This window comes from Lithobates pipiens, unplaced genomic scaffold (genome assembly GCF_037356315.1).
Source record: "Lithobates pipiens isolate NorthernLeopardFrog02 unplaced genomic scaffold, aLitPip1_a1.2 Scaffold_16, whole genome shotgun sequence".
Taxonomy (NCBI): Eukaryota; Metazoa; Chordata; class Amphibia; order Anura; family Ranidae; genus Lithobates; species Lithobates pipiens.
This window is the reverse complement of record NW_027507748.1, coordinates 485,844,476-485,916,564: the sequence shown is the minus strand read 5'-3', so window position 1 is coordinate 485,916,564 and position 72,089 is coordinate 485,844,476.

Below are 72,089 nucleotides of genomic sequence, written 5' to 3'. Positions count from 1 at the left end.
GGCCACACAGAACCTTGCAAAAAGTGTCAGACACCCCCCATGCCCTTGGAAACACAAGCATACCATGTCCAGAAAGGGGAAAGTGAGAAGCTGCCCAAAAAACATGACTGATTTTTTTGTCATGCAGCAGCTTTGTCAATGCAGCCAAGATGGCACTGGAGGCACACAGAGGAAACCACATGGCTGCTTATTTGGGCAGAGAGAGGTAAGACAGTATATCTCCCAACTTTGTGGCTGCACAGCTCAGCACACTGTCCCCTTCTCACAATCCTTCTCTGCCAGCACAAGCCCTGTCAAAGCCAAACAAAAATCCTGTCACACCACAAGAGCTGCAGGACAGGAGATTGATTCTGGAGGAGGAGACTGATTCAAATATGGCCCTAGATGACAACAAGAAATTGCAGGACTCTATCCTTGATTTCCACACTGCTAACCAACCAGTTCTTGACACAACACTAAAGGATCTGCTAGTGTCCCTGCATTGCTCAATCCACTCATAATATCACTGGTGCAGCAATACAGATCTGATTTAAATGACGTGAGTAACAGAGTATTACATATTGAAAACAAAATGCTGGAATTTGCTGACGTCTTGCCTCCGCTTCCATGTGTTTAGAGTGATGGCTGCTGATGTAAGTGCACTTACCCGTGTTTTACTATGTTATTAAGCGTTTATATACCCTTTTAAATGTCAGATAAAATATTACACATGTAAGCTTCTCTGGGCTCCTGGCTGCGGAGTTTTTTATCTAGTGTGGAAATCTGTATATCATTCCCATTCACCCTTCAACATCCACAGAAGAGGTTTATGTTCCTGTCATGGATTGATGCTCGTACAAATGTATTTCTGGTGAGTGTGATGTTTGGGTGAACTTTCACACATGAAGATGTCACTATGCACGTGGTGATGGTTGATGGATGTTTTATTTTGCTCTATCATTTACAGCTTCTGGTGAGATGATAAGACTACTCTCAATTATATGTTGATAGGTTTTCTCCTATGCATGGACTGATGTTATATATAGCACTGACCCCCAAAGGGTTAGTTGCTGGTTTTGTTGGGCTTACCGTTACCTTCTTGACCTCACCTCCATCTAGGGGTTCCCGTGGTAGATGGCCCAAAGAAATGCAGAAGCTGACACTGGATCCTCTTTTGGGTTATTTATTTTAGAAGATAACACAGTTTCTTAACGCGCAATTACCAGTTAAAGCAGTGCAGTGCGAAATTGTAAAAAGACCTCTGGTCCTTAGGCTGACAATTGGTCCGGGGCTTAAGTGGTTAATAAAGGGTAGAGGGTTAGGAAGGATGTTCAGGTACTTTTGGAACTGCAAAATCCAGAGAAAAAACGTTTCACAGCTGGATTCTCACAACCTCCGGATAGACCTCCTCTCACCTAAGCCCAGATACCTGCTAGCACCTGCGTTTTGCCCCTCCGCCCAGCTCACCCAAGTGCAGTATCGATCGATCACTGTCACTTACAAAACACTAAACACATAGCTGCAAGGTTCGAAGAGTCTGGCCTGATCCCTGGCCGATCGCTAACAGTTTTTTTTGGTAGCGTTTTATATTGAAATCCTGAAGGTGGGGCTTGGTTTTCGGGGTCCCGTATGCGGCTAGGCTCCCAAAAAGTCCCCCACATGTGGTATCCCCATACTCAGGAGAAGCAGTAGAATTTATTTTGGGGTATAATTTCACTTATGCCCATAGCATCTGTGAGCAATATATCATTTAGTGACAACTTTGTGCAAAAAAAAAAAAGTTTGTAATATTCCCGCAACTTGTGGCAAAATATAAAATATTTCATGGACTCAACATGCCTCTCAGTAAATAGCTTGGGGTGTCTACTTTCCAAAATGGGGTCATTTGGGGGGGGGGGGGGGTTGTGCTATTTTGGCATTTTATGGCCTTCGAAACTGTGATAGGTAGTGAGGAGTGAAATAAAAAATTTGCACCCTTAGAAATCCTGAAGACAGTGATTGGTTTTCGGGGGGCCGTACGCAGCTAGAAGCTAGACTCCCAAAAAGTCCCACATATGTGGTATCCCCGTACTCAGGAGAAGCAGCAGAATATATTTTGGGGTGCAATTCCACATATAACTATAGCATGTGTGAGCAATATATCATTAAGTGACAACTTTTTGTAAACTTTTTTTTTTTGTGTCATTATTCAATCACTTGGGACAAAAATTCAATGGGCTCAACATGCCACTCAGCAATTTTCTTGGGGTGTCTACTTTCCAAAATGGGGTAATTTAGGGGGGGTTTGTACTGCCCTGCCATTTTAGCACCTCAAGAAATGAGATAGCAGTCATAAATTAAAAGCTGTGTAAATTCCAGAAAATTTACTCTAAACCAATAAATATACGCTTATTGACATTTTTTTTACTAAAGACATGTGGCTGAATACATTTTGGCCTAAATGCATGAATAAAATTTAGTTTATTCGATTTTTCTTATAACAAAAAGTAGAAAATATATATTTTTTTCCAAATTTTCAGTCTTTTTCCTTTTATATCGTAATAAAAATAAAAGAGGCAATCAAATACCATCAAAAGAAAGCTCTATTTGTGGGAAGAAAAGGACGCAAATTTTGTTTGGGTACAACATTGCATGACCGCGCAATTACCAGTTAAAGCAGTGCAGTGCGAAATTGTAAAAAGACCTCTGGTCCTTAGGCTGACAATTGGTCCGGGGCTTAAGTGGTTAATAAAGGGTAGAGGGTTAGGAAGGATGTTCAGGTACTTTTGGAACTGCAAAATCCAGAGAAAAAACGTTTCACAGCTGGATTCTCACAACCTCCGGATAGACCTCCTCTCACTAGGCCTAGCAGCTGGCAAGGTGTTAAGTAAAGCAAAGTCACTGCCACAGACTTGGATGTAGAACACTTAAGAAATAAAAGTCTCTGCCACAGACTTAAATGTAGAACACTTGAGAAATAAAAGTCTCTGCCACAGACTTGAATGTAACTGAGGGACGTAGACAAATTTAGAGAACTATCATACAGTACAAGTATTTCTCAGCTGGTCCGGTTATACCGTACGAATATAGATCCACAAAGTGCCCTTCAACTGAGCCTCCAGGCTCCTTATGAGAAACCAGCCTTGCACATGGTCTTCTCTGGAAGAGTCCTCCCCTGGATGCTTCTCCAGCTGCTGGGCCTCTCCCTAGATGAGACGGCATTAGACCACCTTTGAATCATTATGCCTCATATCCATTCAGGCCTGTCCCTGCAGTTGCTTCACCTCGGGCTATCCAGCCCAGAGGAATTGCATGAATCTGCACCCCATGCCAGGAGGGCCAGGACCAAACAGATAGAAAATCCCTTCTGGACCGGAATCCTGAAACACGTGATCACAGTACCTTAAATACCACCTCCCAGAATGCACCGCAGGAAAACAGTCCCACTAGGCTAGTTCCAAGACAATGATGATACTCAATACAGCCAACTAGACTGCGTTCTACCACTTGCTGGTGGTGACAGCGACACCTGCAGCCCAGGAGAACTCAGCGCAATCCAGCTAGACTGGCACTGAAACCATAATTTGGCAAAATTAGCCCTAAAACCCAATTGTGGTTTTAGGAATATTACTTTTCAAAAACCATATAGCATGGGCTCATCAGTAGCCGGCGCTATATATATATATATATATATATATAAATATATATATATATATATATATATACACTGATTACTGCCTATCACAGAGGGAGATGATTTGCTTCATATATGGACTGTTTTGATATTTCTCATACCTGGGGGACATGATACATTTAATACCTCCGTTAAGCACTGCACATCTATTGGATCTTGTAGTTTACAAGAGTTGTATATTTACCTTGAGTGCTAGCTTCTGTATTCGTTTGGTGCACTGACTATATACTGTACATTTGTAGCGCACTACTTCATTGGGAGCTGCTGGGTGTGTTCATACCTTTCTGTTAACTGCATTTTTTCTTCCACCCCTGCACGAATATCACAACACAGCAGACAGTCTACTAAACTTCGAACAGAAACGTTTATTCACTTGCTTGCAGTATGTTACATGTTGATCAGGGAAATATGAGCTGCCTCTTACTTTCTGGTTCCTGAGTGCAATTAAAGTCCTTTTCTATAGTGAACTGACCAATGCCCCTCTGAAAAGCATTGTGGTAAATGGATCCTGGAAGCTCCAGGCCTCACCTGCCTATCTTGACTCCTGCGATCCTCTAGCGTCAGTTCAGGAAAGTCTTGGACGAATAAACACTGCTGGGTTGCACTCCCACTGCTCTCTCCCACCGACAGTCCATGATTGCCACAGAAAGCCGATCCCAGTCTAATGTGTCCTGTTTGCAGCTACTTCCCTCTCTGCATGGTCGGAAACATCCCAGCTTGAGATGCCCGGTCCAATTCTCTACATGGTGGCTTGGTTGTTGTTGAACCATCCAGCACTGAGGTCTCTGAACCCTCTGGCCTTCAGGTCTAGTTCCTGCTATCCAGCGCTGGGGTCTCTGAACCCCTAGGCCTTCAAGCATGCTTCTTGTGGGTTACCTTTCTGCTGCTTCTCTGGATCCAACTCCTCCCATCTCCTCCCCTGGAGCATGTGACCCCCCCATATGCGAGGCCTGCCCCTGCCAATACAATTTAATGATTGGTCTAGGGCTCTCCATACAAACTGCCTGCACCCCAGTCCCCAGCCCACCATCCTTAAAGAACATTTCAATGGAAGGTAAGGGAGATCTTTCAGGGCAGAATGCAGGTGGCCACACCCTCCCCACTCTACTCTGCCACTCCTCCTCTCCCAAACAGACAACCAGGCCTTAAAGTGCAAGGCCCTGGTTAAATGTATCTAGCACTTACCTTAGCTAAACTATTTAGCACCCACCTAAAGGTGGTGGATGCTACACATTATTATTGGCAATCTTCTACTACTTTTAATGTAATGGTAGATACCCATAATGACAGAGTTATATGCATTATATTATGCATTATTTATACAGGTATGTTAAACTAACATTATACTTATGACTCCTTTTTGTGCAATAATTTTACTTAATAACACGCAGGCTGTCGTAGTCCCAGAGAGCTCACTGCACCTCCACTCATTCCTCGAGTGCCCAACTTAGATTTGGACACTCCTTGGACCACTTCATATCTACTGGTTGGCGTTTATGCACCACCCACTGGATATTCGCTGCAATAGGGAGCCTTTTCCTTTTTACAGCTTATTTCCTTTTTTTAAGTTTCACTTGAATATACAATATTTTCTCTGTGATAATATAAGGTATACAATCTACATTGATACACTTCTACTGCTCCTATCTTTCTGAATGTCCCATTCCTCATTAGTATTATTTTCTCCAGTGAAGCAACTTTTGAATAATATTAAGCAGCCCTTTATTCATCATTATCAATAATCTATAATGTCTTCCTTAAATGTATTAACACTAAATGTACAAGGCCTCAAATCTCCTTCAAAAAGAACTAAAGCCTTTACCTTATTTTCCAAACTATTAGCTCATGTAGTTTGTTTGCAAGAGACCCACTTTGTTCAGCAATCCCCACCAAAATATTTTGGCAGCAGATATCCCCACGTTTTTACTGCTTCTACACAACCCCATTTACTATTAAAAATTAGACATGTGCATTCGTTTTCATCCGAATGCATTTTCATCCGAATTTCAGGTATTTTCGTTTTCGTTTTGACAAACGATAACGAAAGCACAGAATCCGAAAAACGAAAGATCCGACATAAATAAATTCTTTATTTTCGTTTTCCTTGTTACAACAGTTCGATATAGAATAGGAGATTCGACGTGACTCTGACAATAACAATCTGTGTCTATAGAACCTGTGGTCGAATGTGCCTAACCTTACCTCTATTAGTCCAAGATTATATAGAGAAAATATTCGACAGAGAAAAAAGATTTGACAGAGAGAAAAGATTCTGCAAGTTACTGTTCTAAAAAGTGTTTAGGGACCTAAGTCTTGCTCCAGGGGACATGTATCAATGCAAAAAAAAGTTTCAAAAACGAACGTTTTTTTGGGAGCAGTGATTTTAATAATGATTAAAGTGAAACAATAAAAGTGCAATATTCATTAAAATTTCGTACGGGGGGGGGGGGGGGGGGGGGTGTTGTCTATAGTATGCCTGTGAAGGGGCACATGTTTCTGGTGCTTAGAACTGTCCCTGCACAAAGTGTAATTTATGCAGGAAAAAAAGTCCTTTAAAATCACTCGAAGCTATTATGAATTGTCGGCTCCGTAATACAGAGAACACTCATTGAAAGTCATTGATAAAATAAATAAATAAATAAAAAAAAGTGTGGGAGTCCCCCAAATTCAATTACCAGGTCCTTCAGGTCTGGTATGGATATTAAGGGGAACCCTGCGTCAAATTTAAAAAAAAATTAACGTGGGGTTCCCCCTAAAAATCCATACCAGACCCTTTATCCGACCACTCAACCTGGCAGGCCGCAGGAAAAGAGGGGGGACGAGAGAGCGGCCCCCCTTCCTCCTGAACCGTACCAGGCCACATGCCCTCAACATTAGGAGGATGTTTTGGGGGTCTGTGACCCCTCAAAGCACCTTGTCCCCATGTTGATGTGGAGAAGGGCCTCATCCCCACAACCCTGGCCGGTGGTTGTGGGGGTCTGTGGGCGGGGGGCTTATCAGAATCTGGAAGCCCCCTTTAACAAGGGAACCCCCAGATCCCGGCCCCCCCCATTTGAAATGGTAAGGGGGTACAAAAGTGCCCCTACCATTTCACAAAGAAAGTGTAAAAAATAGTTAAATAAGACAAACACACTTTTGAAAAATTCCTTTATTAAAAATAAAAAAAATAACAAAAAGATTCCAGCGGTGGTAATCCACTCTTGCTATCCAGCGACGGATGATATCTCTCCAGCGATGATTGATCTGATCCAGTGCAGCAAATCCATCCATCTTCTGTCTCCACGGAGGAGACACTACGGGGATCCCAGCAGCCTGACGTTTGTTATATGCGGAGGGCGGGCCCACCCGGGCGGGCCCACCCATCACCTGACCCCGCCCCCTCTGACGCAAAGGGAAACCCAGGCTTCCCCGTGACGTATGGGTGACCCCGCCCTCCTCTGATGTAACGGAAACCTGCCTGTGTTACATCAGAGGGGGGCGGGTCACCCATACGTCACGGGGAAGCCCCAAAGCATCCTCCCAATGTTGAGGGCATGTGGCCTGGTACGGTTCAGGAGGGAGAGGGGCCGCTCTCTCGCCCCCCCTCTTTTCCTGCGGCCTGACAGGTTGCGTGCTCGGATAAAGGGTCTGGTATGGATTTTTAAGGGGAATCCCACGTCAATTTTTTTTTAAATTTGACGCGGGGTTCCCCTTAATATTCATACCAGACCTGATATATCCTGATAATATCCATACCAGAGTCTGAGAGCAAAATTATATTTCTAAAGGAAAAAAATAATTTAAAGGAATCACGGCTATAATGAATTGTCAGTCCTGGCAATACATATAAAAGTCTTTTAAAAAAAGGCATGGGATTCCCTCACAGTCAAATACCAGACGCTTCGGGAACCCCGAACCAAAATTAAAAAAAAAAATTGCGTGGGGGTTCCCTCAAATTCCATATCAGGCCCTTTAGGTCTGGCATGGATATTAAGGGGAACCCCACGCCAAAATGTAAAAACAAAATGCCCTGGGGTCCCCCAAAAATCCATACCAGATCCTTATCTGAGCAAGCAACCTGGCAGGCCACAGGAATTGAGGAGGGGAGAAAAAGAGTGCCCCCCTCCTGAAGCGTACCAGGCCACATGCCCTCAACATGGGGAGGGTGCTTTGGGGTACCCCTCAAAACACCTTGTCCCTATGTTGATGGGGACAAGGGCCTCATCCCTACAACCCTTTCCCGGTGGTTGTGGGAGTCTGTGGGTGGGGGGCTTATTGGAATCTGGAAGCCCCCTTTAACAAGATCCCAGCCTCCCCCTTGTGTGAAATGGTAACGGGGTATAAATGTACACCTACCATTTCACAAAAAAAGTGTGAAAATTGTAAAAAACACAAGATACGGCTTGGGAAATGTCCTTTATTAAAAAAAAAAAAAGTGTCCCACAAAGTCCATTCATCTTCTTCTTCTCTCACTCCAACGGACCGAAAAAGAAAAAAGAAAAGCCGCCCAACCCACTTCCATGGGAGGCACCTGGCGTATGATGCATCTTTGCTTTGACAGCTCTTTTGTAACTGAGGGCGGGGCCACATGATGATCTCACTGGGTGACCCCGCCCCCTCTGATGCACAGGGACATCCCTATGGCTTTCCTGTAGCATCAGAGGGGGGCAGGCCATCCTTTTATGCAACTGGGTGGCTCCCCCCTCTGACTCTATGGGGAAGCCATAGGGATGTCCCCATGGGTCAGAGGGACAAGGTCACCTGGCAACATCATCGTGTGGCCCTGCCCTCAGTTATAAAAGAGCTGTTGAAGTAAAGATGCGTCATACGGCGGGTGCCTCTCATGGAGGAGAGTTGGAAGGCTTCTTTTTTTTTCTCTTTTTCGGTCCGTCAGAGTGAGAGAAGAAGATGAATGGACTTCATGGGACACTTTTTTTATTCTTTAATAAAGGACTTGTCCCAAGCCATGTCTTGTTTTTTTTTTTACCATTTTCACACTTTTTTGTGAAATGGTAGAGGTACATTTGTACCCCGTTACCATTTCACACAGGGGGGCTGGGATCTGGGGGCCCCTTTGTTAAAGGGAGCTTCTGGATTTCGATAAGCCCCCCGTCCGCAGACCCCCACAACCACTGGGAAAGGGTTGTGGGGATAAGGCCCTTGTCCCCATCAACATGGGGACATTGTGTTTTGAGGGGTACTAAAAGCACCCACCCCATGTTGAGGGCATGTGGCCTGGTACCGTTCAGGAGGGGGGCTCTCTCTCATCCCCCCCTCTTTTCCTGCGGCCTGCCAGGCTGCCAGATAAGAGTCTGGTATGGATTTTTGGCTGGTAATTGACTGTGGGGGAATCCCATGCGTTTTTTTTTTCAATGACTATGTGTATTGCCAGGACCAACAATTCATTATAGCTGTGAGTACTTTTAAATTACTTTTTTTCCTTTAGAAATTTAATTTTGCTCTCAGACTGTTCTAAACACGGGAAACATGTGCCACTTTAAAGGCATACTATAGACACCCCCCCCCCCCCCCCGGTACAAAATTTAAAGGAATATTTCACTTTTATTGTTTCACTTTAAGCATTATTAAAACCACTACTCCCGAAAAAACTGCAGTTTTTAAAACTTTTTTTTGCATTAATACATGCAGGACCCCAAACACTTTTTATGACAATAGCATGCACATAAGTCTTTAAAATTAGCACTTTTGATTTCTCCCATAGACTTTTAAAGGGTGTTTCGTGGCATTCAAATTTGCGGAAGAACACCACAAAATTATTCACTATTCGGTGAACAGGCGAACACCCGACGTTCGGGCTCATCCCTACTCGTGGTCTCCTGAATAATCTTTTTTTTTTTAAAGCCAGATCTCCATAATAATATTTAGAATTAATAAATAAGTGATTTCAAATGAATAAAATAGTAGTGCTAATATTCACAACTAAATAAATAAAACTAAAACAATCACCCTGTGAAAAAAAAGTGATCAATAATAATGGTGTCCATAAATTCAAACTCAAGTCCTTGAGTAATTAAATAATTGAAACATCCAAGTGATTAGATTCCAAAAGTGAACAGATAATCTTGAAGTGACTTGAAGCAATCTTCCAACACACCACATGTGTTCAGTGTCACCACTCCCTTAAGAAATGCACTTACCAATAGAACATGCCTTGCACTCTCATGCTCGGCCACATCGCTTAATATCCCCCAAGGGTATAAAATCATTCCGAAGGTGTTCTATAAACAATTCGCACTCCACATGTAAAGATAAAAAGTGCTTCCAATAGTGAAGTATAGTAAAACCATTTATTTAAAACAGCACACGAAACCTTCAATTATTGCACTTACATCCTTTTTATCACACAAAGGCACTTCAACATGAACTTTCCAAAGTGGGGAACTCGCAGTGGCAACGTGATGTAGCGCGGTCTCGGCAGACCTGGAAACAACTTGTAAGTCTCACCCTCCACTCTGCTTGCTCTCCTATCCACTCCACTTTTCTCAACTTCAGAAGCACTGCACACTCAATGGCCAGTATCCGAACGTTAAAAGCACCTAATATTTGCCGTGTAACCATGCCCAGACATGTTTCGCCAATACGGCTTAATCATTGGGGTAGAACAACAACGTTGAACCCCAATGATTAAGCCGTACTGGCGAAACATGTCTGGGCTGGTTACATGGCAAATATTAGGAGCTCACGTGAAATCACGTATTTATATTTTATTTATAAGTAGCAGCTGGAGATTTACTTTACACTTATTTTCTTTGTGCGCAGTGGTGGTGTAAGAAAGAAAAGGGTCGCAATTTTTTTTCTTTTTCACTATGTTTAGAATTATTTTTTATTGTCATCTTTTTTTTTATCAGGAACTCCTTTTTTGATTATTTTTTAAATATTTTCTAGTGTAAGTATCTTCACAATTTTTTTTTGTCTATCAAGTATCCACAACAACGTTATCATCTTGTATGAGAGGTTGGTTAGTGTCCCTTGTTAATTAGACATTTTTTAAATGTACCTGCCTACTCACAAACAAACTGTCCTATTTGAAGAAAAACACATAGGCAAGTATTTTCATATTAAATATCTCCATTTATTCTGGCTCATAAGAAAATAAAGAGGAAGGCAATGCTGGAGAAACTGCTGGAATTTGCAAAGCCTTTCTACCCCAGGGCACACATCTCTTGGAAATAAAAATTGGTAGCTTGAGAAGTCCATAGAACAGAGAGCACAATCTGGTCCAGGACTCCCAGAGATCAGGAACAGCAGCAGATGACATATGTGTCCCTAGGCTGTGGTACTACAACAGCCTGTGTCTTCTGTCAGACCAGACTGAACCCAGGCCATCATTTTCTTGTCTTCCCTGCAGCATTCCCTCCACGCTTCCCTGCAGCCTTCCTTGGAGGCTGTGGCTCTGGAGGTGGACTTGTGGCAGGAGGAGGAGGATGGGCGAGCGCACATAAGTGCATGTTATCACTCATTTGGAAACTTAACCCCCTATGAATAGCCTCAGAAATAAGTTTCTCACACATGAGGTGTTGTCCCTCCTCCATTTTCTGCAATGTTGCAGCTATATAGCAGCCATAGGCCTCTTCAGCATTGGGGAGGGGGTTTCAGGGTCACATTAGCCTTCTTATTGAGGCCCAGTGCTGCCTCCTCCTCATCACTCACCTTCCTGGCCCTTTTTGTTGTAAGGCAGAGAGGAGGCATCTAGGATTGGGCGAGGCTACAGGGCCCCAACAACTACTGGCTGTCACTTACCCCTGCCTCCTCATGTATGTCACATTCCAGAGCCTCGTCCTGGCTGAGGTCTTCCTGTGTATGAAAAAGGGACATCATTTTCATTTTTGGTTAATCAATCACACACAATTTTCAGCTCATGATTGTTGCAAATTGAATTTTAATACATAATCTTTTCTATCATTCTGACTCCAGCATTTTTCATTGTTGTCACACTCCTTTTTGTCCCCTACTGTCTATTTACATTTTTTGTTAAATCGTTAATTTGTTAGCAATAATAACATCTAGTTAACAATAATCATTTTCAGACAATAAATATTTTAAAACATACTATACCTGGCTCCAGCTGGGCTCCTCAACTTCTTCCAGGATGGAAGGCCCAGGTTGGTCCTCAGAAGCCTCAGCTGGGGTTGAGGGAAGGGTGGAGAAGTTTAGAAAATTATTCCCTGCCTTCAATCTGATCTTCCAGAAACAACATCCTGTTGTAGTATCACAGACTGGGTGCATACATATCCTCTGCTGCTGCCCCTGATCTCATGGACACCTGGACCTTATTAAGCTCCTTCCTATATGTGCTTCTCAAGCTACCAATTTTCTTCTCCACAAACTCGATGTCTGCGTTGGGGACCTGCATCTTCACAAGTTCCAGCAGTTTCTCCAGCGATACCTTCCTAGCTGGTTTATTGCAATATAAGGGGTTTTTAACCTCCCACAAATTTTGCATATCCCTGTATTTGTCGATAAACTGGCCCATGAATTCAGGGTCTTTAAATTGTTTCATATTTGCTGAAAGACAAACACAAGACCAAAACACTAATATCAGGCTAAACTCTCCTAATTGTATCCAAATATAGGCCTCAATTGAGACGCAGTATAGGCCATGATGTCCCAAGTTAAAATGTTACCTTCCTTAGAACGTCGTCCTTCCTTCACACACAAAACGTACGTACGACATATGCGTGTTAACTTTGTATACACTGCGCATGCGTGAAACTCCATCCCTGTTGCCCGCCCCTGACGTTCTTTCTAGACTATTCCCCACCCCTTCTCTTTGCTCGCAGTGGGAGAGGAACATGGTGGAGACACAGCAGGTGCATAATACCAGTAACAAGGAGGAAAGCCTGGAGCAAGAAATGTCACGATCCTGGAGGAGATTTAAAACGTCAAATATGTCCTTTGGTGAGATGGTGGAGATGGTGGACATCTTGAAGAGGGCCGACTATGAAGGAAAGTATGGACCGAACCTAAACCCAAATGTGAGAAAGGCCAAGACCATGACTAAAGTTGTGAAGAGTCTGTGCCGGAACTATGGGGTACGACGATCCAAGGAGCAATTTAGGAAATGCTGGTCAGACCTGAAATTGAGGGAGCAGGATCAGTACAGAAGGATCAAGAGAGTTCTTCTGAAAACTAAGTAGTTGTCGTGTGTTCCTGTTATTATTCTTTGCATGCTGCTCCATGTGCTTTTCTTTACTGTTGCACAGTTTAAAATGGCTACTTTCATGATCGTGGGCACAGTAATCGGTCGTAGGAAACATGGTTTGTTTCACAACTAAATGCAATGTTTTTAGCAGATACAGAGTTAACTGCATTTGGTCATGCTAATTCATGCTAATTTGTATTAAAATAAGTTCAGGCCATTGTTGTCTAGATTTGTTTGAAACTAGAATGAATTGCAAACTTGATTCAGTGTAATGTAAGGGGAGGACACTCAGTAACTATTTACACATCTGGATTCAGGAGCACTAGTGTGGGACACCAGAACACAATTTTTAGGGTGTCCCACACAGGTGCTCCAGTGGATACTTGGGGTGTCTCCAGGTGTGAAACTTTTCCAAAAAAGGTAAGTATTTCAGCTTTGTTAAAGGAAAAAAATCATGTCTTTAGAGTGGAACTCTGACAAAACAGACAATTGTACCCCACTTCCAAACAATGTTTCATATTCGTATTTCTGACCTCAAATATCTGTGTGCAAAGTATACCTTTTGTTTCATTCTCATGGGGAGAAAAGACTCAGGATGTCGGAGGTCACCAGGGACCACCCCACCTCAGGACGTGGAGGAAGGAGAGGTGGAAGAAGCGGTTGAATTTGTCAGCACAACAGGTCAGTTCCTGACACCACAGATTCAGGTACCGTATATACTCGAGTATAAGCCGAGATTTTCAGCCTCTTTTTTGAGGCTGAAAGTGCCCCCCTCGGCTTATACTCGAGTCATCGCTGTCTGCCTGCTCGATCAGCGTGTCGAGCAGACAGACAGCGGACATTCTACCATTCAAACGCCGCGCCTCCGCCTCCGCCTTCGCCTGTGATAGGCGGAACACTGAATTTCCCAGCAGCCTGTGTTCCGCCTATCACGGACATCGTCTCATCCTCGTACTACGGACGAGGATGAGACGATGTCCGTGATAGGCGGAACACAGGCTGCTGGGAAATTCAGTGTTCCGCCTATCACAGGCGAAGGCAGAGGCGGAGGTGCGGCGTTTGAATGGTAGAATGTCCGCCGAGGCGCCGACGAAGAGCGGCGATCCTGGCAAGGCACGGGACGGAGGCAAGGCAAGGCACGGCACGGGACGGGACGGAGGCAAGGCACGACACGGGACGGAGGCAAGGCACGGCACGGGACAGAGGCAAGGAGGCAAGGCACGGGACGGAGGCAAGGAGGCAAGGCACGGGACACAGGCTCGGGACACAGGTAGGCTGGACACACACACACACACACACACACACACACACACACACGGACACACAGGGATGGATGGATACACACACACACAGGGATGGATGGATGGAGACACACACACACAGGGATGGATGGATGGATGGAGACACACACACACAGGGATGGATGGATGGATGGAGACACACACACACAGGGATGGATGGATGGATGGAGACACACACACACAGGGATGGATGGATGGATGGACACACACACACACAGGGATGGATGGATGGATGGACACACACACACACAGGGATGGATGGACGGACACACAGGGATGGACGGACACACAGGGATGGACGGACACACAGGGATGGACGGACACACAGGGATGGACAGGCATGTCTCACCCTCGGCTTATACACGAGTCAATAAGTTTGCCAGTTTTTTTGGGGGTAAATTGGGGGCCTCGGCTTATATTCGGGTCGGCCTATACTCGAGTATATACGGTAATAGATGGATGCCTGCATATTTATAATATATGGTGTGTTTTTTTTTCTTTTTAGGTGATGTGCATTTTGTGAAAGAACAATCTCCTCATTTCACCACTGAAAGTGCACAAATAATAATCCAGGACATAATGGTGTGTTGTCAGGATTTAGACATCATAAAGGAAAAAAACCAAGGCGATTGAACAAAGAATGAACATGATTGATGTATTAGGGAGAATCTAAATCCAAAAAATATTACAGCTTTTATTTTTGAAGAAAATTTAACTAAACTTTTAAAACAGTTTAAAAGCCAAATTTGGAAGATGCACACAGTGTGTCAACATGTGCTATCTGCCATCAGGGGATTTCAATGTACCTGTTTTGTGGGTGCAACCCCATCCACCCAACTGTAGTAGATGAGTGGAAGTGGTTGCACCCCAAAACACATCCATTGATCCCCCATGATGGGAGATAGCACATGTTGACATTAGGCATGGGATCAAGAGGGGAATACCCAGTTTGACTCCCAATTTGTGTGCATCTTCTAAATTTGGCTTTTACAGGGGTGACATCACCCTATCTGATGAAGGCAAGATCAAGACATTTTTGACAATATAATGTCTGATATTGCCTTCATTTTTTCAATGTTGAACTTTGTAAGTTCCAGAGTTGTGTATGTTATGTTTGCAAACATGCCTGTTTATGTACTTTTAAAAATTCAAGGTAAAACTTTAAAAACCAAGATGTGTTTTTTTTACCCCAAAATGTTTTAGAACACACATGTGCATGGAGTAAAAGGTCTTCTACTCAACAATGTGTGGCTTCTTTTTTCAATGCTCAATACCACTTTTTGTATTAAGTTGGGGTTTACAGTGACAATGGGTATTATTTAAATAATGGGAAAAACACTTGGCACTACAAGTGCACTAGGAGAACATAGGAGACAGCTAAAAGAAACACAACCAGTAAATCAAAGTCAAGATTTTATCATATCAATTTTTTTTCAGTTTGAAATATTAAAAAATTTGGTGGCATACCCCATTTTACATCCCAATGTCTCTTCATCATAACATTATCTAAGCTTCCCCTTCTCTTTACACTAGTTATTTTTACTCTAATAGAAGTCTTGTGGGATAATCTGAAATATTACTCATATTTCCAGATAATGCCAAGCCAATTTGCAGGAACTTGGCCCTGGAAACCATACCTAATTCTCTTGATTGCCTTGTAACACTCCTAATGTACCATCTCATACATATTTTAACCACCTGGCTCTTCACTCAAATCCATAGGTACAATATTCTATTGAATTATTTATATTCTCCATACTCATTCCTGAAATAAGAAATATCCTAATTTCAGTCATATATGTTACAAGTAACTTTGTATCATCTACTATTTTTTACCTTATAGCTTATTTTAAGGTTTATTACTAATGAAACTTCATTTGTATTATTTTCTATTCCGTCAAATAATGTATATCCAACTTCCAACTTATGAAAACATAATAAAAACATTGAAAACGAAAGACTATTACAGAGGGAAAAAAAAAAGAAGACACAAATTGGCAATGATTCCAAAACCTCATAATCATTATATCATCTATAGATCTGAATTACCAGCAAAATTGTCACCACCTGATTGTCACCACCTGTCACCACCATCTGAATTACCAGCAAAAGATGTCACCACCTATTCCCTCACCATGGCTGAGGAGAGCCTGCAACTCCTGAAAGAACTGCGCATCTTGGAACCTGATATGAAACGATGAGAGAACTCTCCTTTTTCTCCTCACGATCCTTCTATGGGGAAGACAGGACAGCAAGTTGAATCTCTGTGTAATTAAAACCCTTTACTTTATATTGCAGCTCCGATGAGCTCAATGAAACCTGCTTATTGCCCTGTTTTTTTCCCCAGAAATGCAATGGTATAATGCAATTCAGATTCTACAAAAGAATCATATTTTTTTATTTGTCTTGTTTTGTTAACTTTTTTTTTTTTTTTTTATCAATTGTATTTTTATTGAAAATTTTCGAGAGAATACACAAAGGGAAGTATATCAACAGAACAATTGTCAGTGTCAACAATGTTACAGACCATAGGCCAAAGAGCAAGGAAAGAAAAGTAAACAGAAAATAAACACAAGAAAAAAGTAATATAATGGTCAGGCAATATCAAGTCACAGGTACAGTTAAAGCAGTAATGCATCCATTAACGGGGGGGACAGGGGGGAAGAGTCAGTAGGGGGGAGGTGTAAGAAAGAATCCAATGGGTGGATAGGCCAGGTAGCTATGTGTCTGCAAGGAAAGCATAGCCAACCATTGGATCTTGGGTATGCTCATTTCCGGGAGGAGCATATACCAGATTGAGGCATCCTCGGGGAAAGACATATACTGGCGGGGGGGTAAGGAATAGCATCAGGTAATCTTTAAGGGGGGGCTATAGGGAGTCCCGGATTAAGCTGGGAATGGTCCCATAAGTCCCAGACTCAGGAAAACCTAGGCAGAGTATCATGAACAACAGCGGTGAGGTACTCCATCCTACGGATCTGTTCCAGAGTTTGCAATATCTGTGGGAGCGTTGGCGGGGACTGCGACAGCCATCTGACAGGTATGGCCCGTCTTGCTGCCAGTAAAATATAGCCTAAAAGTTTCTGGACATTGGCAGGCAGGTTAGGAAAGGGTAAGCCTAACAGAAAGTGGATCGGGGTTAAAGGAAGGATAGTGTCGGAAAATTCTTGTAGATATACATGCACAGAGGACCAAAAAGGTTGGATGACCGAACATTCCCAAAAGATATGAAAAAGAGATCCAATAGCCTTCCGACATCTCCAGCAGAGTGGGGAAGCCCGGGGGTCGTATTTATGTAGGAGCTGTGGGGTCCTGTACCAAAACATTAGAATTTTTTAGATTGTCTCTTTCTGTTCTACACATCGAGACGATTTAGAGGCAGTCTCCCAAATTTTCAGCCATTGGGGGGTGGTAATGGTCTGGCCAAGAAGCCGAGACCACTTGTGCATGTAGAAAGAGAGGGAGAGGCCTGTAAGTATTTGTAAATTTCAGAGATAAGTTTCGTTTGGTATGGACCTTGGGAGCAAAGAAGTTCAAAGGGGGTAGGGTTATTCAAGGTAAGGGTGGGGTTTTTGGAGCTAAAGTAATGTCTGATTTGAAGATAGGAGTAAAACAAACCCTTGGGGACCTGAAATTTACGTTGAATATCAGCGAAGGATAGAAGCGAACGTGTAAGTGGATGTACCAGGTTACGAAGTTGGAAAACTCCCGCATGAGTCCAAGGAAGCATGCGCGAGTAAGACAGGCTGTCCGGGATGTCAGGGTTGAACAATACGTTTAATAATGGCGAGCACGGAGAGGCCAGGGAGAAACGTTGGGCACATTTCTTCCAGATAGAAAGGGTAAAGAGCATGGGGCGCAGAGAAAGGTTCCTAAGTTGATGAATGGAAGTTTCCAATTCTGCCCAAATCATCGAGCAGGGGTGGACCGGAGTAATAATGCTCTTTTCAATGTCAGACCATACACTGGATGACATTCTATGTGACCATATTATGACCGGTTTCAAGTGTGTAGCATAATAATATTTAAGGAGGTCCGGGGCCCCCAGTCCACCTCTAGCTCTGGGAGTGAGCACTACAGAACTAGCTATCCTGTGGGCCTTATAGCACCATATGAAGTTGAGGAAGGACCTCTGAGTAGCTTTGAGTTGGGGCATGGGAACGGGGATCGGTAACATTTCAAATAGGTATAAAAGTCGTGGCATGATAGACATCTTCAGGACATTGATGCGACCCAAGAGGGAAATGGGAAGTAAGTCCCATTGTCGCAAGAGTCAGTCGATGTCCCGAAAGAGCGGTGGGAAATTAGCATGGTATAGGCCAGAGTAGGAAGGGGTAAGGTTAACCCCTAGATATTTGAGGGAGTCCGTACACCAACGATAAGCGTAATTGCGCTGCAAAGGGGCAAGTTCTACGGGGGGAATAAGGATAGGTAGAGCTTCTGTCTTGTTAGTTTTGATCTTATATCCAGAGATCGAGCTAAATTGGTGCAGGAGAGCATGTAGACAGGGGTCTGGTTAAAGTCAATAGGATATCGTCAGCATATAGAGACAATTTATACTCTGTTTGGCGTAGTTGTACCCCGCGAATGTCAGGATGGTTAGGGATAGCCGCTGCCAGGGGTTCCAAACAGAGAATAAAGAGCAAGGGGGATAGCGGACAGCCTTGCCTAGTGCCATTACTGAGGGAAAAGGATGGTGATAAGTAGGAGGATAGTTGAACTTGCGAAGAGGGTCTGGAGTACAGTGCCCTCAGGGCGGCGACAAATGGACCTGCAATGCCAAAGTGAGAGAGCGTAGCAAACATAAACGGCCAGCTGAGTCTGTCGAACGCCTTTTGAGCGTCAAGGCTCAGTATAAGGGCTGGGCGGTTTGTTTTGTTTAATAAGTCAATCAAATCTACGGTACGTCTAGTATTGTCTCCCGCATGTCTAGCCAGTACAAAACCGACTTGGTCCTTGTGGATGAGCTGCGGTAGTAAACGGGACAGCCTATTCGCCAAGATCTTGGTGAAAATTTTGTAATCGGAATTTAGGAGTGCAATAGGCCTGTAATTATCATGGAGGGAGGGGTCTTTACCCGGTTTTGGGATCACAGATACATGGGCATGGAGAAACTGGGGGTCAGGAACGGTGCCTTTCAATAAGGAAGAGAATAGGGAAAGAAGGTGCGGACTCAGCAACGGAAGGAAAGTTTTGTAGTAGGAGTAAGGTAGGCCATCAGGGCCAGGGGCTTTTTGGGTGGGGAGATTCTCCACTACCTCAGCCAATTCCTCAGGGGAGATAGTGGAATTTAAAGACGGGAGGTGGTCAGGGGAAAGCTGGGGGAGGGGCAGTGATTCCACGAAGGAGTTAAATTTCTCCTGGGTGAAAGTGTATTGATCATCAGCGAGTAAACAGTTATACAACTTATGGTAGAAGTTGCCAAATGTTTTAGACATTGTAAGAGGGCAGTAAGTGGAGGAACCGTCGGGCTGTTTAAGGGAGTCAGGATAGGCTTGGAAAGGTCTAGGTTTAAGTTTGTTTACTAGTATCCGGTGTGGTTTGTTAGAGTACTCGTAAAACTTCTGCTTTGACCAAAGGAGGGATTTGTCTATCTTCTGCAAATCAAGTGATCTAAGGAGGTTGCGTAAGCGGACAACAGTCCTAAGCCCTGACACCGTGGGAGAAGAGAGCAAACGGTCCTCGGCCTTGCGAAGCCGTAGAAGAGTCGAGGCTCTTTGGTGTGTGGCGTCTTTTTGAGTCGGGAACTTATTGCAATACAATGCCCCCTGAATACAGGTTTATGTGCCTCCCACAGAGTCGAGGGCTCGGAGACGGAGCCAGCGTTAAGCTCAAAATACTCAGTAAGGGACGTGGTCAGTTGAGCCTTAGTCTCAGGGTTACGCAGAAGGGTCTCATTGAGGCGCCAGTGACAGGAGCGGGGGAAGGTTGAGGATAGGGAGAGTTTCAAATGGACAGAGGAATGATCCGACTAGGGGACAGGATTAATTTCGGAAGATACTGCAGCTGTCAAGAGGGGTGTGGAGATGAAAAAGTGGTCTAATCTAGAAAAAAGTTTGTGAGGGTGGGAGTAGAAAGTATAGTGTTTCTGAGTAGGATGTTTAATTCTCCATATGTCTAATAAACGTCGGGCTCTGATAAGTCTGCGAACGATTTGGAGAGGGAGTCAACATTGGAGGGGGTTTTAGGGGGGAACAAGACATGTTTGTCTCTACCAGGGGACATGACCATATTAAAATCTCCACCAATCACTGTAAAAGGGTGTGCATACTTATCTAACATGTCAAAAACAGTACTAAGGAAGCGAACTTGACCAGAGTTGGGAGCATATACATTTAGGATCGTGATAGGTTGAGACTGAAACATGCAATCCAGAATAATAAATCTGCCCTGGGGGTCCAGGTAAGTAGATTGGATTCGTAACAGGCAGGAGCGGCCAATCAAGATTGCCATGCTTGCCTTGCCAGATGGATCCGAAGCCAGAAAGGAGGTCGGAAACGTTTTGCTGGCAAATTTAAGGGAACCCCCAGGATGGAAGTGTGTCTCCTGGATCAGTATCACGTCCGCCTTAGATGCTTTAAACTCTTTCAGAGCTAACCACCTCTTTCGAACAGAGTTTAAACCTTTCACATTACAGGTAAAAAATTTCAATGACATAGCAAAGAAGATTGGAGAAAGAGCGTAGAGAGAAGCATAGAACAGTCAGTGGAGGTTGAGTCCCAAGCAGTAGGGAGGAAGAAGCAAGAAGAGAGAAAGAAACAAACAGAGAGAAAAAGAGAGAGCCTGACATTTAGGTAAATAGTGGCGTGACAATAGAATTGACAATGACATACATCTAGAAAATCGCGGCTGTCGGTCATCAAGGAAACCAAAGGAGACCGAGGCCTGACTAAAAAAAACTTCCCAAGAGGAACTCGTGTAAAGGTGAGCGGTGTCACAGGGATATGTGAATCACCGGAAAAAAGCTGTAGACAAAAACCAAAAACAGTAAAAAAAAACAAAAACGGGCAGCCTATGGGGAGACTGCATGGGCAGCAGCCACAAAAAAAAAGAAAAAAAAGAAAAACCAAAAATAAAAATGACATCCGAAGAGAAGCCTGGAGGAGAACAACCTACAGGAAGCCCAGGTCCAAGCCCGGGACCAAAACAGGGGTCACGAGGACCGCCTAATGTGGGGGGGGGGGAGCCCATAGGCCACCCCCCCGCCTTCCATAGCTGGAAAAAACGAATTCAGCCAGCTTTCAAAAAGTGAACCAACTTTCAAAAAGTGAACACAGCAACCGTGTAAGAGAAAACAGGGTGAATAATAATACAACAGTTAAAAGGCAATACACTAAAGTTGCAAACAGTAGCAAAAAAGGGCATTAAACAGTGAGCAGTGCACCCCTTGGGTGTCAAGGGATAAGTGTGGGGGATCCACCATGGTATTATAACATAAAACTGCACCATGGAAAATCCAACAAGGCCCCATCTAGGGGGGTAGGTAAGCTCAATCCTGTTCCGATGCAGTGTTCCTCAAGTCGGGGGTCTGAAGGAAGGTCTCCGTTGAGGGGTGAGGTTGGATCTAGAAGGCTTCGGTCGAAGTGGGGTCCATATCCGGGCAGGAAGTGCGGACGGCTGAGGTGTAGAGGGAAGCGGAGCAGGTTCGTCATCTGGAAGAGGAGGGAGGCCAAGACTGCGTAGGAAGGCGTCGCTCTCATGTAGATCACGAAGAGAGAATTGAGTGCCTTCACGGGTCACCGATAGGCGGAAGGGAAAACCCCATCTGTATGAAACCTTGTGGGTCTGGAGATGGAGCATCAAGGGACGCAGGTTTCTTCGTCTTGTCAAAGTAATGGGTGAGAGATCATTGAAGATTTGAATTTTGGCACCTTTAAAGTCCAGCTTGGATTGGTTACGAGTAGCGAATGTAAGCGCTTCCTTGCTGTCAAAGTAGTGGAACCGAACCACCACGTCCCTTGGGTTTGCACCTGCAGGGGGTTTAGGCGCCAATGATCTATGGGCCCTGTCTAAACGCCAATCAATATCTGGAACTTGGGGGGCCACAACGTTAAACAGGCTTAGAAGGTAGGAGCGGAGATCCCTGTCCTCCACTATTTCAGGAATGCCTCTAATACGCAAGTTCTGCCTGCGTTCACGATTCTCGAGGTCTTCTTGTTGTGTTTGGAGTTGAGAAACTGAGTGTTTAACAGCGGCGTTATCTTCCTCTAACACTTGAACATATTGGACCAGTTCATCAAATTTAGTCTCTAGGGTGTCCGTACGGCCGCCCAATTGGTCAATCTCACCCCTCAGCTCTTTGGCAAGCTTCCCAATTTCCTGAGTTATGGAATGAGTGATAGCTTTGAGCAGGGATTGAAGCTTAGTGTCTAGGACAGTGATGGCGAACCTTGGCACCCCAGATGTTTTGGAACTACATTTCCCATGATGCTCTGGCACTCTGCAGTGTACTGAAGCATCATGGGAAATGTAGTTCCAAAACATCTGGGGTGCCAAGGTTCGCCATCACTGGTCTAGGACATCTGCCGTCAGCAAAGTGGGGGACCCCTGGTCTAGGGTGGGTGAGGGAGTTCAAATCTGGTTCATGGCGAGTAGAAGGGTCTAAGGCAGGGTCTCCCTCCAGTTGGGAGGAGGGGATGGACTTGTGTAGATAACGGTCCATGGTGGATGAAGTTTGGGGAAGTACAGAAGCGTAGGACTTTCTTTGGTCTCCTATCTTCCCCATGGGGTGCACGATCGAGTAGGTGAGGATGCGACTCCCGGGGGTAGTAAAGCTGTAAATTGCTGAGAAGGAGCCTCAGGAAGGCGGGGGTGGGGGCATGGCCCCAAAATCACATGGTTGCCATAGGATGGGGGGGTTCACATGTTCTGGAAGTTAATAGGCCTGGGCAGATAGGCACAGGAGTAGAAGGGGGGGACAAGGAAGGTTCGGGGGGGGGGTGGGGGCAAAACAGTCAGTCCGGGTGGACGTGGGGGGTAGCAGGGGCACAGGGGGGGATAAAAAGGGGGGGTGGTACCTGTTAAGATGGAAGTACACTGCGTTGTGTATTTGTTGAGTCCAGGTGGAGGCAATAACAACAGGGAAGAGCAGTTCGAAATCCTCCAGGGATTTCCGGCAGGTTGCACCACAGATGGGGGGGGGCGAGGATATATGCTACCCCCCTCGATAGTAGTCCCCAGCACCTCCGCTTGGCAAGTGGGTCGACTAGGCCCGAGGCCTAAAGATGGCGGCCGGCCTCTTGTGAAGGGGGCTGTGCAGTAGGCCTCAGCGCAGCCGGAGTTTTCGGGGGCGGTTCAAGCCACTTCTGCTGGACGTCCTTACCTCCGATAGCCGTGGAGGGTCGTCAGCCGTGTCTCAGGGCACCCGGGATGGCACGGAGGCCCGGGGACAAAGTAGGCCGCAAGATGGCAGCGGCGGTCCGGCGGGTAGGAATAGGCCGCGAGCCTGGATGGGGCTCGAGCGGCCGGCGAAACTCCCAAAAACCTCCCTGGATAGCGCGGGAGGGCTTCGGCACCCAGCGGGGGGAGTCCAGGGCTCTCTCCCCTCACGGATCGTCCCGATGGTGGCGGATGAAGCGGCGGCTGTGTCGGAGCTCTGGCACAGCACGTCCGCTCCCGTCGACTTCCGGTCACGCCCTCTTTGTTTTGTTTTATTGTTTGACTCTTACTACTCTGGTTGAAATCATGTTTCAGTTTTTACATCAGTAGCTAACTATTATTTCCAGATGTGCCACAAGGTATGTTAATCCACTTGCATTTACAATAGAACCAGGCCATCTGCTCCTTCTGTATCACACCACATACTACTTTGGACGTACATATTTTTTGCAGTTAACACCCATTGCCATTTCTTTTTAGAAACCACTCCATCTATCTCAGTGGTGCCTGACATCTTTATGCCATGCAGTTCAAAATATTCTCCCTCGATATTAGCATACTTAATAGTCTGGCAAAACGTCATATGCTATGAAGAGAAACTCGGTCCTTGAAATGTGACATTTTGTGCATGCAAGAAACTAATTTTTCTTCTCATAACCCACTGAAATTTCATCATCACCAATTCCCTTACATTTTTTACTCCAATGTTCCCCAAAAGAGAAGAGCAGTTGCTGTAGCGATGAACTATATGGAGGTGTTTAAACTGATTGCTAAAGAAATGGACGATATAGGGAGATATATCATTTTTGTTTTTAAAATCAATGCTGTATTGTACACATTAGTCAATGTATATTTACCTAATGTAAAACAATTGCAATTTCTCAAAAGGGTCTGGAAAAAAACAAAAACAATTCCTTAAAAAAAGGCATGCGATCCTCTGTGGGGACTTTAATGTTATAGTTTACAGACATTTCTGATTCGTCTCAACATTGTCAGTATAAAGTGACCCTTTTGCATTATATTGCCTCACTGTCTATGCTTGACTTGTGAAGATGCCAACATGCAACAGAAAATTATTATTCTTTTTTTTTCTAAGGTGCATATCACATACTCAAGGATAGACCTAATTTTGGTTGATATGCTAACATTTTGCAAATGGAGCTTATCTAATATACATACCATCACGTGGTTTGACCATGCGCCAGTATCGATTATGATAGAGGATTGCCATACAGTAACGAGTAACGCCATACAGTAACGAAATGGTGTAACAATGTTTTTCAGTTATCAAGCCAGAAATATAAACCTGAAAAAAACAATTCTATTTGAGAATTTTTTTGATACAAATGTCTCTCCTGATAAGAACCCTATTACCTGTGGAACTTACAAAAGGCATATATTAGAGATGTTCTTATGAAGTTGAGCAGCGGTTTTAAAAAGCAAAGAACCCAGCAACTTGCTGATTTACTTTCTAAAAATCCATACTTTAGAACAATCTAACAAAAAATCTCCTTCCCAGTACTCAACTCTCTAGCACTTGAATGATCTGAGGTTCTAATTGAGATCCCAGACTACCACTTTGGCAGCAAAGCGAGTAAATTGATTGGCAACCAGGTGAAAGAGAAAATATTAAACAGAAAATATTGCACTTTTTCCATCCAAAAATGGGCAAAAAAAATTGCTGAATCCTAAAGAAAAAACTAAAGTTGTCCGTGATTATTATAGCTCATTGCATAATCTGTAAGAGGATGAAACTATCCCACAACCTACCCAGTGATTAAATTCACTCATCTTACCTAAAATGTATTCAGAAGATCTAATTATCCTCAATGCCCCAATTTCAGGTCTCCACAGTCTCCAGACTCCACAATTATTATCAGTATATCAAGCTGCTGTGTCCAAAGCTACATTTCTCCCTGAAATGTTATCCATCACAATAGTTACTTTGCTTAAACTAGGGAAAGAGCTGATAACACAGTTACAGCAGTGGCGGCTGGTGACGTTTTTGGATGGGGGGTGCCAGACTCCGCCCATCATATTGGCCCCTCCCATTTTCCACAAACCACGCCCCTTATATAATCCACCCAATCCATCCCCTGTGATCCACTTCCTTCCACCCATAGTGTCAGGAGACGGCAAAGTACTCACGCTTCTGCACGCGAGCGGGTCAGGACTGGGTGCTTTAAAAAAAAAAATCTTTTATATTATTTTTTTTTTTCACAGTTTTTTTTTTTTAATGTCCTCTTAAATATGAGATCTGGGTCAAAAAGTCCTCAGATCTCATATTTACACTAAAATGCAAAAAAGGTTTATAAAAATGTCTTTGCCAACAAATTAACTGTGAGTAACAAGCAGCAGATCAGACCATTACTTTAAAAAGAGGGGGTAAGGTGCGCTATGGAAACTAAAATACTACTGGAAGTTTTAAATGGACTGGCAGGGTCTGTGTACAAGTATACAAGGAAATATATAAAGAGTGTATAAGAAAAATATGAGAAATGTGGAAAGAGGGGCTGCCACTACCATATGTAACCAACCTGACAGGTTGGAAAAAGATGTAAATTACTGAAGTGGTAGCTACGGCGCTCGCCTACTCCTAATTGCACACCTGTGCCATATAAAGACCAATCTGGAAATAAATGAGTAACTAAATAAGTGTCTAAAATGTGACTGTCACCCAAAGTGCTAAATTATTGTTTACAAATTGCATGTAAAATACGAGTATAGAAAAAAATACAATATTAATATATAAACGTGTATAGTCGCTAGAAAATTGCAATATTAGAAAATACATATATGCATTCTGAAAACCACAGTTAGTGCTATCAAAAGTACTACGTGCTTATATTAGTGCAAAAAATGTGTTAATAAAGTATCTAATGCTTTGGCATCCATAAAAAGCCTCCCAGGGTGTAAAATCGCAAAAAATACAAACATCAGAAACCAAGGGAAAAACACATAAAATAGTCCAAAAAAATTAAAAGAAAGTCCAAAAGCGAAATTAATATCAGAAGGTTCCTCGGTAATCAGATCAAAGTGACAATGTGCTCAGTGTTTGGTGTATCCTGAATTGCAACCGGTACGATTTCTGTGCATAGAACAAACTTCCGCACTCACCAGCTCCCCTGCCCCAATAGGGGTTAAATCACCTCCACACTGTAAGCCCCTGTGTCGCTGTATGGAGCTGGTCCGGTTACCATCCAGTTACTTCTCATTTCTTTTCCTCTTCACAAACCAACTTTGTCTGTATGTCCCAGGCAATTTTCTAGCGACTATACACGTTTATATATTAATATTGTATTTTTTTCTATACTCGTATTTTACATGCAATTTGTAAACAATAATTTAGCACTTTAGGTGACAGTCACAATTTAGACACATTTTATTTAGTTACTCATTTATTTCCAGATTGGTCTTTATATGGCACAGGTGTGCAATTAGGAGTAGACGATCGCCGTAGCTACCACTTCAGTAATTTACAGACCATTACTTTGTTTGCACTTTGATGAATAAGAATAATACCGCATGGCATGTGATCCTCTTGCAAGCATTATGTTCTTTTTCTGCTCTGCTCAATTTATATTCTTTCTTTTAATAATTCCTGCACAACAGTTGACTACTGGTCTAGTAAAGGCTTAGGCCGGCCGGGGTGCATTTGGCAATTAATTTGCAATCTTCCATAGAGACAAGGCTGCAATGCCACTCACCTCACTTGCAGCTCCGCTCGGGCTGAGGAACGGAGCCGCCGACGTCACTTCCGCTTTTGGCTACTTCACGAAACCCGGAAATGACCTACCTGTCTTTGAACGACAAGGCTCCCGCCTGTAGAATCACAGTGATTTTACGGGCGGAAGCTAGTCAGCGTTCTACATTGCGCTGCAAGGCGGGTTAAAAACCTGCAAATGAAGCGTCATGGATGCAATCTTGTGATTGCATCGACGTGGTGCTTCTCATGTTAAATGACTTTTTTTTTTTAAACGTCTTAAAGGGCTGTTTTTTATTTTTTACTTTTTTTTACTTTTTTTTTTTACACTACAGGAGGGGGGGGGGGGGGGGCAGCGTCTGGGCACCCCCTGTGGATGGGCCACCACTGAGTTACAGTGTTCACCTCAGTTTTAAACAAATTTGGTTTGATAGGGGACCTACACTCAGCCATTTCAGCACTATATACCAATCCTTCTTCTTTTGTTTTTTTGCAGGGTTGCTCTCTAGCAACTTTTCCATATCAAATGGAACAAGGTAAGAATGTCCCCTCTCACCAATTATTTTTGCAATTAAAGCGGGAGCAAACCCGCTGAAATTTTTTTTTCAGACCTGTAAGGGAAAAGGCATAATGAGCTAGTATGCACCACATACTAGTTCATAATGAAATACTTACCTTAGAACGAGGCCCCAATATCTCACCCGATGCACGCCAAGGGAGATGACATGTTCCCTCGGGGTGTCTTCTGGATATCGCGGTTCAGGCGCTGTGAGTGGCCGGAGCAGCGATATCGTCACTCCCGGGCATGCGCGTGGGAGATTTCTTTCTGGCAGGGTCCGGCATCTGCTGGGCTTCCAGCCGAGAATCCCCTGTGTTCATGCGCCACTGCAGTCAGCGGCTCATTGCGAGGGGAATATCTCCTAAACCGTATAGCAGTACGCTTGTAACTGTCAGCCTTGGAATGCCTCACGGGACTTGTAGTTTCGCAACAGCTGGAGGGCTGCCAGTTTGAGACCCCTGCCGTATAGGTTTAGGAGATCTTTTTTTTACCTACAGGTAAGCCTTATTATAGGCTTACCTGTAGGTAAAAGTAAAAAAAAATATATATACAACCACTTTAATCAGGGAACCTTTAGATGAAAAAGTTAAAACCCATCTGCTTATCCATAGAATACAGTCACAAAAAAAAATCCCACACAATCACACTTTTTCAAATCTAGCTCTCTCCTTTCCATCAGTACATGAAATCAATACAACAAAATCCTGTTTATTGGAAAGCGCCATATAACACTACAAAATGAAGTTACAATCTCAACTGCTATACCAGTGGGCACAAATTAAATACAGTATCTTGACATTGAACTTACTTCTCCCTGCAATAATCTGTATGTCAGGGCTGGCCTCAGCCCTTCCTTTTCTAAACTGGCCACTCAGCTGTCGGCTAATTGCCAGCTCCCATCTTTCGCCACAGTTACTCAGCTGTTGTCAGTTGTTGTCAGCTGCAAGTCAGTCCTGCCTACTTAAGGCGTTCAGTTCAGAGGGTCTCTGCCTTCACCTTGGTCAACATCAAAAGAAACATCTCCTGCTTTCCTGTTTTAAGACTGACTTTGCTGACATCCCATCTGGCTCAGGATCCTGCTTGCTGTTCCACTACTTTGATCCCTGATTTTTGGCTTGGTTGATTATCCGTTCCGGTTACTGAACTTTGGCTATGTTTTGACTATGTATCACAAGTGTGATTTAACTGTACTTCTGTCTTAGTTTGATTGCATGGTTTCTAACACTGTACAAACAGAACTTACTACCTCTTATTGCTAATATAAAACAGGAAATTAGCGGAAAAATTCCACCTTTCATTATTGTGTAGGTTAGCTGCTTATAAGATGCTACTCTTACCAAAAATGCTATATTACTTTAGAGCACTACCCCTAACCATTCCAACCTCATTTTTCACTATTATACAACCACAGTTACCTATATTGTATGGGCCAATAGAAGGCCAAGGTGTTTGCAAAATATATTAATAAAACACAGACCCATAACTGGCATGGGATTGTGCAATCTGAATAATTGTTATCATGCTTCTTTACTAGATCACATCTGATCTAAAACACTGGAGCATGTTGGAATATTATCAAATCTACCCAGGTAACCTTAATTATAAATCATGCAGCAACCCAACTATCCCAGCAATTTTGCAGACCAGGGAATATCTCTTTAAAAATGGAAAGGCATCTAACAATGTAGCGTACCCTATACCCATAGATTCTCTGAAACTTTTAATACCAGACTTACTGTTTCCACAGTGGATACATTTACCAATATTTTCACAATGACAGAATTATTCCTTTTGAAACAACTACCCAGAAATATTACTTACATCATAAAGACTTTCTAACATATACTAAAGTATCTTAATACCTCCAAATACATTGAGCACTATTTATAGACATTCCAGTAAAGTCTGGACATTCCGGAATTCTCAAAGCTCCAAATCTAAAGGTATATCACTATTCTACAATCTAATCAATGCAAAAAGCACCTTCACCAAATCACCTCCTTTAACCAAGTGGGGAGATGAACTTTAAACCTTTTGTTCAGACTTACAATGGCAAAGAGCTATTAAGGAAAATAACATGTTTTCCAAATGCTCCAACTATTTGGACATGGTGCAATAATTTTACCTTAGGTGGTATCTTTCTCCATTCATGGCGACTACATTTTCGGATTCCAATTCCAATTTGTGCTGGTGAGGATGTGGTCATATAGGCACTTTAGTTCACATGACTTGGTCATGCTTACATATTTGCAGTTTCTGGAAGGCAATATTTCATTTAATATTTACTGTTATGGGCTTCATCACCAAAGAGAAAATAGAGCAAGCAATACTTTGTATTAAAATAGACAAACCATAGACAAATTTCTTCCCGAACGACGTCCTATGACTAAGCAAATACTCTCTTGGCAGCTCATTTGGTTATAATGCAAAAGTGGAAAATGCAAACAGTTCTGAATCTGAGAGAGATTATTGGTCACATTGATGTGATTAATGGCTATGAGAAAGAGATGGCTTACAAAGAAGGTAAATCGTGCAGTTTTATAAAAACTAGGATTTATGGTATACATTTTGAAATACGTTTTCACGGTACTACTACAGTGAGCCCACAGGCGAGCAGGATTCCCCAGGGTGTGAAGTCTAAGGGCCAGCCGGTATTCTGACAGGGACCCCCTCACAAGGGTTTGGGCTTAGCTGCATGCTGACCCCAGGTGACGACCCCCGGGTTCACCCTGCTCGCTAGGGGAGTACCAGAAGACACTGTCAGACAAGGATGGATGGGTGGATGAAGCAAAGGAGAGCCGGATAGTGAGCCAAGATCAAGGTAGGCAGAAGACAACATAATCGGGAGGATTAGCCAAGTCGGTACACAAGAGATCAGTTCATGAGAGGTCAGGTTAAAGCAGGTTGCACAAAGGGAGCTCAGAAACAAGCATTGCTCAAGCAACCAGAAGCTGGTCTGGAAAGAATTTAAATAGAGAAGCACATGGGGGGCTAGACAGGAAATGAAAAACAGGTGAGGCTGGCAACACTCATAGCTGCAGAGTGCAGTAGAGTTGAACACAAGCTAATGGAACAACAGGTGCCAGCCAACCTACAGCAGTAAAGGTAAGACACAGATCAGCTCCACAGCGGATCTGTGACATAAGTCCATTTAAAAATGTATTCATATCTGCCTTTTGCTTATACTATGCAGGATATTATTGTCAAACTGGACTGTACTTCATGGTATCAATCTGTATTTCTGGTTCTCTAATCTTGTAAACCTTATATCACATATTTTACTGTTGTTACCATGCAGTTTTTCTATTCTTTGTTGTACTTTCTTGAAAATTCAATAACAAATATTTGTGAAAAATTGTGCATGAGACCTTAATGTACACTTTATACTCTATATATACCAGAAACATATTGTATTCTTTATTTCATTATTACTTTAATGCATGTGTGTATCTGTTTTAATTCGATGTCTACTCTGTCTGTGTATAACATTTATTGATATATCAGATTGTATTCAATAAACGTACTATAAAAAATAAAAACTTATGACAAATAGAGAGGTTGCAGAGCTATAATACAAACATTAGGGAAATTACATTTAATGTGCTCTGTTTTTTATATACTGCATATCAAAAGCAATACATGACCAAACTATGGGCTTTTTATTTCTTTATTCTAGGTAACAAAATATCAGTATAAACCCATTGCTGATTTCTTAAAACTAATGGGAATACTGTTGTGCAGTATGCTATCATGTTCATGATTTGGTTTGTCTAGTGCTAAATAACATGTCTAAAAAAAATATTACTGTGGAATTCTGGCATCATTTTAATTTGCAATATGAATTTCTCCAATAATTTTGTATTTGGAAGAAGTATATAAGAAAAATATTCTGTAGACCAATCTGATTTGCGTTCGCTGCTGTGAGAGTCTTCTTTAAATGAGGTCAATTGAAAAATCAAATTTCAACAAATTATATTCAAGAGGTAATCTATAAAATGCAAAAGAACATCATCCCATTTTGTTTCCTAAATCCATTCTGCAGCATTTAAAGCTGATTGAAATTTTGTGTTCTCAAATTGAAATATTCATGCTCACAATATATCGAAGCCAAGCTATTTCATTTATCTGCATCATAAAGAATATGAACAGAACTGCACAAAGCAGAATAAATATGCTTCACAGCAAAAGATTGTAATAACTGTATCGGATTCACAGAACGTTCTGCTTATTCAAAGGAACCGTGGTTACTTATCACAGAAAACAAGAGAAGGAAAAAAAGACATAGAAAAAAAAAAAGAAAGAAATAATTATGTTAAAGTGTTCTTTTTAATGTTATGTGATGTATGCTGTGGTGTTCAAAACCATGTCACGTAACTTTAAGAATTTTAACATAAAATGAATCACCTAGTAGATTTGGTTTGCTACTAATTACACTCTTCAGAACATTAGCTAAGCCCTCAACACATACCAAGTGCATCCTGCAAAAAAAGATTTTTTTTTCTTTTTAACCACTTGCTTACTGGGCACTTAAACCCCCCTCAGTCCCAGACCAATTTTCAGCTTTCAGCGCTGATGCACTTTGAGTGACAATTGCGCGGGCATACAACACTGTACCCAAATGAAATTTTTATCATTTTTTTCCCACAAATAGAGCTTTCTTTTGGTGGTATTTAGTTACAGCTCGGAGTTTTATTTTTTGCTAAACAAACAAAAAAAGATGCAAAAAAAAAAAAAAAAAATCATGTTTTAATAGTTTGTTATAAAATTTTGCAAACGGGTCATTTTTCTCCGGCGGCACTAATAGGCACAGATAAGGCGGCACCGATGGGCACAGATAAGGCGGCACTGATGGGCAAAGATGGGCACAGATAAGATGGCACGGATGGGTGGCACGGATAAGTGGCACGGATGGGTGGCACGGATGGGCACTGATAGGTACCACAGATAGATGGGACTGATGGGCACTGATAGGTGGCACTGATAGGTGGCTCTGATAGGTGGCACTGCTGGGCACTGATGGGCGGCACTGCTGGGCACTGATGGGCGGCACTGGGATGCAGCACCTTTGAGGCAGATTGGGTGGCACTCTGGGTGGCACTGTGGGGTGGCACTGTGGGTGGCACTGTGGGTGGCACTGTGGGTGGCACTGTGGGCACTATGGGCACTGACAGGGGGCACTGACGGGGGGCACTTACTTTTTCTTTTATTTTACTTCAGGATGGCACTGCGGGAGGCAGGTGGGCACAGGCAGGTGGCAGGTGGTCCCTTGTATTGATGGCCGTGATCGGGACTGATGTCCCGATCACGGCCGCCGGTGATCGGCTTTTTTTTTCTCTCCTCGCGCTGTCAGCGCGAGGAGGAATAATAGCCGATTACCGGCTCCGTTCTATCACATGATCAGCTGTCATTGGCTGACAGCTGATCACGTGATAAGGGGTCGGGATCGACCCCTTACACGGATCGGTGATCAGGCGAGTCTCACGGACTCGCCGATCACAGAGCGCGCCGCGCGCGCCCCTCAGGGGGCGCGCAGGCCGCTCGTAACCAGGACGACGTCAATAGACGTAGTCCTGGAAATGTAGGTCCGCGCTAATGCCGTCATTTGGCAATAGCGCGGATCTGAAGTGGTTAAAAAAGTTTTTTCACAAAAAATAAGCAAAAAAGCAGGGTTTAAATACATTACCTGCCAGTTATGCCACTGCTGAATGGCATTTTTGCTTTGTTACACAGTTACACCTGCCAGTAAAATCTTTAGGATTTAATCTTCTGGGCTCCTACATAGTGTGGTTCCACTCACGAGCCACTTCATCACCATTGTGTCACTGCATCTTTAAAGGATAAGTTCACTTTTACAAAATAAATAATAAATGCATATTTTTTTGCAGGTAAAAAAAAAAAGGTCAGGAGCCTGTAAAGCATTTCACCCACAATCAGCAGATTGTGGCTATCATTTAACGGTCTTGCTGACTGTCTATGTGGCTGTCTGCCTGTACCTTCCGATATGGGCAGGCAGTTAAACTCTGACAGGAAAACTCGATGAACTACCAGAGTACGCAGAAGCCTTTGTCACTATTGTTGGTACTTGTAGTTTTGAATGACGTGGGCAGGTGGGGTAGGGGGCTGCATCTGTAAAATGTTACATGCTACACACTGAATATAGGTGTAAAATGTCACATGTTAAAAAGGGTAAACTTATCCTTTAAAGCGGAGTTTCACCCAGATTTAAAAAAAAAATTAAGGTAAATAATTCTATTAGACACGTTAAACATGATTAATCTATGTCATAAAACCAGTCACCACTCAATTCCCCTTTTTATATTGTACTTACTGTTTATGTTTCCTCTGCAGAATGCATCCATTTCTACTAAGGGCATGTGAAGCCATCTAGCAGTCTCTCCCAGGATATGGTGATGCAGTATATCCAGCATGCACCTACACCACAATGCTAGCCTTTGGTGCTGCCCACTGTCTCCTGGGAAAGAATATCATACATCTCCCAGGATCACAGGCGCAAAGGGAAATTGCATCAATCACCGCAGACCAGAAGTGGCAGAAAAGAAGGAACTTGATAGCAACAGTGCTTACTGAGTGAGTTAATAAAAAAGGTTCTCCAAATGTTGTTGCTCAAGGAGAATGCTGTGGATTTATGTAAAGTTCATTTTATGGGTGGAACTGGTGCTTTAAGGCCTCATGCACATTGTTTTCTTGTAAATGCCAGAATTGTAATTTATTCTGGTTATTGAACTAAATAAATGCTGAAGTGTTAAAAGCGCCTAGCATTTATGAGTGTATGCAATGCATATTCATGTGTTCAGAAAGCAGCCAATAAACTCCCCTGCTGATAAACTCCTAAAAACTTCCATGTGTGCATAGACACATAGGATAACACAGAGGGGAATTTAAGGGCAGGAAAAAAAATGCCTAAACTCACAAAAACATGAGTTTAACAGCAGCAGTGTACATGAGGCCTAAGGGGACACTGCCAACATAGTAATCTCACTACAAACCATTCACTGAGAGCTCACTCTAGGACATTGCAACATAATGCTTCTGTGTTGAAAGAGGAAGTGCTCTGATATCATCTGTTACATCACATGAAGTAAACATTTTAGATTTTTTTAAATTGCTATTCTTCCCAACACAACATTTTAAATCCTTTCACTGCTCTCAAATTCGCAAGACCTAACCCACCTGCCTCAATTTCCAAAACTGATTTGCCAAACATTGACCAGTCAATGGCTAAAGTGTTAATAAATCCACAATAGTAAAACAAGATTGTATATGCTGTAAAGCATGCTTGTTTTACTCACTGTGGAACCTAAGGGGTTAATCCTCTGCATCATGTAAAAAGGCTGTTTGATCCTGTCTCTTTCTGATCCTCCCCCTCTTCTACTGTTCCCAATCCATCTTCTGATAAGACGGAGCCTTTGGAATCACTTTGACCTGCTCAATTTGTTTTTTATTGTTAGAGTTTTTTGTTTTTTTTCTTGAGAGGGTGCATGTGAGCAGCACAGGGCCAATCAGCACTGTCCAGACAGAGGGTCAGGGGTTCTCAAACCTCATAGGACAGTCATAGTAGAATGAAAACTCCTCTTGCAAGCTTTAACCAGACACTGATAGAAGTCTTAATACTGCTATATGCTGTTGATGAGAAAATGTATTTAGCAGTTTATATTAAATAATTGCATTTCCACGTTCTGCGTACTGTGGGGGACCAAATATGCAGGGTCCTGGGTTTAGTAGCACTTTAACTGAACCTTTCACTAATGAAGAAATCCTTCAAATTATTAAAACTCTCCAGTCTGGCAAGAGTATGGGTTTGGATGGCTTCTCCAATGCCTTTTAAAACAGTTTAGGGGCACTTTGGCTCCTATCTTAAATTCCACCTTTAATTCTATCTCAGACGCATGCACCTTCCCATGCCAATCTTAGGAAGCACACATTACTCTCACTCTCATAGATCAAAAGGATCCCACTCAATGTCGACCTTAAAATGTATACTACAGAAAAGCAATATAAGGTATTCTTATTTGCAAATGACCTTTCACTTCATGTCTCCAACATGAAGTATTGCCTTCCCCCTCCATTCTGTCATAATTGGAATGTTTTGGGCCCTTCAGCAACTTTAAGGTAAACACCTCAAAATCATGATGCCTTGAAATTTCACTGCCCCTAGGATTGCGAGAATTTCTGGAAGTCCTTTTTCTGTTCCAATGAGCTTGGAGTTCCATTAAATATTTTTGGGTGCAGATTCCATTTCAATTTAAATTATCTTCCTATGCTGATGGCCATGAAACATTGTCTTAAGAATTAAGCTTCCCTGAAACATTTGTAGCTTGGCCTTATGTTTCTTTTTAAGATGGACATACTCCCTCAATTTTTATGCATCTTCCAACCTGTTCCAGTTTGGGTCCTGAGGCTGTTCTTTCACTCAGCATGATCAATGCTACTGAAATTTCTTTGGCCGAAATCCCCATCTCGTTCCCCCAGAGATTTAGCATTCCCCTCTCACCCACACCATGGACAATGGCTCCATTATTTTCAGCTTTGTTATTGCTATAATACTCTGGAACAAACTGCTCGGCAGAGGGACCTGACCTCAATTGAGAACCTAAAAAAGGACTGGTCCACACTCACCGATTGGTCCAGGCTCACTGATTGGCTGCTAAAGGTTACTGCACATCATTACCACACACTGATCGGTTGCTAGAGGGTACATTATTACTTCTCACTGATTGCTTGCTATAGGTTACTGCTTATTGTTACTGCTCACTGATTGGTTGCTAGAGATTGCAGCACATCATTGCTGCTAATTTATTGGTTGTGAGATGTTAATGGTCATCATTATTGGTCACTGATTTATTACTAGAGATTACAGCAGGGTACTACTCTTCAATGATTGGTTGCTATAGATTACTGTGCATCATTACCTCTTATTGATTGCAAAAGGTTACAGCATTTCATTATGGCTCACTGATTGGTTGTTGTTAGACATGTGCATTCGTTTTCGTCCGAATGCATTTTCGTCCGAATTTCAGCTATTTTCGTTTTCGTTTTGACAAAAGATAACGAAAGCACAAAATCCGAAAAACGAAAGATCCGACATAAATAAATGCTTTATTTTCATTTTCATTGTTACAACAGTTCGATATAGAATAGGAGATTCGACATGACTCTGACAATAACAATCTGTCTATAGAACCTGTGGTCGAATGTGCCTAACCTTACCTCTATTAGTCCAAGATTATATAGAGAAAATATTCGACAGAGGAAAAAGATTTGACAGAGAGAAAAGATTCTGCAAGTTACTGTCCTAAAAAGCGTTTGGGGACCCGGGTCCTGCCCCAGGGGACATGGATCAATGCAAAAAAAAGTTTTAAAAACGGCCGTTTTTTCGGGAGCAGTGATTTTAATAATGATTAAAGTGAAACAATAAAAGTGTAATATTCCTTTAAATTTCGTAGGGGGGGGGTTGTCTATAGTATGCCTGTGAAGGGGCGCATGTTTCTGGTGCTTAGAACTGTCCCTGCACAAAGTGTCATTTATGCAGGAAAAAAAGTCCTTTAAAATCACTCGCAGCTATTATGAATTGTCGACTCCCGTAATACAGAGAACACTCATTGAAAGTCATTGATAAAAAAAAAAAAAAAAAAAAAAAAAGTGTGGGGGTCCCCCAAATTCAATTAACAGGCCCTTCAGGTCTGGCATGGATATTAAGGGGAACCCTGCCTCAAATTTAAGAAAAAATTTGACGTGGGGTTCCCCCTAAATATCCATAACCAGACCCTTCAGGTCTGGTATGGATATTAAGGGGAACCCCATGTCAAATTTTAAAAAAAATTGACGTGGGGGTCCCCCTAAAAATCCATACCAGACCCTTTATCCGAGCACGCAACCTGGCAGGCCGCAGGAAAAGAGGGGGGGACGAGAGATCGCCCCCCTCGCTCCTGAACCGTACCAGGCCACATGCCCTCAACATTGGGAGGATGCTTTGGGGGTCTGTGACCCCTCAAAGCACCTTGTCCCCATGTTGATGAGAACAAGGGCCTCATCCCCACAACCGTGGCCGGTGGTTGTGGAGGTCTGCGGGCGGGGGGTTATCAGAATCTGGAAGCCCCCTTTAACAAGGGGACCCCCAGATCCCGCCCCCCCCTGTTTGAAATGGTAAGGGGGTACAAAAGTACCCCTACCATTTCACAAAGAAAGTGTAAAAAATAGTTAAATAAGACAAACACACTTTTGAAAAATATCTTTATTAAAAATAAAAAAAATAAAAAAAAAGATTCCAGCGGTGGTAATCCACTCTTGCTATCCAGCGACGGACGGTCATCTCTCCAGCGATGTCTCATCTCATCCAGCGCAGCGAATACATCCTTCTTCTGTCTCCGCTGTGGAGACACTGCAAGGATTCCGGCGGCCTGACGTTTCTTCTATACGGAGGGCGGGGCCACCCGTCACCTGACCCCGCCCCCTCTGACGCAAGGGGAAACCCGGGGTTCCCTGTGACGTATGGGTGACCCCGCACTCCTCTGATGTAACACAGGCAGATTTCCGTTACATCAGAGGGGGGCGGGGTCACCCATACATCACAGGGAACCCTGGGTTTCCCCTTGCGTCAGAGGGGGGCGGGGTCAGGTGACGGGTGGCCCCGCCCTCCGTATATAAGAAACGTCAGGCCGCCGGCATCCTTGCAGTGTCTCCTCTGCGGAGACAGAAGAAGGATGTATTCGCTGCGCTGGATGAGATGAGACATCGTTGGAGAGATGACCGTCCGTCGCTGGATAGCAAGAGTGGATTACCACCGCTGGAATCTTTATTTTTTATTTTTAATAAAGATATTTCTCAAAAGTGTGTTTGTCTTATTTAACTATTTTTTACACTTTCTTTGTGAAATGGTAGGGGTACTTTTGTACCCCCTTACCATTTCAAACAGGGGGGGGGGCGGGATCTGGGGGTCCCCTTGTTAAAGGGGGCTTCCAGATTCTGATAAGCCCCCCGCCCGCAGACCTCCACAACCACCGGCCACGGTTGTGGGGATGAGGCCCTTGTCCTCATCAACATGGGGACAAGGTGCTTTGAGGGGTCACAGACCCCCAAAGCATCCTCCCAATGTTGAGGGCATGTGGCCTGGTACGGTTCAGTAGGGAGGGGGGGCCACTCTCTCGTCCCCCCCTCTTTTCCTGCGGCCTGCTAGGTTGCGTGCTCGGATAAAGGGTCTGGTATGGATTTTTAGGGGGACCCCCACGTCAATTTTTTTTTAAATTTGACGCGGGGTTCCCCTTAATATCCATACCAGACCTGAAGGGTCTGGTTATGGATATTTAGGGGGAACCCCACGTCAATTTTTTCTTAAATTTGTGGCAGGGTTCCCCTTAATATCCATACCAGACCTGAAGGGCCTGTTAATTGAATTTGGGGGACCCCCACGCTTTTTTTTTAATTTTTTTTTTTTTTTTTTTTATCAATGACTTTCAATGAGTGTTCTCTGTATTACGGGAGCCGACAATTCATAATAGCTGCGAGTGATTTTAAAGGAATTTTTTTCCTGCACAAATGACACTTTGTGCAGGGACAGTTCTAAGCACCAGAAACATGAGCCCCTTCACAGGCATACTATAGACAACCCCCCCCCCCCCTACGAAATTTAAAGGAATATTACACTTTTATTGTTTCACTTTAATCATTATTAAAATCACTGCTCCTGAAAAAACGGCCGTTTTTAAACCCGGGTCCCCAAACACTTTGTAGGACAGTAACTTGCAAATTAGTCTTTAAAATTAGCACTTTAGATTTTGAATGTTGGAGTCCCATAGACTTTAACAGGGCTTCTAAAGTATGCTATATACTAGCTCCGTCGAATCTTCTTTATACATTCGACAGACACCATAAGCCTTTAAAGACAGATTCGACGGTAATTCATGTGGATTTTCAGACGAATGCAATTTTTGAACGAAAAACGAAATAAATAAAAACGAATTTCGGGAGTAACTAAATAAATTAAGTTTTCGTACGAAAACGAAATTCCGAAACAAAATATTTTACTCTGCACATGTCTAGTTGTTGTAGGTTACAGCACATCATCTCCTCACTGCCTGCACACCATGGACTGGGGAAGTGGAAGGACCCACCAATAAACAGAAAACGTCTAGAACGTGTCATGAGCAGAGCAGAGTACACACAGCTATGAAGTGTAACTGAGTGCAGAAAGAAACAAAACCCAATGTGATCAGCATATTTGAGGATGGGCTACCAAGATAATGAATGGTCATGCCACCTGCAGTATAAAGATTGGCTGGGAATAGAAAAGTCATACAAGACAAATGAGACTTACACAAAATGTGTCCTCTGTACTCAAAGCACATTTCTGTACTCCAAGGATACCTTCATACCCCAGCACACCTCCATACACCAGCACATCTCGGCACCTCCAGCACATCAATGTACTCCCAGCACACCTGTGTACCCCAGCACATTAATGTACCCCCAGCATGCCTCTGTATCCTCTGTACATTTCTGTACTCCAAGCACACCCCCATACTCCCAGTAGACCTTTGTACTCCAAGTCCATCGCCTGTACCTCCAGCACACAGCCATACTCCAAGTACACCTCTGTACCCCCAGCACACCAATGTACCCCCAGCACATCTCTGTACCTCCAGCACACCTCTGTACCCCAGCACACCTCTGTACCCCCAACATATCTTTGTACAGCCAGCACAACCGTGTACCACCAAGCACAACCCTGTACCACCCAGCACAACCCTGTATCACCCAGCACATATTTGTACCTCTAGAAGACTTCCTCACCTCCTAGCACATCTCTGTACTTACCAGCCCATTTCTGTGCCCCCCAAATCTCTGTACCTTCCAGCATCTTATGTACCCCCCCCCCCCACACACACACACACACATATATCTTTGCAACCTGTTTAATACCCCATGGCTACAAATCATTCCTCAGGCTACTGTGTCTTCTCTGGTGGTAGTGAGAGTACACAGAGGGCAGAGCCCACAGAGAACCTGATGTAGCTGCATTCACTAGTGTTTATGGTATTGATGGGCAGCTTTGCTTCCAAAACCTTTCTTCTCACTTCTGGTAGCTTACATTATACATTGTAGTAGGGACTCGGGTGGGGCATATGTGTCCATATGGCACTGGCTTCAGTATACTTACCAGGCTTGTGTACTGAAGCCAATGGCTGCCTGGCACAGACACATCTCTCTACTCTACTGTCTAGTGTAAGCTGAAGGAGGTGAAGAGAGATATTAGGGGCAGTACAACTGCCAATCAATATAATCAAAACTAGTGACCTTAATGCAAAGTTTACTGTTGCTGCCACCAGAGAAGCCACAGAGCTGCTGTTCAAAGGTGTAGAAGGAGCCCAGATCAACATGTGCAGGAACACTAGCAAGCCCATTGCTGCAGACCTGCTATTTGTGGGCAGTACAAGCTCAAGGAGCAGCTGCTTTAGGCCCCCAACAATGGTTGGGCCTGGGGAAGCTGCCCCTTTTGCCTCAGGTTAAAGATAGCCCTTGCCAAGGATGCTATACACAAACATTCAATACAGGTGACCAGATTGTTGGGCTGCACCAGGGAATCAGGGACAAATAAATAAATAAAAAGTATATTTATTTAGGATAAGGACACACGTGCAAACAACAACAGCAAACCACAAACAAGTAAATAAGTGCAAGACACAGCAAACCCCCAAAACACCTAACTATCTAACTAATATATATATATATAAGCAAAGGAAACAAACATGAAGTAAACAAGGCAGGGACAAAAGCAATAGGGAAACAGAAGCCAGGTTTAAGGAAGCAGACTGTAAGGGGAGCAGGAAACGGGGAACAGGTCTCAAGGACAGGATTCATGGAACAGGGACCAGGACAAGCAGGAACAAAAGCAGGTACAGGCGGGGACAAGGCTAGCAGGGGGAATTCTGAAGCGTTTGAGCTTTGGTTCAGGGTGGATTCATATAGACCAGCGGACCCATAACAGGTGTGCTTGATAGCTGGTCTGTAGGCCAGGCAGGGAGACACCCACTGGTGGCCACCAGAATTACACCCATTGGTGCTAAGCATAACAGTGCCATCAGCAGGTAAAACCAGTAATGATACTGTTCCCGACAGCCCTGTTTCGCTTCAGCCAACTTATCACTGGTAGAGCATGACCAGGAGAAACTGGAGGCCCCCCTCCTTTTTATAATACCAGATTCTATTAAAACTATCAAGAAAAGTCTGTTCTGTTTTCTGCTCATGGCAGGTTGATTCCTAATACCCAGCAGGAAAGCACAGAAGTCACATGGGTAAGGAGCAGTACAGAGATATGCTATACTACACCAAAAAACTATAGGGTCCTGTGGCTACTGAAGCGGGGGAGGCAGTAAATAGAGGGGAAGAAGAAGGCCAGTTTACACAGGCAGACTGGAGCCAGGACACAGACGAAACTCCCAGCCATTCCATGGATGATGCAGCTCATCCCCCCCTCTCCCCCCTTCAGAGGACACACCAGAGACTCTGGAGCAAACCACATTAGCTGACATTTTGAAGGCCATCCATATGTGCAGACAGTGGCGGCTGGTGAAGTTTTTGGATGGGGGGCGCCAGACCCCGCCCATCATGACCCCGCCCATCATTTTGGCCCCTCCCACTTCTCATAAAACACGCCCCTTATGTAATCTAAAAAAAAAATTTGGCGTGGGTTCCCCCATCCGAGGGCATACCAGGCCTTTAGGTCTGGTATGGATTCCAAGGGGAACCCCCTACGCCGAAAAAACGGCGTGGGGGTCCCCCCAGATCCACACCAGACCCTTATCCGAGCACGCTACCCGGCCGGCCAGGAAAGGGGGTGGGGACGAGCGGGCGGCCCCCCCTCCTGAGCCGTACCAGGCCGCGTGCCCTCAACATGGGGGGGTGCCTTGGGGGAGGGGGGCGTTCGGCCCCCCCACCCCAAAGCACCTTGTCCCCATGTTGATGAGGACAAGGGCCTCTTCCCGACAACTCTGGCCGTTGGTTGTCGGGGTCTGCGGGCGGGGGGGCTTATCGGAATCCGGGAGCCCCCTTTAATAAGGGGGCCCCGGATACCGGCCCCCCACCCTATGTGAATGAGTATGGGGTACAATGTACCCCTACCCATTCACCTGTAAAATAAAAGTACCAAAAAAAACACAACACACGAGATAAAATACTTTATTGCACAGCTCCGGGGGTCTTCCGTCTTCGGGGGTCTTCTCGCCGGACTCCTCTGCTATCTTCTTGTAGCTCTTTTGCTAGCGGAGGAGTCCGGCTTTCTTCCTCCCCGCCGCCGGCCTCTTCTCCCGACTTCGGGGGTCTTGTCCCCCTCTTCGGTTCTTCTGCCGGGCCACCGCGCCTTCTTATAGCTCTTTTACAGGCGGTGGCCCGGTCTTCTGTCGCCGCCGCCGCCCGTTCTTCTTCTTCTTCTTCTCCTTCTTCTCCAGGAGATGTTGCCTCGACGATCTCCCTGGCCGGAATGCCAGGGACGTGCTGCGCTGCCACTTATATAGGGACAATGGGGCGGTGTCACATGGGTTGATGTCACATGGGTTGGTCACATGGGTTGATGTCACATGGCGACTGTGACATCAACCCATGTGACCAACCCATGTGACATCAACCCATGTGACACCGCCCCATTGTCCCTATATAAGTGGCAGCGCAGCGCGTCCCTGGCATTCCGGGCAGGGAGATCGTCGAGGCAACATCTCCTGGAGAAGAAGGAGAAGAAGAAGAAGAAGAAGAAGAACGGGCGGCGGCGGCGGCGATAGAAGACGGGCCACCGCCTGTAAAAGAGCTATAAGAAGGCGCGGTGGCCCGGCAGAAGAACCGAAGAGGGGGACAAGACCCCCGAAGTCGGAAGAAGAGGCCGGCGGCGAGAAAGAAAGCCGGGCTCCTCCGCTAGCAAAAGAGCTACAAGAAGATAGCGGAGGAGTCCGGCGAGAAGACCCCCGAAGACGGAAGACCCCCGGAGCTGTGCAATAAAATATTTTAACCCTGTGTTGTGTTTTTTTTTTGTACTTTTTTTCACAGGTGAATGGGTAGGGGTACATTGTACCCCATACTCATTCACATAGGGTGGGGGGGCCGGTATCCGGGGCCCCCTTATTAAAGGGGGCTCCCGGATTCCGATAAGCCCCCCTCCCGCAGACCCCGACAACCAACGGCCAGGGTTGTCGGGAAGAGGCCCTTGTCCTCATCAACATGGGGACAAGGTGCTTTGGGGTGGGGGGGCCGCACGCCCCCCCTCCCCCAAGGCATCCCCCCATGTTGAGGGCACGCAGCCTGGTACGGCTCAGGAGGGGGGGGGGCGCCCGCTCGTCCCCACCCCCTTTCCTGGCCGGCCAGGTAGCGTGCTCGGATAAGGGTCTGGTGTGGATCTGGGGGGGACCCCCGCGCCGTTTTTTCGGCGTAGGGGGTTCCCCTTGGAATCCATACCAGACCTAAGGGCCTGGTATGCTCTCGGAGGGGGAACCCACGTCAATTTTTTTTTCAGAAATTTGGCGTGGAGTTCCCCCTTCAGAGCTCATTCTCTGATTGGCCACGGCAAAAGTCGCCTGGCCTGGGGAAACCTTTCTGGCTGTGAAAGCTTTTTGCATTCATTCAGCTAAATGCATGAACATTCTCAACAAAGTAGAAACTAGAAAGCCTTTATGCGGGGACTCACCTGTCTCACTGTCTGGCAGCTCCGCTCGGGCTAAGGAACGGAGCTGCCGACGTCACTTCCGGGTTTTGTGAAGCAGCCGAAAGCCGGAAGTGACTGCCTGTCTAAGAATGACAATGCTCCCGCCCGTAGAATCACAGTGATTTTACGGGCGGAAGCTAGTCGGCGTTCTGCAGTGCGCCGCAAGGCGGGTTTTTAACCCGCAAATGAAGCGCCATGGATGCAATCTTGTGATTGCATCGACGTGGTGCTTCTCATAGTGCACTGTGACCGGCGCCACAGTACACTATGTCAAATTGTTAAATGACATTTTTTTTTTTTTATGTCTTAATGGGCCCGTTTTTTTTTTTTTTTAAACTTTTTTTTTTTTACACCTAGGGAGAGGGGGGGGGGGCGGCGCCCGGGCACCCCCTATGGGCGGGCCGCCACTGTGTGCAGAGCATCAGTGAATGTCATGAAAGATCAGTTTTGGGGCCTAAGATAAAAGGTGTCATTTCTCAGACAAGACCTTCAAAAGGTCAAAGAAACAGCAACAGCAGTTGAGAGCAGAGTGTGTGATATAGAGGACAAGCTACCTCCTCTTGCATGTGAAGCCAGAGCAGCACACTGCATGGCTCAAGACACATACAACAGAGCAGAGGACACAGAAACTCGTTTGCACAGAAACAATGTCTGCATTGTTGGTCTCCCTGAGAAAGCAGAGGACAAAGACCCACTACATTTGTGGAAACCTGGCTTGTTGAGATTTTTGGCTGGGATGCATTTTCCTAATTTTTACTGTGGAAAGAGTCCATAGAGTGCCAGGCAGGCCTCCTCCACAGGGAGCCCCTTCCAGGTCAATGCTGGCCAAACTACTACATTAGCGGGACAGAGAAGCAATACTACGCTGCATGCACGAGCAGGCAAATGTTAAATTTAATGGAATCAGAGTGTCATTTTAGCCAGACTTCTCTGCCGTGGTCCAGAGAAGTAGAGAAAAATTTGGGGATGTGAAGAAACGCCTGAGGGCCCTGCAATTACCATATGCCATGCTCTACCCAGCTAAATTGCTTGTAACAGCAGATGGGCACGCACAGTTTTTTGAATCAGCTAGGGAAGCGGCGGCCTGGTTGGATCATAGTGAACAGGCCTTGCACCACCACAGAGTGGATGCAGAAGGCGACTGACCCTGACACAATTTTGCAGATAAAAAACATGACAAGCTGCCTGGCTGTTAAAACCTTTACACTGTTTTGATGTTGTTTTCACTTTTTGTGCCTCGTTGAAACCTTTTCATCTTATCTGGCCCCTTTTCCTTTACCTGTTTGCTTGGGGACACTACACTTTTACAAATGCTAGGAAATTAACTGTAACTTCCCATTCAACAACCCTATATAACTCTTTGCTCTACTTGAAATGCAAAGACAATCAGTTAGCCTACCTTTAGGCTGTGTTGCAGTAAAAAGCTACTTTGGATGACTTTACTTATTAGTTATTTACCGGAACTTACCAATGTAAGAGTTCTAAGCCAGCCATGGAACTACCTGATCACAGCTGCACTAATGTTTATTGGCACCCTTGTGCCCTGTTGTTATTTACAGTGGAAACTATCCTACAGTCCAAGAAACTACTTATTTTTGATAATCTGTCACCCTGAAGATACAGCAGTTCACCCCCGCCCCATCTATCTTGCCTCTCTGGGACATTTTAAGTTGAGGGTGCTTAACAGCCCCACTCAGATACTGATTTTGCCCTCAAAATGGCGGGTTCGTCATTGATCTCCTGGAACATTAGGGGCATGAACTCCCCCCTTAAACACACTATGATATTTACATGCCTGAAAGTTTTACCCTGCTGTATTGTGTTTACACATCTGACAGCCGAAATCAAGGGTAATTTGAAATATTCATGGATGAGCTGGGCTTACCAACCCACTCACACCTCCTTTTCCTCGGGTGTGAGTGTGGTGGTGCATAGGTCCCTGGATTACCAGGAATACACCTCTAAAGTAGATTCAGAGGGAAGGTTTGTGTTTCTATATTGTCGTATAGGCATTCTGAAATTTATTTTGGTGTGTCTCTACTGTACATACCTCCCACATTTGACGCCTGGGTGCTACGGCTTCTCCTGATTGGAGGGGAGGCCGGACCTCCTATTGCTGCTTGTGGGTGATATCAAGATCTAGTTGGACCCAGGTCTGGACAAACATCTGGTAGTGGGAACACATGTTCCCCATAGAGTAACTCCGCTGGCTAGACTACTACAGGAGGTGGGTTGGATAGACATATGGAGATACCAAAACCCGGCAACTAAACAATTCTCCTACTTCTCGAAAACCCATGGGTCCTTATCAAGGATATACTTAGCTGTGGGAAACTCAGCTATGCTCCCCTCAGTTTCGGATATTTCCTATAAACCACGATGCATATCTGACCACTCTTATATGGAGATAAACCTCATTATAACTCAAATATTTACATTGCCAAAAGCACCCTGGAAATGTAATGCCTTTTGGCTTCAGCTACTTACTTCCCCTGAGGAACTAGAGGGGAGCATCTGGAAGTTTTTTACCCACCAGCCTGACTGAGTCACTGAATGGAAGGCATTTAAGACTTATCTTAGACGATTACTTAGTAATGAGGTTACCAAAGTTAAAAAAACAGCCTGAAGCCCTCACTGAAGTACTGGAATTGCAGGTCCACTTCCTGGAGATAAAATATGTGCAGGATCCCACTGACTCCGCTAAGGGAGCATGGCAGTCGGCTCAATCAGCGTACGTGCACCTGCTGGCCTCATTGGCGGGAAAAAATAGGTTCTTTTTTTAAGAGGGAGAGATGACAGGCCACCTCTTAGCTAGAATTGCTAACTCAGAACAGAAGTCTCCAGTTATTGGAACCATAAAGACGGCTGGGGGGCAGCCTGTACATTCCCCAGATCTAATATGAAAACTTCTATGGCAGACTTCTATTAAACGTTATACCGCCCGGCTTCGGTGTATAGCTCTGGGGAACTATCCCGAACCTCTCATCTTCTCAAAGTGAGGATTTAGACTCTCCACTAATTTTGGAGGAGTTACAGACAGCGGTGGCAGGGTTTCCTAATTGTAAATCTCCAGGGGGGGTGACATCCCTATGGAGATTTACAAACAGTATTCAGAGATATTGTTACCTATGTTGTTCGAGGTGTTTAATGCTGCAAAGGAACAAAATGTCCTTCCATCTTCTATGTCTAAGGCCCATATTGTCTTAATCTTAAAATTGGGTAAAGATCCAGTGGACCTGGCCTCATATAGGCCGATTTCGCTACTAAAGTCAGATATAAAAATACTGGCAAAAGTACTAGCTCTCAGGCTAAATAAGATAATTACTTCAGTCATACACCCTGAGCAGGCAGATTTTATGCCCTACAAATCAATGGCAATAAACCTTAGAAGACTATTTCTTAATATGCAATCCCAAGCTGATAATGTATACAAGAGGGCTCTTTTGTCACTAAATACTATGTAAGCATTTGATAGTGTAGAGTGGCCGTATCTCTGGGAGGTACTGAAGCGATTCAGCTTTGGTAAAGTGTATATCTCATGGGTGCGTCTGCTGTATCATTGCCCCCAGGCAGTCATTAGAGAGACAGGTAGAATGTCGCTATCATTTGCACTGGCCTGGGGCATGCGGTAGGGGTGCCCCTTGTCCCCCCTGCTGTTTGCCCTGGCAATAGAACCGCTGGCAATCTGGATCAGGGAGCATAAGGATATCACCAGCTTCTGCTATGGAGATAGACAGGAGAAAGTGATGCTCTATGCTTATGATATGATGATTCTGCTGGGTGATATAGAGCAATCCCTGAGTAAGACGATGGATACAGTGGTCCGTTTTGGGGAGTTCCTAGGTCTAAAAATAAACTGGACTAAGTCAGCTTTAATGCCAATAGATGACATAAATCTGCAACACGGAGAGCGAGTGGGAGATATCCCTATAGCCACCTCCTTCAAATATCTGGGGATACGGGTGACACCACAAATCAAGGATTATAGCCTACTAAATTCCTCCCCATTATTGGCCAGATTTCGCTCAAGAGACAAAACTTGGAATGCTTTATGTGTGTCAGTTGCAGACAAGGTGAATCTAATTAAAATGATTCTCATGCCCCAACTGCTATACATGCCACACAACTCCCCCATAGTGATCCTACTACTGTGTACTAGATGTGAAAGGGACCATAGGGACGACGCATGTATAATGGAAGGGGGTGACTGACACTCTAAACACAGTGTCACTGAATTCTGAATTTGCTAGATGAGCTGGAGTGGGAACCTCATATTATAGAAGCCCTCACCAGGGCCCTTTTTATGGCTCGCAAATTGATAATGCTACATTGGAAGTCTGAGTCACCCCCCTCAGGTTTAGGAATGGATTACTGCACTAGGAAATACACTGAGAATGGAAAAAGTTATATCCCAGCATAGAGGATGCTATAAAGAAAATTGAAAAATGATGGGAACCATGGCTGGGAACCCGGGGATTAGCTCCTGATGTCCTAGTCATGGATAGACTTTTGACACTCAATATGGGCTAAAGGTACTAATCAATCTGAACTATCATGAGTTTGAGGTAGGGGAGTCAAACTGGCACAGAATATGGGCAGGGGTTGCGGTGGAACATTACCATAGATGCATGTTATTTGGCGATGGTGACTATATCAATGGGTAAAAGGCACTGTTTTCAATTTACTTGGGAATGTATACACTTGCTATACATGATTTAACTGTGGATCTTTTCACTGTATGTGTTTAATTCTAAATAAAAGTTTTTCTGGATTGAAAAAAAAAATTTTCAATTTACAAGACACACTTATATAAAACAAAAAGGAGAAACAACAAACAAAAAAAAGTGAGCATAGTAGCATAGTAACACACAAAATTATTTGGCATACTCCAACCATATGTCTTCCCGTTCAGAGGTTCACAGGTTCCTATATATTAAAATCCCCATTATTATTGCAACGGATCTTGTGAACGCCAGATTTCAAGAAATTCCCTATTAATATCAGTCACCCTGTCCACCTTTAGGAGTTCCCTGAAAACTCATTTATTCAGGGAAGCCTATCCCACACCCACCTAACTGTCCCCGAGCCACCCCCATAAAATCATTCCCTACAGCTATTACCTTTTGTACCACCACCCCCTCCCTTTAGAATGTAGGCTCTATGAGCAGGGCCCTCCTGTACCTTTTGTATTGTACTGTAATTGTGTTGTCCCCCCTATACATTGTAAAGCGCTGCGTAAACTGTTGGTGCTATATAAATCGTGAATAACAATAATAATAACAACATGTGGAAACTGTCCCAAACAATTTATAACTTGATATAGTATTTAAGCCACTCTAGTTACAACAGTAAACTGCCATTTTTAACGGGCAACCAATAAATATGCTTATGCCATCTAATATCACTTTCCAAATGATCATTACAAAGCCTCGCTATAGCTCAAAAGCAGCCTATCAACACTAGTGTTCCATCGGATGCTAAGGAGAATGGGGCCTTGCTAGGTACCAATCCATATCCATGGTTATCATACTTTTTGAAATTTATTGGGTAAGTCCCTGTTCCGATACACTTGTCGGTCTTTCAATAAAGTGTCGTTAACGTGTATCCGCCATTCCTCATGTGTGGGTGGTCCAATAATTTTACGCGCTATAAATAGCAGTCTATTTATAGGCATTTTAACTTCAGGTAAAAATATTTCTTAATCTAAATGGCCCAAAAGAAATACCTTAGGATTTAATTCTATGTGAGTTTGATAGGCATGATTATTGGTGTCTACCAGACTTTGCTAGCACCTAAACAATTTGGAGCATTTTCACAACATTTGCAGTAAATCTGTGAGACATCTCGAGAACCTCAGGCATATTGCATAATATGTGTCATCTCCTGACACAATTTGTGTATGATGAGTACTAGGGTAGGAAGAATGTGCAAAAGATTCAGATTGTAGTTGAGTTGATTGTAGCTCCCCACTCCCCTACATCTTTAGGAATCTGAAGTGTTGAAAGCTTAATTCTGGGGTTCTGTCTTCTCCATATCAAAATACAAAATAGAGAATCTATTTTTTCTTAACCACTTAAGAGATATCCACAATGGTGAATTGTGCAAAACATAAAGTAACTGGGGGGCCCCAAAACATTTAAGTTTGCTAGTCTTACCACCAATAATGGCAATTTGGTCCACACCTGACTCTTCTGACTCTTATGCCCTTTACACAGGGTTGAAAATTCCGACCACAAAATTTGTGCGATTTTTTCCAACTTATTTTGTCCGAAACTTGTGTTGCATACACAGGGTCACACAAAGTTGTCGGAAAATCCAATCGTTCCAAACGAGGTGACGTACAAAAGGTACTATGGGACAACGTAGAGGCCAGTAGCCAATAGCTTTTGTCCTCAAATTTATTCTGAGCATGCGTGGCACTTTGTGCATTGGAATTCTATACACATGATCGGAAAAAGTCTGATCGGATTTTGTTGTCGGAAAATTTTAGGTCCTGCTCTCAAATTTTTCTGGCAGAAATTCCGACGCAAAAAGCCTGCTAGAGCCCAAACACATTCGGATTTTCTGACAACATAATCCGATTGGACTTTTCCCATTGGAATTTCCGACCATGTGTACAGGGCATTAGTCTTAAACGTATCCAATATAGGAGTCAAATTATTATTTTTTGTTTACAAAAGTTTTTTTATTGAAAGATCCATCATAGAAAAATGGTTCAGAGTGAATGATAACGATCAATAATACAACATTGTACAATAATTCACATTAAAAGGTGTTATGAGTAATTGCTGAAGTACTATATACTACATCAGTGGTCATCAACCCTGTCCTCAGGGCCCACTAACAGGCCAGGTTTTATGTATTACCTTGGGGAGATGCAGACTAGAATACTGCAATCACTGAGCAGCAAATTATATCACCTGTGATGTATTTCAGTTATGTTGCAAACCTGGCCTGTAAGTGGGCCCTGAGGACAGGGTTGATGGCCACTGTACTACATCATATTAATAAGCATTCTCAGATGACGTTTACAGTGATATATAAAAAGATTACAATACAGACATGAGAAATGAATCCTACAATAGTAGATCTGAAATTGAAGAAACCTGAATGATTAAGGCAGGTCCCAATATGACAATTTTTTGTTAAAAATGTACATATTATCTTGAAGGGTGTGATGAATTCTTTCAGTAAGTTTCATCATTTCCATCCTAGACAGAACATGTGGCTATAGGGGAGTGCTTGATCTCCAGTTATAAGCAATCATCCATTGGATGTAACTTAACAATGAGTGTATTAGTCTGTTGCACGATATAGGAATATTTGGTATAGAGGCATATAAAAGGCATATTCGGGATGTAAGTTTGATTGATTTAATTCTGCTAGCTGCGGCTTGCCATATCAGTTTTAGAAATTTGCAGCTCAAGAATATATGTATAAAGGTTACTTGCGCAGAGCATCCTCTAAAGCAGTTAGAGGAGGCTGTAGGGTAGAAGCTGTGGATTTTTTTTAGGGGTCAAATATCATCTAGTCAGTAGTTTTATTGGAGTTTCTCTAAATGAGCGTGTGGTTGCTTTTACGGAGGATATCTATAATTTTTTACCATGTCTGTTTCGTGATAAAACAATCTAATTCAGCTTCCCAACATAGGCCCCCGATTTCTCTGGTAAGAAAAGTCTATTAAAATAACTATATATTTGAGAAATCAAAGCTCTATCCCTCGGGGAGGCTATATAAATGCGTTCAAATAGTTTTCTTGGAGATTGAAGCGATAATGCACAATGGTCTGCAAAACATTTTTTAATTTGAATATAACGGGATTGCTCCGAGCAAGGAAAGTTATATTTAGATTGGAGATATTCAAAGATGGGACATTTCTTATCACAAACTTTAGATCTAAGAGATCTATAGACATTAGATGTAAATCTAGTATACCCCAGAAATAAAGTCAAGGGTGGGACTGCTGAGGAAAGTTTAAAGGTATCTTTATGTCTGAGCCACAGTTGAAAGGAATGAGCAACTATTACATTTTGTTTGAGGATTTTGAGGTGAGAATTAATACCAGACCATAGATGACCTTTAAGATATAGAGGGGAAATCGAGAGAGACTCAAAGGAGATCCATGGTATGTTATTGATAGGGGCGAACCATTGTGCCAGCTGTGAAAATATAGTAGCAAGGAAGTATAGCCATAAGTTAGGAAGGCCAAGACCACCCTGGGATTGAGGTCTATGCATTAGGGAATTGCTAAATCTAGGTTTTTTTATCTAACCAAATAAATGTAATGATTTCCCTTCGTAGTGCTTCCAGTCTGGTTTTGGGGATGTTAATAGGGAGAGCTCTAAAATAGTAGAGTTTAGGGAGGATTGTCATTTTAAAAGTGCAGATTCTACCTAGAAAGGAAATATGGTACGAGGACCATCATTTCAGTAGTGTGCTTATATGAGTGAAGAGTGGAGGGTAGTTGGATTTGTATAGTGAGGTGGAAGTGATAAGGATGCATAGATATCTGAATGAATGGGAGGACCATATTAATGAGAATTTCACACGCAATATGAAAATCATAACTGAGAAGAAGTTAATTGCAAGTGCTGAGCGTTTGTTTATGTTTATACCCAGACCAGAAAGCTTATGAAAATAATTTAGTTCTGCCAAAAGGTTAGTTAGAGAGATGAGTGGGTCTGTTAAAAATAAGTGTGCATCATCTGCATATAAGCTCAATTTAAATTCACTATGATCTTTAGTGTATCCTTTAATATTAAAATTGTTTCTTATTGCTTGTGCAAGGGGCTCAATCGCTAATGTGAAAAGCAAAGGGGATTGCGGGCAACCCTGTCTGGTGCCTCTGCTCAATGGGAAAAATTATTATTATTATTATTATTGCCTGAAATTTTGATTTTTGTTTGGGGGAATGGTAAAGGGTGTTAAATCCATGTATAAATTTGTCTGAAATTCCACATTTAGGGATTAGGTAATTTAGATAAGACCAATTTACGCTATCAAAGGCCTTGTGTATGTCAAGGTAAGTAGGCAAACTGAGCATGAGTGAAGACTGGCATCTCAATTCTCAAATGATATTTGAGACCAACCTAATATTGTCTACTATTTTTCTGCCTGGGATAAAGCCAGTTTGGTCTGTATGAATCAAGGGCGTGACAACCCCCATTAGTCTATCTGCCAGCATTCTGCCAAAGATTTTTAAATCGTTATTAAGGACAGAAATGGGGAGAGAATTTTGTGGGATTGTATGGTCCTTATGTGGTTTTGTTGTATTGGGCAGTACCAGGCTCTGAGAGTAAGTAGGGAAACAAAAAAACAGTGACGGCCGATGTGCCAAGCTAAATAAAGGTATGATGAACAAATTTGCCCATAAGGCATAGTTTTTTCCAACATTGGAACATGCCTATCAGTGGAATGAGTGGGATATGGGTGGGGTGAGGAGACTGGAACTTACGAATTCTGCTGGGTGCCAATTTGCATTTGATGTTTTTACTCCTACGATAGGACACTTTGCGTTTCTGCGTAAGGGACGAGCCCAGAAGGGGGTCTTCCAGTAAAATTGGCCAGTGTTTAATAAGAATGTTTTCCAATTTTATGTGGCAATTGTGTCGGTTCGCAACACAATTTCATGATTGTCAAATTTGTTCATCATGGCCAAAAAACTTTCACCACAAAAGGAAAGACATATAACATCAAAGATTCCATAATTGCTCCAGTGAGTGCCTGACATGTCCTTGTGGTCTCCTGTATGTAGGAAGAACCCTCCATCCCTTACACCAATGATTTGGTAAACACAGACGATTCATTGAGCAGGGATGCGACAAACATAGTGTCCCCAAACACTTTCTGAAGGATCACCAAAAATCCACTGTGGGTCTACAGGTCTGGGTGATTGAGGCCATCTCCAGAGATCTTCCTGCTGCGGAGCATTTTAAATGGCTGTACCAGCAGGAGACCTTCTGGATATACTCTAAGCACTCTCGCACCAGGGGGGGCTTAACAAAGAGATTGGAATACATACTCTGTTATAATACATGTAGATACATAATACATGCCCCTGATGATGCACTTTGAAGTGACGAAACGTTGGGCAGAGCCTGGCTTAACGTGGGACCTGGACAGACTGCACTACAGCGACTATCACTGAAGTGATGGACGCTTCAATTGTTTTGCCTATTTTAATCAACTTAAATGTCAGTGGAATTGTTTTTTCTTAATAAATTGGGCATTGTTTTTTAAGATATCTGCGCAATAAGCGTTGTTATTTTTCTATATCCACATGACTGCTGAACTGCATGGGAATCTTAATACCTGTTCATGATTCGAGAGATTTCTGCTTCTGGTATACTGCTTATGAGGAGTAGTGGAGCAAAGTGGCTTTTCTATTGTGCATTATCGTTGCACTGATGGTAAGGGTCTGTCATGTTGGGTGATGGTGATGGGACCCCTACTATCCTTATCTCTGCTGAATGAGGTGGAGGGAGATCTGTTGTGGATTCACTGAACTTTCAGTACCTGTTTTGGACTTTTACACATGAATGCGTTACTTTAAATGCGTTTATATTTTTTGTTTTGTGCGCCACATTTTCTTTGTTTATATTGTGCATATTGTTCCCTGCAATATAGTGCGAGCTGCCATTTTATTTATGTTATTTTATTTTTTATTTATTTTTTATTTATTTATTTTGAGTTAGCGCAACAATCTTTATTTGTATTTATGTACGTAGATACCAGCTTCTTTAATACTATTTCATTTTTTTACAGTAGAACTGTACGGTCATCATCTTCAAATTTGGATATCGTTGAGTCTCTAGTCGGCGGTTGGGGGTGGTGGGATTGTAAGTAACCATCTCAAATATACATACATTGGTGTGTATCAGCATTTGTGTGGCCATACAGTATACAATAATACATATCTCTCACAAGCATACATTGGTACTTATTTGCATATGTGTGGTCATGCAGTGTACAAAGATACAAAAATACATATACGTATATATATATATATACATATGTGTATGTGTGTGTGTGTGTGTGTGTGTGTGTGTGTATATAATTAAAACAATTTTTTTTAATATTGATATTCAGATCGTGCACCCTTGGGCTGGGTTTCCACTGTTGTGACCTGAAAGTCGCACAATTTTACCACAATTTTTTGCTGTGATTTTGATGCAACTGTGGACAGTGCCTCTGTATTCTTGTATTCTTGGGGTTCATGGACCTCAAGTCGCCTCAAAGTGGGACCAGAGCAGTGCAGGGACTGCTTTGAAGTCACTGCAACTTGAAGTTGCACAGATGTGAACGGTGCTCATTGGAAGTCATGGGAAACGACTTGTCATGCAACTTTACAATCCCAAGTCACATGATAGGTTGCACTAGTGGAACCCAAACATTAGTTTGCTTTTTTGCCTTTTTTAGCTTAAAGGGGAGGGCCACCCTGAAAAACAAAAAAATGTTAAAAATTACAAAAAATCTAAAAAAAAAAAAAATTAAAAAATATTTTTTTTTTTACTTACCAGAAATGCCTGTTGCTAGGCACTTTCTCCTAATCTTCCTCTTCCTCCTCCGCGGAGATCTTCTGTCTTCTGTCTTCGTCGCGGCGTCTTCTGGGTAATGAGTAGCGCTGTGTTCTGGGAACTGTGTGTTCCAGAACACAGCGCGTCCCATTCAGAAAGCGCTGCGGGACTCGCGCATGCGCAGTAGCTGCGGGACTCGCGCATGCGCAGTAGGAAACGGGCAGTGAAGCCATAAGGCTCCGCTGCCTGTTTCCCTTACAAGGGATGGCGGCGCCGGAACCCGAGAGCCGAGGGACGGGTCGGCCTCGGGCGGCCGACATCGCGGGCGCCCTGGACAGGTGAGTGTGTTTATTAAGTCAGCAGCTGCAGTGTTTGCAGCTGCTGACTTTTTTTTTTTTTTTTTTTTTATAACTGGCCCTCCACTTTAATATGTGCTCTGTTTTGCATCAGCTGTCAACCTTTGTAAGCCCAGCTATTTACAATCTTCATCCCATTGCCTTTGGTCCGCTGATCATATGTAGTTCTATGGCTGCGGACATCATGCCCAGGAGTAAGGATGAGCCGAACACCCCCCTGTTCTGTTCGCACTAGAACCTGCGAACAGACCTAAACTTCGTGTGAACTTTAGAACCCTATTAAAGTCTATAGGACTTGAACGTTCACAATCTAAAGTGCTAATTTTAAAGGTTAATATGCAAGTTACTGTCCTAAAAAGTGTTTGGGGACCTGTATCCTGCCCCAGGGGACATGAATCAATGCAAAAACTTTTTTTTTTAAATTGACGTAGGAGTCCCCCTAAAAATCCATACCAGACCCTTTATCCGAGCACGCAACCTGGCAGGCCACAGGAAGAGAGGGAGGGACGAGAGAGCGGCCCCCCTCCTGAACCGTACCAGGCCACATGCCCTCAACATTGGGAGGATGCTTTTGGGGTCTGTGACCACTCAAAGCACCATGTCCCCATGTTGATGTGGACAAGGGCCTCATCCCCACAACCCTGGCCGGTGGTTTTGGGGGTTTGCGGGCGGGGGGCTTATTAGAATCTGGAAGCCCCCTTTAACAAGGGGACCCCCAAATACCACCCCCCATGTTTGAAATTATAAGGGGGTACAAAAGTACCCCTACCATTTCACAAAGAAAGTGTAAAAATGGTTAAATAAGACAAACACACTTTTAAAAAATTCCTTTATTAAAAATAATTTTTTTTTTAAAAAGATCCCAGCGGTGGTAATCCACTCTTGCTATCCAGCAATGGATGATCATCTCTCCGGGGTCCAGCGATGGCTGATCTGATCCAGCGACGGGTGATTTTCAGTCCAGCGCTGTCCATACATGCATCCGTCTTCTGTCTCCACTGCAGAGACACTGTGGGGATCCCAGCGCTGATGTTTCTTATATTAGGAGGGCAGGGCCACCCGTCACCTGACCCCACCCCCTCTGACGCTGATGAGGGAAGCCATGGGGTTCCCCAGTGACGTATGGGTGACCCCGCCCCCCTCTGATGTAACGCACCTACACCTTCGCAGGCATACTATAGACACCCCCCAGGTACGAAATTTAAAGAAATATTACACTTTTATTGTTTCACTTTAATCATTATTAAAATCACTGCTCCTGAAAAAACTGCAGTTTTTAAAACTTTTTTTGCATTGATCCATGTCCCCTGGGGCAAGACCCGGGTCCCCAAACACTTTTTAGGACAGTAACTTGCATATTCGCCTTTAAAATTAGCATTTTAGATTTCTCCCATAGACTTGTACAGGGTGTTCTGGCTTTTCAAATTTGTTGCGAACAGCCCGAATTGTTCACTGTTCGCTGAACAGGCGAACAGCCAATGTTCGAGTCGAACATGAGTTCGACTCGAACTTGAAGTTCATCCCTACCCTGGAGGGTGTATTTAATGATGCTTTCCTCCAGAAAACAACAGGCCAGTAGAAGGAGCTGTGAGCTCTGAGTGTGTAGCCTTTCATTCCACAGAGACAGTCCTGACCCCTTCCTCCCTTCTGCCCCCTACTGGTGACATAATTTCCACTTCCGGTTCAAGCTGGACAGCATGGAGCTGACTACCTCCTGGTTTTTCCTGAATGTACAGCTACTCAGCACAACATCACACCAGAACCTCTCCCAGCTACCCGGATCGTGTGAGGAGCCTGTGGGACGCAGTAGAACTGCCAGGACTACATACTTATGACAAGCATTACTTACAGTCAGGTCCATAAATATTGGGACATCAACACAATTCTAATCTTTTTGGCTCTATAACCACCACAATGGTTTTGAAATGAAAAAAAAAAACAAGAATGTGCTTTAACTGCAGAATCTCAGCTTCAATTTGAGGGTATTTACATACAAATAAGGTGAGTGGTGTAGGAATTACAACAGTTTTTATATGTGTCTCCTACTTTTTAAGGGACCAAAAGAAATGGGATAAGTTAACAATCATCCATCATCCATCAAACTTTCACTTTTTAATACTTAGTTGAAAATCCTTTGCAGTCAATTAGAGCCTGAATTTTGGAATGCATAGACATCACCAGATGCTGGGTTTCATCCCTGGTGATGCTCTGCCAGGCCTCTACTGCAACTGTCTTCAGTTCCTGCTTGTTCTTGGGGCAGCTTTGTCTTCAGCAAGTGAAATGCATGCTCAATCAGATTTAAGTCAGGTGATTGACTTGGCCATTGCATAACATTCAACTTCTTTCCCTTAAAAAAACTCTTTGGTTTCTTTCAGAGTATGCAGTATGCTTTGGGTCATTGTGCGTCTGCACTGTGAAGCGCAGTCTAATGAGTTCTGAAGCATTTTGCTGAATATGAGCAGATAATATTGCCCGAAACACTTCAGAATTCATCCTGCTGCTTTTGTCAGCAGTCACATCATCAATAAATACAAGAGAACTAGTTCCATTGGCAGCCATACATGCCCACGCTATGACACTACCACAACCATGCTTCACCGATGGGGTGGTATGCTTTGGATCATGAGCAGTTCCTTTCCTTCTCCATACTCTTCTCATCCCATCACTCTGGTACAAGCTGATCTTGGTCTCATCTGTCCATAGGATGTTGTTTCAGAACTGTCAAGGCTTTTTTAGATGTTGTTTGGCAAACTCTAATCTGGCCTTCTTGTTTTTGAGGCTCACCAATGGTTTACATCTTGTGGTGAACACTCTGTATTCACTCTGGTGAAGTCTTCTCTTGATTGTTGACTTTGACACACATACACCTACCTCCTGGAGAGTGTTTTTGATCTGGCCAACTGTTGTAAAGGGTGTTTTCTTCACCAGGGAAAAAGTTCTTCGGTCATCCACCACAGTTGTTTTCCATGGTCTTCCAGGTCTTTTGGTGTTGCTGAGCTCACTGGTGCATTCTTTCTTTCTTTTTGATTTGGCCACACCTAATGTTTTTTCTATCTTTCTGATGGGTTTGTTTTGTTTTTTTCAGCCTTAGTGGCAGCTTGCTTCATTGACAGCTCTTTGGATCTCATATTGAGAGTTGACAGCAACAGATTCCAAATGCAAATAGCACACTTGAAATTAACTCTGGACCTTTTTTTCTGCTCCTTGTAAATGGGATAATGAGGGAATAACACGCACCTGGTCATGGAATAGCTGAGCAGCGAATTGTCCCATTACTTTTGGTCCCTTAAAAAGTAGGAGGCACATATACCAACTGTTGTAATTCCTACACCATTCACTTGATTTGGATGTAAATACCCTCAAATTAAAGCTGAAAGTCTGCAGTTAAAGCACATCTTGTTCGGTTCATTTCAAATCCATTGTGGTGGTGTATAGAGTCAAAAAGATTAGAATTGTGTCAATGTCCCAATATTTATGGACCTGACTGTATATCTTGTAAGAGTTTTAATCTTTTGCAAGAAATTATACTGTTTTAATATTCAATTATTTCAGTGTAGCAACAAATGCTTTTATCGGGGCTGAATATCAAAATAAGGGGCCATAGTACTTTCCTGTGCCAAGGTATGTGGTATAGTGATGAAGATGAGTCATGACGTCCTTATTATTTCTGACATTTCAGTTACAGGTAGAAGAAGAATAAAGCAGAATTGCTTTATCATAAAAGTGCAAAAAGTTTGCCTATGAAGAACAGATCAGGCAATCTGACTATAAAAATCTATTCAAACAAAACCAAAAAAACTAGAAAAAAAAATCAGTGAAATGTAAAATAGGATTAAAAAAGATTACGCTGCTTGATCTTGAAAGGATTGACGCCATCTTCTTTGGTCTCTCTGGTTGCAATGGGAAGAAGGTGTGGATCAAATGGGTGATGATCTGGGAGTGATGGGAGGTCTATTTGGAGGTTCTGGCTCCTGCAGGCCCAGCTTAACTAGAAGATCTTTTCCTTCTAATTATATTACATACGGTGTATGTTGAGCCGTTGTGCATAAAAGAGAGCTTGAGTGGGAAGCCCCAGTGGTATTTAATTCTTGCTGTCTGCAGTATAGAAGTAACCCCCCACACATTTTTTTTTTTAATTTTGGAGCAGGGTTCCCCTTTCAACCTTACTAAGTAACCATGTAAGTGTACAAATGTGCCGGCATATTAACAAGAAAACAATACATACGTAAATGAGAAAGAAAGGTAGCAGCGAAGCCCTAACAATAATTGATGTTCTATTGCTACTTCTCACCATAATAAGATGGGAAGAAAGGGAAATAGGACCAGAAGAAACAATTGCATAGGGGGCATCATACAATGTAGGGCCAATGAAGGTGAAATTATTATTATTAATATTATTGTTAGTATTATAATTATTATTATTATTATTATTATTATTATTATTATTAATACATTTAAGGAGAGCAGTATATTGATTCATCTGGTACCTTAAATGGGTACAGATATGTATTCAGTAACAGTCAACAACAACAGTAAATGTTCGTTTTTAGAATGTTTCCAGATTTACTGGTAAAACTGTGTGAACAGACAATAATGACTAAATAAAAGACTATTCTAAGAGAGTCCCTATGTAAAAAACGTTAATTCTGATACTGCTTTGTGTGACATAGTTGGAGATAACAGATCATGAAAAAAGTGTGGCTCTTCTATAACTAGTTATCTAGTATTTAGCAAAAGTACTATAAGTGTATGTTTTAATTCTGTTAATTATGTCTAAAATTAATTGATACAACAACTTATTAAATGTTATGGCCTTATTCCCTAACACTATGTTTAGAGGCTTAAGCTATATGTATATGGATTACTGTTGTCTATTTTTGTTGAACAGCATTATTTTAATATTTTAAATGGCCATGTATTACAAAACAGAAACACCAGCTTGCCAAGTAATCAAAAATACCAGAAGACTCATTCATCCAACACAAACAAAAGTATTGACAGGTTAGCTTAGTCATCTTCCCAGTTGCAACATGATGAGCAATGATGTCACTGAATCCTCCCTTAGAGACTAAAATGTCAATCTCTATGCTTGTTTGGTTACAGTAAAGAAAATTTGAAAAAATATGAGAGTACATAATAATAAAGTATAAAACTTCCTCACAGGGGCAGGGGCTCCTAATCAATCAACTGCTGAATGTTTTGCTTTCCATTGCATCCAATGCACCCAAAATCCATAATTCAGAGTCACTAGAAAGATAGCTATGCAGGAGAAGTTAGTGACTGGTCAAGGGGGTCAGAATTATCATAATCAATGTTTCCGTATGTGCATGGATGAATGGGAAACTATGGCATAGATTAAGTATCTTGGAAATATAACTGACCCTCTATTTGTCAGATATATTAACAGTGATAGTGGCAAAAATTTGCAGAATTTTGGGATCAGACAGCTAGAAAAGTATGTTAAGCTTTCTTATTTGAAGACTGAAAGAATACTGTATACACAAATGAGGGGAAATTTCTGTATAGTCATGTGGTTAGACCCTTACATTTACAGCAAAACATGAAGCTTTCTGGGGTAAAAATATTAAAGTCACATTTCAGATAGATTGTAGCAAGTTTCATTACAACAAACAGCCATTGATGATGACTTTAGTGATTAAGCTATTTCAGGCTTTATCCTAATGCATGAAACACACACACACACACACACACACACACTCCCACACACAGCATTGCTTCTACACCCCATTTAAAATTATAGACAATTGTTTCCGGTCAGAAGTACAATATATATATATATATATATATATATATATATATATATCAAGGCAGAAAGCAGAAAACTTGGTCATTGCTTTTATGGATTGTCCTATGACTTCAGCATATGTATTAACTGATAAACCCGTAATTTAAAGGATATTAAGACAAGACCAGTGACATGGAATGCCCAAGTTTGCTTTCTGGATTTCTTTCAGAGAATATTTAAAACATTGGGGGTGGGTATTTACTAAAGGAAAATCCACTGTGCACTGCAAGTGCACTTGAAATTAAAGTCGCTGTAGATCCACGGGGGACATGCGAGGAAAATAAGAAACAGCATGTTAGCTTGCACATGATTGGATGATAAAATCAGCAGAGCTTCCACTCATTTCAGATCTACCCCTTAGATTTAAAGTGACTACACTTCCAAGTGCCCATTCAGTGCACTTGCAGTGCAAAGTGGATTTGCCTTTTGTAAATAACCCCCTGGGTGTAATAATCACTGAATAGTAGGAATGAGCTTTAGGTTTGGGTCAAACATGAGTTCAATCTGAACCTAGCCTGTTTGTGGTTTGGCAAACAGAATGGCCAGGTTTGATCAGTTTGCCCTCCTCTGACTAAAGTCTATAACTTCCATTGCTAAATGACAGTCCCCCTCCCCATCTTTGTTCTATTTGTAAGAAAAGAAGCTAGTGGGAGCCCCAGGTGTCATTCACCAAATATCATATTGACAATCTTTCTTGCAATAAAATTAGTTCCCACGTTGATGGAGACAAGGGCCTCATCCCAATATCTTGTGTACCAAAAGTAATGTGGGGGTTTATAGGGGACATATCAGAACATATAAGCCCACTTTATCTACCCCCTAATGAAAGTTCAGCATATATAATGCCCCTTGCTACTCATTCATAAGAAAGTAAATAGTATATGAAAACACCCATACCATAATTTAGTAGACAATTAAAGTAATTTATTTACTAAATAAACAATGTCACATGATGTAAATTCAAAGTCAATCATATCATAAAGTGATCTAGATCCAGCATCAATCTTGATGAGTAATGCCCAATGACCCACTGACACAATGTCTCACTGATAATTTGACCACAAAAGACAGTTCTCCACAGCTTCATTCTGTTTAACAATCCCAGTGGCTATCGTGGGTGAAGTAAATGGTAAAACGTGGTTTTGAACATATTTTTTCCCTAAAGAGCAGTAAAAATTGTAAGCATTGGGCCTCCCTTAAAATCCATGCAGACCTTTTGTCCATACATGCAGCCTAGATGGCTAGGTAAGGGGCAGTAGCAGGAGTGCAGCTCCCCTCTTTAACAATGCCAGGTCACATGCCCACAACTTTGGGAGTGTACCTTGCAATGGGGGGTTGCAAAGCCTTCTCCCTTGCAAAGAACTTGTCCCATGTTGATGCTGACATGGGCCCTATATCCCATAGGGAACAATAACTCTAATTATACCTCCCAGGAAATCATGTATGGACATAGGCAAAGATCCATACAATCATACAGTTTGTTTTGCATTGATACATGTCCCTTGGGTCAGGACCCAGGTCCCCAAACACTTTTTATGACAATACCATGCATATAAGCCTTTAAAATTAGCACTTTTGATTTTTCATGTTCGTGTCCCATAGACTTTAATGGTACTCGCGTGTTCGAATGAATTTTTTTGCCTGTTCGCATGTTCTGGTGCGAACGGAACTGGGGGGGGGGGGGGGGTGTTCGACCCATCCCTACTATTGATACAGTTTTTGTCAGCAAATTCTTGAATATGGTCCCTTAATATGTTAGACTGACAGGCCTATAGTTCCCAGAACTAGATCTCTGCCCTTTTTTGAATATTGGGATATATGTGCCATGTAGGCCTTTCACCAATCAGCTGGTACCAATCCTGTCAATATGCTGTCCATGAAGATTAGGAATAGTGGTCTGGCTTATATGTGCCATGTGGGCCTTTCACCAATCAACTGGTACCAATCCTGTCAATATGCTGTCCATGAAGATTAGGAATAGTGGTCTGGCTATAACCTGACAGAGGTCTTCAGGGACTCTTGAGTATAAGCCATCTGGTCCTGGTGATTTCTTTATGTTTCCATACTCTGGCTTCTGTTAGCCTCAAGGCTAGATACTGTGATGTGTTACCAACAATACAGCTGTGGTCGGTATACCACTGCTTTTTCTGTGTGAAGACTGAGGAGAAGAAAGCATTTAGCACAGCTGCCTTCTCCTTGTCATCTGTAACCATTTTCCCTTCCTCATCCTTTATGGAGCCTATGTATTCCATCCTCGCCTTTTTACTGTTAATACATTAAAAAAAAATTCTTGGGATTATTTTTCTCTCTGCTGCTATGTGTCTCTCATAGTCTGTTTTAGCCACCCTGATTGCCTTCTTACACCACACATTGCATTCCTTGTATTGTTGGAATGTTGACATAGACCCTTCTGCTTCATACTTTTTTTGTCCTTCATATGACATTTTACATTTTGTTTCAGCTATCCAGGTTTAACCTTTGTTCTTCTATATGTATTACCCATTGGAATGCACTCCTCTGTGTTCCCTGTTTCAAGGAATTTGGTCCCACTTAATATCCTGCAGCATTGAGCGCAGTTTAGCAAAGTTGGCTCTTTTGAAATTTAGTGTTCTTGTACTCCCCTTGTTCCTCCCTTTCCTATGATTTACGCCGAATGTAATAATTCTGTGGTCACTATTTCCTAATCTGTCCCATATTTCCACATCTGAAATCAGATCTGTATCATTTCTAATTAAAAGAGCTAGCAATGCATTACTTCTAGTAGGGGAATCCACCAATTGGGACATGAAGTTGTCCTGTAAAACATTTAAGAAATGTTGGAAAGTTGGAAATAGTGGTCCTTTAATGAGTGGGCTGTCCCTTCCACCCTGTCAATGTTGGGATAGTTGAAGTCTCCCATTATGATAACATATTCCTGTCTTGCTGCCATTTCTCACTGTGAAAGGAGATCCAACATCTTCCCTCAGGGTAGGGGGGCCTGTAAAATACCCCCACTATTAATTTCCCCCTTACATCCACCCTTTGGAGCGCAACCCATACGGACTCCACCTACCCCCTTTCCCCCATCACTGATGTCATTCTGCTCTTCTACCCATAAATAATTCCTGATATATAGGCACACCCCTCTCCTACCCTCCCTGTCCCTCTAATACAAGGAATACCCCTGAATGTTTGCCAGCCAGTCATATGAGCTGTCAAATCAAGTTTCTGTTATTCCCACGAAGTCCACATCCTCCTCGTGTAATAGAAGCTCCAGTTCCTCCATTTTGTTGATTAGGCTCCTGGCATTTGTGAACATCCCCTTGAGTTTTGTATTGGTGCATATTTTTTTTCCATATAATTTCTCAGGCTTCCTTTTTTGATTTGGTAACTCATTAACCCTGGGATTAGATATCATGGATATAATATCACTAGTGTCTCCACAATTCCCCTTTGTACTATGCTCACTGCTGGTTATTTCTACCTCTAACCCCCCCACCCCAACAGCTAGTTTATAAGCCCCTCTAACCTTGTGGCTATCTTTCTTCCCAATAAAGCTGTACCATTCCCATTAACCCTTTCATGACTAAGCCTATTTCTGACATTTGGTGTTTACAAGTTAAAATCTGTATTTTTTGTGAGAAAATTACTTAGAACCCCCAAACATTATGTATATTTTTTAGCAGAGAATAAAATGGTAATTGTTGCAATATTTTATGTCACACAGTATTTGTGCAGCGGTCTTTTAAAACTCAACTTTTTGGGGAAAAAGATACTTTCATGAGTTTTAAAAAAATGAAACAGTAAAGTTATCCCAATTTTTTTGTATAATGTGAAAGATGATGTTTCGCCAAGAAAATTGTGCACACTTGTGGAATGGCAACACACTATGGTACCTAAAAATCTCCATAGGCAACGTTAAAAAACAAAACAAAAAAAAACAGTTATCAGGTTAGAGTTACAGAGGAGGGACATGAGATAGAGTGGATAGGTTTTGATGTTAAATGTCTGAATGCTCCCAGCCTATTCTCAGTAGTTTGAGCAGTTATTAATGTTGGACACTATAGACAGTCTACTCTGTGCAGATCTGTGGGCAGTGTCGGACACCCCAAGACACAGAAAGTTCCCGTTAAGGTGTGTCGGGGGTGTCGAGACAGTGCACAGACCAGAAAATGGAAAGCCTATGTGACTGCTGCTCTTATATCCCACACTATTGCCATGTATTTGGTTTGGATGCAACATTTGCTTACCTGTTCTCTCCAATCTGAACTTTGTCTACTGGTGGATGTTAAAGTTAATTTTCAACATTTGCTGTGTACTGTTTGCAGTTTGTTATTGTACTATTGTATTATGGAAACTTCAATAAAAATATTTGACACAATAAAGAGTTACAGAGGAGGTCTAGTGCTAGAATTATTGCTCTCACTCTGACGATCACGACAATACCCCACCTGTGTGATTTGAACACTATTTACATGCGGGCATGACTTGCGGGGAAGGAGGCGCTTTAAAAAAAATGTATTTCATTTATTTTATTTTTTTACATTGTGTTTAAAAAAAAAAAATTGATTGCTTTTATTGCTGTCACAAGGAATGTAAACATCCCTTGTGACAGTAATGGGTCGTGACAGGTACTCTTTATGGAGGGATCAGGGGTCTAAAAGACCCCAAAACCCTCCTTTTCACTTCAAAGTATTAAGATCGCCAAAAACGGCAATTCTGAATACTGTATATTTTTCAAAAACCGGCGCCATTGGCAGCCGAGTAAATCAGAAGTGACGTTGTGACCTTGTTTACAGAGAGAAGACTGGAGCGAAGCCATTTCTGGCTTCATACCAGTCTGTCTCTAACCGTCGGAAGTGGTGGATCGAGAATCAGGTCTCCCGGTGGGACGGGAGGCCCGGTAAGAGCGGCAGAAGGCGGCGGGAGGGGGATATCCCCTCTCGCTCCTCCTGGATAACAACCAAGTGGCTTTTAGCAGCATTGGTTGTTATCCCTGGAAATCTGACTGCCCGCTCTAAAAAAAGCAGTAGCGGGATGATGTCTGCAGCTGCAGGCATCATCCTGGTATAACACCCTAAAGCCGAGGCCGCATATGCGTACTCTCGGCAGGAAGGGGTTAAGGTGCAGTCCATCCTTACTAAAGAGCTGGTAACCAACTGAGAAGTCAGCCCACTTCTCCAGGAACCAAAATCCCTCTTTCCCACACCAGTTCCACAACCACCCGTTCAGTTCCCTAGTCTCCTGCTGCCTCTCTGGTGTGGCTCGAGGCACAGGTAGTATTTCAGAGAAAACCACCTTGGAGGCCCTTCTCTTCAATCTTTTCCCTAAGTCCCTGAATCTTTTTGTAGCACTCTCCACCTTCCTTTCACTTTGTCATTGGTGCCAACGTGTACCATGACAGCTGGATCTTCCCCAGCCCCACCCAATAATCTGTCCACCAGCTCTGTGATGTGCCAAACCCATAACTCACAAAATGTTTGTCAATGGTGTTTAATACAACAAAAGAAAAAATTGGGCATGGAAAAGCCCAAGGTCAGGCTTTAGAGGCACAATGGACAGTGGTCGATATAAAAATATATATTTTATTCATAACAGTATGTGGTAGAGAGCAAAAGAGCAAAACAAGTAAAGAATTAAAAACATATGATGCACTCTACTCAATGCATGACAAAGATAAATATGCATAGTATATATAGTAGTGCACCCCTATGCATCGACGTGTTTTGCTGTCTAGCTTTTTGCTCGTTGTTGAACAGGGTCTACAAGCTACAATGCGATTAAGTGGCATCCATATCCAACCCCCCCTTCCTTTCCCCTTGTCTGAAATAGGTAATAGTTGGCTTTGTTCTTTGGGCATAGTTGCCGGTTCTTGTGCATATTCTTGTGTGCCCTTTATGTGCCCTTTATGTGCCCTTTATGTGCCTGTGTGCCATGGATATGAGTTGACTTTGTACTGTGAATGGGCTGGATTTTGGGTCTGCTTTTGCTGAATTGCTATTCCATGCCCAATTTTTTTATTTTGTTGTATTAAATCTGTATATGGATGTGGCCATAGGAGTGTTTTCTTCATACTTCCTGTTTGTCAACAGGGCTTTCCAGATTAACCATAGTGATGCCATAGATATGATCCTTGATTATCTTCCAGGGCATTCTGTTATTTCTTCCAACATAATACAACTCACATCCACAGGTAAGTAGATCTATCACTTAAGTGGTTTCACAGTTGACAAAATGGCAAGGTGTAAAATGGTGCCACATCTTTGCTCTCATTGACAAACCTACAATAGGTACATTGTCTACAGTTATAGGCTCCCTTTGGTAAAGACCCACATGGTTAGCAGATCCAGTTCTGGAGAAGTAACTAGAAATGAAAGAATTCTTAACAACCTATTCCTATAATTGAGAAATGAGGTTTCTCATCTATAAGGTATTGGATTACAGGGTTTTCAATAACTCTTGCCTAGTTTCTTTTTGAAAGAACAGTAAATTGCATGGGTTATTTTTAGCTGTCTGATATTTAAGAGACTTTTTGTTGTACCCTCCATTTCAAAAACTGATCACAAAGTGCTTGGGCCTGCACATCAAAGTCCGTCTCCTCTGTGCAATTCCTCATTAAGGTATTGTCCCATAGGGATGACCATGATTATATGAAGTTGATGCACATTTATGTAGTGCTGCTGCAGCATTCCTTGCTGTAGATATACAAAATAAACTAGTGGAGGCATTACCGCCCCTTTTATTATTATTATTATTTCCCTTATTATTTTCTTGCTCTTCTTTTTCCATCTCAATCATGCATGCTTTATTTTTTCTAATAAAACCTCCTAAAAAAATTATCAGTCACATCAACAACAAAACTGTGTTGTTACAATGCCCCATTATTTAATTATTTTTCCAATATGTTCAACTGCATTATTATTCAAGATGCATTCACAAGTTCTAAAGATTGCAGGGTAAAGACAAAATAATAGAGAGAATTTCCTTTCCTTCCTTTCTGTAATAGTGAAAACATAATGAATAAATATGACAATTAAAAAAACATAATAATGCTATTAACCTTATGATGAACAAGTCACTATTTGCAGCATTTTTTTTACAGGAAAAAATAAATAAAACAGATGCTGAAAAAATGTCACTATTTGCAGCAGTTTTTTCTGCCCGCCTAAAATGTTGATTTCAAAAGAATAGATTGGGCAGCTCAACAAATACCTTGCTATAATGCAGTTAATTAAAGTAAACCTGTCAAAAACCTGGGCAATTCAACATGAGTCTAAGATGATATATGCTGAATTTACCTTTAGTGAAAAACCACATGTCAAAATGATCTGAAATTCTAGAGATATAGGCGACTAAACTTATATGCAAATGTCAAGATATCCAATAAGCGCTTAGATTGGTCCCATTCTCCTAAGCTTCCTTATTGACTTTGAAGTGATTGCCATCCTCATTACCCCATGTGGTGGTTAAGGAGGTGGGAGTGAGTGTGAACAAGCTCATCTTTACCAGTAAATTAAATTTTCCATATATTTTCAGATCAACTAAACATTTTACTTGCAAATTTTGCTAAAATTAACTATTATGTTTTTATTAACATATGTTCAGTTTAAATAGCTCAGGTTTATGAAAGGTTTACGTGTATTCCAATATCTGTCTACTAAGTGTGGGAAGCACCCAAGTTAATTTTCTCAAGTCAATAATTTGCTAAAGGTGTGCTGTTACTATAATCATGTACTTATGTCACCTACCTGTCCAATAAGATAGCAATATTGTGGCGTGTCTTAGGAAGAAATCCTTCATGGTCTTCTTTTGGTGTTTCCCATGCTGTTCTAAAATTGCTTCAGTCACCCTGGTTATGGCCTCTACTTTTATACTGGATTACACTTGTCAATGTATTTTCCAAATACCCTTCTGTTTAAACTTTGCTTGCACAAACTACTTCCTTTCTGTTGGCCATGTGTTCCTTAGACAACCATCAAGATATCCATGTTATTTGATGGTGAAAAAGAAGGTCGCTCATATCTGGGCCTTTTTTTTTTAAAGAAACATATTATTGATTTGCATACATGCAAATTCAGATGATCCTTGTTGAAGCAGTTCTGACAGATAAAGCACATCTGCTCTCATTATTATACTGTACATGACTTGAAACACTGGTGAAGAAAGAAGCAATACATACCAATATGAAGTTGTGTTGTATTATTATGCAAACTCTGAAAATGTACTTGCTACATTTTATTGTTTTCTTTAAACAGGATTGATTAGGGATGGGTAGCCACAAGAACCTCACATAAATTATTAGACTTACAGAATTGCACGCCTATGCACTGTAGGTTCAATAATACCTATACTTTTTCTTCATGGACTGATTGGGTTTAGATTAATGTATGTTTACTCCTTGGGGTTTCGGTGTACAAGCTGCTTGCTGTTGATAGTCAGAATGCCTCTAGCACCAGTATATCATCTGACATGTAACATATCTTGTTAGATTTTCATCTTTCATAATGATGTCTCTTCTTTTTTTCTATCTGTAAATCTACATTTGTAGATTCACCTACAGCTTTTCTACATCACAGGCAGTTATATCATGAGATCGCTTTTGGGCAAGGGACCTAGTTTAGCTTTTCAAGATATTTTTTTTCTTACAAATTGTTTGCTGTCTAAATATCTGGACTTCTTTTTACTTTTACGACTTACACATAATGCCACTTTTGGATAAACATGTTCAATCATATAGCAGGGGTAATAATACATTGGAGCAGCTGTAAAGTTTAATATTATGTGTGAGGAGAAGAAACACTTTGCTGAATTTTTACAAGTCATCATGTGCTGTAATTCATAAACATCTCTGTCCATTCATTGAACATGTAGGCGGATGATCCACACAGCCAGAGCATTTGTTTCAATAGAATTTGCAGGCATACATCTTTTTGAATTGGCCGTATATAATGTTTTGTTTCTGTTTGTGTCACATACAATTCATTGTGTTTATTGATGATGATGATGGATAAGAATGCACTTTATAAATGTTATATGATCATTCAGTTCAGAATCCCCATATTAAACATACAGTCATTTCCAATTATATACCAGCTCTACAATACTAATAAAAAATATTTTTATCAAAATAATACAAATGTATTCATCTTTAGCTGGTTTCACTGCACCTGCACAGTAAGAATGATTTATAATTATTTAGACAGCTAACTATGAGGACATAATCCAAATTCCTTTTATTACTGGAATTTGAGATGTGGAGCCAGCTTTTCCATTAAATAGTAATTTGTAAAAGCAGGAAATGTATGGATCACATACCTTCCTTACTAAATTATTGGCATATTTTTGTAACACCCTGTAGTTTAGGCAGGGAGCTCCTCACAAATTGACTTGCCAGGAGTAATTATCCTGGTAAATTGATAGAGATCTATTGATTTCTCCCTAAGTTTGACCTTGTTGTACTTTTCTCTTCTACCACTAGGTAGCTGGGCACTTAGAAGTATAATATATGTGGAGGATAGCCCAAGGTCAGGTTATGGGTATATGGGGTATCACAGCCAATGGGCATGGGATTTCTTGAATCCCTTGGTCTGCTGGGAGAACCTATATATTTGGGTGGAGTGAGGAGATCTATGTTCTGTGCCACCTTGACAGCTGTCTAGGTGGACATGTGTCATATGCCCTGGGCTGCTAGACCGGAGATTGGGCCTATCCCGGGGGCCCGGTGAGTAGCTGAAGCATGTACCAGAGCAGCATTCTCACTGAACAGGCACAGTGGAGAATCGGGAAAATTCAGATTGGGCCTATCTCAGGGGGCATCTGGCTGCCAGGCTGCATGGGGGCCTATCCAGAAGTAAGAGGGCAGTGCAGGATTGGGGCTACAGCTTACAGTCCAACCAGAGGTGACAGTTCTGTTGGTCGGGGGAACCTGCGGTGGTCAGAGGTAGAAGGGAAGCTGTCACCACTAAGGGACCAACCACCTTTACAAGGGGCCAGAA